Below are 71,397 nucleotides of genomic sequence, written 5' to 3'. Positions count from 1 at the left end.
TGATTTCTTACCAGTGCGTCCTTCAATCATGCCTCAAGTGGTGCTTATCTCTCTACCTCTTCAAGATTCATTTCTAGGAGAATAAGTGCTACGCTAAATCCGTTGCTTGTCATCAATTAAACTTGATGAAGGATAAGCATAACATAATTCTTATTCCTGTTTCATAGAGATTTCAATTCTTCTTCCGGAGTGGCTCATGATATCAATTCTTTTCTCAAGTGTTCTTATCCTTTCTTTTCCGGAGTTTCAAGTTCTTTTAAGTATCTCTTTGTGAGGCTTCATCTAAATTTTGGCAAGGTCATAATCTTAGTGTTTTCTACCTTCATATCGTTGCATCATTCATTTGTATACGGAGGTCTTCATGGTGGTTCATCAAGGTTTCAATCCATTCTCAAGTGTTCTTCAAGATTCTTATTGGAGAACCTCAAGTTTTCTTATCTTGCATTTCCAAGTGCATTTGTTCTTCCTTTATCCTTTGAAGTGGTATTATAGCATCCTTGTTAGTGTAGGAGCCTCGAAGAGTTTTCCTTTCAAGAATGAGATAATTAAATCCACCAATTCTTGATCATGACATATTTCAACCCATGATTTCTTCATTGAGCTATCTTGCTTTGGATTTCACCTAAAGCTTTTCCTGTGGATTATGCTATCATGGTGCTTGTCATTAATCCTAGTTCTCAATGTATCCTCTTGCTGTAAGAAGTTTTGATATCTTTGCTTTCAACTATCCTTGTTTCTTTTAGTGGTTGGTTGTCACCTCATATTTGTTGAGATGATTTTCATAAGCCCACTACTATCTTGTTTTTCGTTGTTGTTTTTTCCAACTACTACATCAATTCTCTGTCCCGAGGCTCTTCAATTATACTGTGATAGTAGTTATCATTCTTTTCTCCATCCTATTCTTCCGTATGAGCTAGTTCCTATTCTGTTGTTCCGGAGGCATGGTGATGTTGCTCTTTTGGGTCTATCATCTTGTCCTGTCAAGATTATGGTCTTCCCTTGTTCTATTTAGTTGTTTGTTATGTATATTGTCTAATTCTTCCTTCTTATCAAATTTTTTGTCCCATTTTCCTACCGAAGTGCTGCCAAAATTTTCCGTGAATTCTTGCTTGTTTCTCATATCATTCCTCATCTCTTTGCAACCTTCAAGGATCGTTGGTTTCACTCGTTTGTCAAAGAAGCAATCAAGTTTATACCTCGTGTTTTTTTTTCTCATCCTCTCCCCCTTTCATTCTTGGATCTCGGGGCGAGATCCTCTTGTAGTGTAGGAGAGTTGTGACAGCCCGAGACCGACGTTCCAGAAGATTCCCCTTCTATTCCGTTTTCGACGTGTGCTTATTTTTATTTGTCGCATCATCATTGCATCATGCGCATCATCTGCATAGCATCGGCACCCCGTTGCCGCCAGTTTTCAAAACTTGCATCCGTTGTTAGTTGCCGGTTCTCGTCGTTGTCCGTTCTGAGCCCGACCACACACGCACGTGCCCGCGGCATCGTCTAAATCTTGTTTTCAAAAGTGTGTTTAAAACTTTCTCTCATTGGGTTGGAACTTGGCGTGCGGTCGTAATTAGTTGTAGCTAGGACGCCTGTCAAGTTTCGTCGGAATCGGAGTCTGTCTGGTACCCGAACGATCGACCGTAGCGGCACCGTATTCGGTCTATCATCGGACGTTTTCCGGTATTTTAAATCTCGTTGCCGGGCTGCCCGTTTTCCCTCTCATCTCCGCCTAGCACCTTTGCACAGTGCACCGACCCTACACGCAACCTAGTCCGAAAACCTCCCGGGACCCGAACCGGAAGGTCGTGACCGTTGGATCTGGATCAACCCCCTTTTACCGCAAATCGTCATCGATTTGTCCACCGGACTCCCTACCCTGCCTATTTCCACGAAGGAACCCGACATGGTTGCGGCATCATGTGGAACGAGCAGCTCCACCGCATGCATTCGCGAGCAGCTCAACTGGTCCAGGCCATCTCTCTTTCTTCCCTCGCTAATCTCATCCCTTCCCCTTCTTTTCTCTGCAGAGAAGCTCCCAGGGATGCCCGATCCATGGAGGTGAGCCGCCGAGAAGATTGTCATTGCGCCTCGAGATCACTGGGAATGGACGGATCCGGGCAGCCCCGCCCCAGATCCGGCGTCCCCGCCTCCGGATCGCCCGCCGGACGTGCTGCCGAAGCCGTTGACGCGCAGCAACCTCCATGGCCGGACGCACCTCTTTCTCAGGTTCAGATTCAGTCATAGCTTTTTCAATCCCGTTCAAACATGCGGTTGTGTCGGTTCATTAGGCGACATCCATCGCTTTTAGCACGAGCACACAACCAGCCGAGTTGGCTAGCACAACCGGACTTGTTGCTAGAGGTTGTCGGTTCAAGTCCCCACGGAAGCACCATTTTTCAGTCATTTTATTCCATCACGAGAGGATCCCCTATTGTGTCATAAACATGTAGTAGGCAAGATGGTCAATCCATAATTCTAGCAACCAAGAGGTCCTTGGTTCGAATCCTAGACAAGCCACACATCCAAGCACATGGGCCGAAAGCTTCCGCTCGCTGCAGCCTTTTGCATAGATTCGGCCCAGTAGTGGTTTATTTAGCACGTGCAATTTTTCTTTAATTTCAGAAAAATGCTTTGTTTTTCAAACGCTCGTAGTTTCTTAAAACCGTGCACCGGATCGGAGTGATCTAAATATGTAACTTGGCTAGAATTTTGCGTAGAGTAATATTTTCCAACTCTCATGCATAATTAGAATTGTTTAGTGTGATGTTTGCATCGGTTTGCGTGTCGACGTGTTGAAACGGTTTAGATCGTAACTATTTGTCCGTAGCTCCGTTGGAGATGTGCCATATATGTAAATGGTGCAGAACGACAAGTAGAATCACGTGAACCACTTTTTTTTCCGTTTAACAAACCTAAAATGTGATTAGGAAAATTCTGGACAGAATTAAGATTTAACATGTGGGGTCATTTCAGAGATGCTATATGTCGTTTCTGGTCTCATTTAAAATGCCTAACTAGATAGATTAATTGTGCTTCACCCTCGTGCCATGTTAACGACATTTAATATAGCCGTGTACCTGAACGGGAGTGAACTAAATAATTCAACGTGGAGTTTCGTCGATATGCAACTCGTTGCATATTGAGCTTCACTTAATGTGTAGTGTTTTATTGTTATGATTGCCATGTCATCCCTTGCGTGTTGAACTGTTCATGCATCATAGTAGGTTGTGCATCATGTTGTGCATCGTGTGGTGAATATCTGTATTGATGCTTGTTACCGGTTTCCCCCGTCTCGATAGAGCTCCACAAGCGTGTCGGATGTGAGGACCCGTTCGACTACGTCGGTTCGTCTGCTTCACGGAGCCATTCTTCTTCCAAGCGGGATCTGAGGCAAGATGACCATTTACCCAGATACCATTACTATCATTGCCATGCTAGTTTATCGCTTCTATCGATTATGTCTTGTTGCCTACCACATGTTAAATATCAGCCTCTCAACAATGCCATGATTACCCTCAAGTTGTCCGACCTAGCAAACCACTGATTGACTATGTTACTGCTTGCTTAACCATGTTGTTAGCGTTGCTAGTTGCAGATGCAGTTGCTTCCATGTGATAACATGGGTCCCTTGTCATATCACCAAATTTAATGCTATTTAATTTAATGCACCTATATACTTGGTAAAAGGTGGAAGGTTCGACCTTTCTAGCCTGGTGTTTTGTTCCACCTTTGCCCCCTTAGCTTCGGCTACCGGTGTTATGTTCCATAATTGAGCGCTCGTAACACGATCGGGATTGTTATGGGGATCCCCTTGATAATTCGTTTTAGATTAAAGCTGGTCCGGCAAGGCCCAACATTGGTACTACATTTGCCCAACATAATAACTTTTTTAATACTGAAAGCATAGGGCGTCATGAACCCGATGAGTAATTTCACATAATACAAGGAGGGCCAGTGCTGATGGTGCTGGTCCAAAACAGAGCACTGTGCGGGGCCACCGCGAGGAAACTCGAGGTTTGGCACTCGTACGCGTAGCTTATCCGTCGTGTCCTGAGAACGAGATACGCGGCTCCTATCGGGATCGTCGACACGCGAGGCGGCCTTGTTGGATTAGTTTTACCTTTGACAAGATATCTTGTGCATCGGGATTCCGGTGATGCTTTGGGTAATCTCAGAGTTGAGGTTTTCCACTAGGGAATCCGATGAGATCGCGAGCTCGTGATTGAGGATTTCTATGCGGCTTGTGGTAATTTGTGATGGACTAGTTGGAGCACCCCTGCAGGGTTAAATCTTTCGGAAAGCCGTGCCCGCGGTTATGTGGCAACGTGGAAACTTTGTTTAACACTGGTTCTAGATAACTTAAACTTAACTTAATTAAAATATGCCAACCGTGCGCGTAACCGTGACTGTCTCTTTCGTGAGTTCCTTCTCCGATCGAGGACACGGTGGGGTTATGTCTGACGTAGGTAGGTGTTCAAGATCATTCATGTGATCATCAGTAGTTCACGTCCGTTATGCGAAGATCATCCCCCTCTTATTTCTGGTACTCGTAAGTTTAGCCACCAAATATATGCTTAGCCGCTGCTGCAACCTCACCACTTAACCTCATCTCACCCATTAAGCTTTGCTAGTCTTGATACCTTTGGAAATGAGATTGCTGAGTCCCCTGTGGCTCACAGATTACTACAACACCAGTTGCAGGTACATGTAAAAGTTACTTGACGCGAGCGCGTTGATTGTTCATTTGGAGTTGCTTCTTCTTCTTCTTCTTCATCGGTCTAGGATGGGTTCCAGGCCGGCAGCCTGGGATAGCAAGGATGGACGTTGTTCTTCTTTTCTCATTTGTTTTCGTCCGTAGTCGGACCCTGCTCTTACTCTTGATGATTATGTAATGTACTGATGTGACTCTGATTTAGCTTGTGGCGAGTGTAAGCCAATTCTATATATATATATCTCTTATTTTCAGTGCATGTACTTGTAACGATATCCATTCTTGCGACACGACGAGATGCGCTTCTATCCCTGACAAGGCCTTCGTGCCAAATTGAGGATAGGGTCGCATCTTGGGCATGACAGAAGAGGTGAGCAGGCGAAGCTGCTGGCGAGCGGCACGAGGACCGCAGGAGCTCGGGGGAGCCTGGGAGCTCGGCTAGGGTTAGCTGCGGGCCCCGATGGGCTTCGGTGGGCCTGACCCGGGCTCGGGCGGGCCCAGCGGCTGGAGGTGGGAGACAGGGGAGAGAGAGTGGGGGAATTAGGGTTTGGTGCGGATTTCGAGGCAGGGGAGAGGGGTTGTCTAAATAATGGCATGGGGCCTATTTATAGACAAACGGGGGGCTAGGTTACCCGAAATCGCGTTCCGGATCCAACCGCGGGGTACGGGTACGTGGCCGTGTAGAGGGGATATCCGAAGACGAGAGGGAGAATGGGCGACGCGACAACGATTTTTAAAACACCGACAGACGTCCGACGGTAGACCGAATACGGTGCCGCTACCGTCGACCATTCGGGTACCACACGAACTCCTATCGCGACGAAATTCGACAGGCGGCCTAGCTATAACTAATCACGACCGCGTGCCAAGTTTCACCTCGATCATAGAAAGTTTTACACACACTTTTAAAACAGGGTTTCGACGGTGCCGCGGGCGCGTGCGTGTGCGGTCAGGCTCGGAACGAACAACGACGATAACCGGCAACTAACAACGGATGCAACTTTTGAAAACTGGCGGCAACGGAGATGCCGATGTAATGCAGATGATGCGCATGATGCGATGATGATGCGACAAAATAAAATAGACACACGACGAAAACGGAAATGAAAGGGAATCTTCTGGAACGTCGGCATCGGGCTGTCACAATATGCATATGAATGAAAGGAATGAGATACATAGGATATTCCTTGTTCAACAACCTACATGTAGACATTTTAGGGGATCCTCCTCCATCTAAGGGAGATCCTGTATTTGAGCTTAAGACCGCACACCAACTTTCGACCCATTCAGTGAAAGTTTTATACACAATTTTAAAAACAATAATTTAACGATACCACGGGTGAGTGCGTGTGTGGTTGGTCCCGAAATGGTCAATGACAAGAACGGAGAGAACCGACAACTAATAACGGATGCAAGTTTCAAAAAATGACAACAACGGAGTGCCGATGCAATGCGGATGATGCGCATGATGCGAAACACGAAATAAAAGGGAATCTTCTGGAGCGTCGGTTCCGGGCTGTTACAGATCTGGACGGATGCGGAGTTCCTCATGTCGGAGGGCCTTCACATGGAGGAGATGATAATGAAGAAGGCGGCCATTGTCGTTGCTCCCGGTGATAGCGATGAGGTGGCGATGGCGACGTTCGTGCGGGAGCATCCGGAGTATGTTCGTGTCGAGCAGGAGTACTTCTGGAAGCGTGGCATCGAGCAGCAGCAGAAGGAGGGGCACCATGCCGACACCTCGAAGGTGATCCCTATCGAGCCTGTCTCGTCGGACTGGGTGACTTGGAGGAGAAGGACAAGGGGTGCGACGACTCCATCAAGGATGGGTTCTGTGAGCAGTTCAAGAGCTCCGACGAAGAGTAGTTTCGTCTTTGAGTAGTAGTCATTTGAACTAGTAGTCATCGTTAGAGTAGTAGTTTGATGGATGTAATAGTTTGAACTACAAGTAGTCGTCCAAATTAGAATTATGCTTAATTATGTTTTAACTATAACTATGTTTTGCTATGTTTGAAATGAAGTAGCAGTTGAACTTGCTATGTTTGAAATGAAGTAGTATTTGAAGTTTATAATTTTAGACTTGACTACGTAGCGGTGCCGCATACCAGTCTTGCTGTGCAGCGGCTACTAATCACTTTGATAGCGTGTCTCGCTACAAGCTCACGGAGCAAAAAAAAGTTACATGCAGTTGCAGACTACCGGTGGAGAGGTGTTCCAAAAAGCCATCAGACTTACATTAAGCTAGTGTCCCTATGTTGCATCCATGAATGTTGCATGCAAATGTCAAATACCACTGCCACTACAGGAATCACCTTCTTTGCTGTCTGCCATCACAGACGGCAAAGACAGTATCCCTGACGGCAAAGACAATACCACAGACGGCAAAGATTGTCACGGCCGGCAAATTTTCTGCGTCAGCCTACGACGGCATAGGACCTTCTTTGCCGTCTGCCCCCCCCAAAGCGGACGGCAAAGTTCTTTGCTGTCAGCTTTCATTAGGAGCAGTCGGCAAAGCTTTCGAGACGGCAGCCGACAGGCGTTGCCTCCGTTAGGGGTTAATGGAGCCTTTGCCGTCTGCCTGCCCGTCAATATTTGCCGTCTGCCGGGTCCTCCCCCCCTCTCTCCACTCTTTGCCGTCTGCCTCCTCCTCTGTGCCCTCTTCTTTGCCGTCTGCACCCCAGGAAGCGGACGGCAAAGAGACTATATGGCCAGCTGCTACTGCCCAGGTTGCACAGCTGGGCGCCACATGGTGCCTTTGCCGTCGGCTGGCTGACGGCAAAGGCCTTTGTCATCAGCTGGCAGACGGCAAAGAGCCTATATTGTCACATTTTTATTTATTTTTTCTATTTCACAACACATATACATATAATTCATAGCACATATATCATAAATAGATCACAACACATATATGATATACATATAAAGCTCATCAATGCCATTTGTTCATCAACGTACATCCCATATGTCAAAAGAACCAACACATACAAAGTTTCATCCATATATACATACATATAGTTGCACATATATTGTTCATCAACACATACAAAGAACCAACACATTGTTCATGAACTCAAATAAAAACGGAAACTAAAGCACTCCAACGCCAGCTTCCATGCATGTAGTACATCCAATCTGCAAAATGGGAATAAGAAAGTCAGAAGAAGAAGAAGAACAACATATATATTACAAATAAGCTAAATTGAAGAAGAAAGAGAAGAAGCAAGAAGAGAACAAGGAGAAGAAAAACAAGAAGGAGGAGGAGGAGGAGGGGAAGGGGAAGGAGAAGGAGAAGGAGGAGGAGAAGAAGAAAAAAGAAGAGAAGAATAAGGAGAAGAAGGAGGAGAAGAAGGAGGAGAAGAAGGAGAGAAGAAGAAGGATGAGAAGGAGGGCTCCTTCTCCTTCTTCTTCTCCTCCTTCTCCTTCTTCTTCTCTTCTTCTCCTCCTCCTCCTCCTTCTTCTTCTCATTCTCCTTCTCTTCTTCTTCTTCTTCTTCCTTCTCCTTCTTTTTGAGCTAAATATTCCAATTATGTCATTTTAGAGGAAAACAAGCTAAGTATATAATATTCATGAGCTAACCAAGGTTCTTGTGCCATTTTGAGCTTATTATGGTATTTTGGAGCTAAATGGGCTAATTATGTCATTGTTGGGTTAATTAAAGCAAGGATAATATGAAAGCGGAGAAGAAAGAGGAGGAGAAGAAGAAGAAATCAAGAAGAAGGAGGAGGAGGAGGAGAAGGATAGAAGGTCCTTGGCCTTCTCCTCCTCCTCCTCCTTCTCCTTCTTCTCTTCTTCTTCTTCTTCTTCTTCTTTCTTTTAATTTTGCCTATTTCTTCTCCTCTTCTCCTCTTGTTGGAGCTAAATTACCTAATTATGTCTTTTTTGAGCTAAATGGGCTAATTATCCCATTTTAGAGGAAAACAAGCTAAGTATATAATATTCATGAGCTAACCAAGGTTCTTATGCCATTTTGAGCTTATTATGGTATTTTGGAGCTAAATGGACTAATTATGTCATTGTTGGGGAAATTAAAGCAATTGCAAGGATAATATGAAAGAGGAGAAGAAAGAGGAGGAGGAGGAGAAGAATAAGAACTCAAGGAGGAGGAGGAGGAGAAGGACTAGAAGGTCCTTGGCCTTCTCCTCCTCCTCCTCCTCCTCCTCCTCCTCCTCCTTCTCCTTCTTCTCTTCTTCTTCTTCTCTTCTTCTTCTTCTTCTATCTTTTCATTTTGCCTATTTCTTCTCCTCTTCTCCTCTTGTTGAAGCTAAATTATCTAATTATGTCTTCTTCGAGCTAAATGTTCCAATTATGTCATTTTAGAGGAAAACAAGCTAAGTATATAATATTAATGAGCTAACCAAGGTTCTTGTGCCATTTTGAGCTTATTATGGTATTTTGGAGCTAAATGGGCTAATTATGTCATTGTTGGGTTAATTAAAGCAAGGATAATATGAAAGAGGAGAAGAAAGAGGAGGAGGAGGAGAAGAAGAAGAAATCAAGAAGAAGGAGGAGGAGGAGGAGAAGGCCAAGGACCTTCTGGCCTTCTCCTCCTCCTCCTCCTCCTCCTTCTTCTTCTTCTTCTTCTTTCTTTTCATTTTTCCTATTTCTTCTCCTATTGTTGGAGCTAAATTACCTAATTTCATATTGGGCCACCAGAATCTTTGCCGGATGTCTTGGTACATCTTGGTACTACCCGGGTGAATAGACAATGGTGTGTCATGAGCTTCTTCCATCACCTTCCCAGTCATCCTGAGATTTTCCTTCTTATTTGGGACGAATAGGCGACCCTTGAAATACAAGGCGCCACCTTCATCAACGGTGAAAAAGGAGGGTTTACCCTTTGCAATATAGCTCTTAATCCTGTCGACATCATCGTCAAAGTTCTGTATATTCTTTATGGAGCTCACAAGATCTGGTTCAACCACTAGGTTACTGAGGGAACCCTGATTAACAACACGAAGGTTCATCTTTTGATACTCTTCAGGAGGCGGCACAAGGTAACCCTGAGGAATAATGTGGAGGTTCAGCTTACGGAATTCCTCTTGCAGACGATCGTGAACCTGATGAACCTGGAGGTGGTTGCAGTATGACTTGCGACTTAAGGCATCAGCCATTACATTAGCCTTGCCAGGGGTATATGATATACTACAGTCAAAATCTGCTATACGCTCCATCCATCTTTGTTGACGCAGGTTCAGCTCCGGTTGAGTGAACAAGTACTTCAAACTTTGATGGTCGGTGTAGATTTCACAGCGATTACCGACAAGGTATTGTCGCCATTCCTTCAATGCGTGAATGACTGCGGCAAGCTCGAGATCATGAACTGGGTAGTTCTCTTCATGAGCACGCAGTTGACGTGAAGCATAAGCGATCACCTTGCGATCCTGCATTAGGACACAACCTATTCCTTGACGAGAAGCATCACAGTATATGACGAAATCCCTTTTCGTATCTGGAGGAGCAAGTACTGGAGCGGACGTCAGTTTGTCCTTGAGCGCCTGGAAACTTTCCTGACATTTATCAGTCCATTCATACTTAACACCTTTGTGAAGCAGGTTGGTTAAGGGCTTCGCAATCTTGGAGAAGTTCTCGACGAATCGACGGCAATAGCTGGCGAGTCCGAGAAAACTTCTGACTTGCTTGACATTCTTCGGGGGAGTCCAGTCAAGAATAGCTTGAATTCGTTCGGGGTTGACCGCAATACCATCCTTGGAAATCACATGACCAAGGTAAGTCACTTCGTCTAGCCAGAACTCACATTTGGAATACTTCGCATAGAGTTTATGCTCCCGAAGCTTATCCAGTACAAGACGAAGATGTTCAGCATGCTCTTCTTTGTTCTTTGAAAACACCAGAATATCATCCAGATATACCACGACAAATTTGTCGAGGTAGTCCATGAATATATAATTCATCAATCGAGAGAAAGTTGCCGGTGCATTGGTTAAGCCGAAGGACATGACGGTGTACTCGTAAGACCCATATCGAGTAACAAAGGCGGTCTTTGGAATATCCTCCTTGCGAACACGAATCTGGTGGTATCCCAATCTCAGGTCGAGCTTAGAGAAAACGGTGGAACCAGCAAGTTGATCATACAAATCATTTATCCGCGGGAGAGGATATTTGTTCTGAATAGTGGCCTGGTTGATAGGACGATAGTCTTGAACCAATCGATTTGTCCCATCCTTCTTCTTAACAAAGAGAGAAGGTGCTCCCCAAGCAGAGGAACTCGGACGGATGAAACCCAGACGGAGCGAGTTGTCAATTTCTTGCTTAAGTTCAAGGAGTTCATGTGGTGGCATTTTATAAGGACGCTTGGCAATAGGAGTGGTACCGGGTACCAAGTCAATGACAAACTCGACAGCTCGAGCAGGGGGAATCCCCGGAAGTTCTTCTGGGAAGACATCTTGGAACTCTCGGACCACTGGAATGTTTTCAATCCCTTCAAGAGGCGACGCATTTAATGCATTCAAAGCATACAGCCGTGCCTCAGCATTACGGACGAGATGCGCATGGTAGCTTACTAGTTCATCTGAAGGGTGTAGGAGGTGGACGGTCTTGGTGGCACAAACGATCGATGCCGTATGAGCTTTCAACCAGTCCATCCCCAATATGAGATCAATGTTGGATGACTTTAGTAGGATGGGGTTGGCAAGGAATTCTAATCCTTCAATTTCAACTGGAACATGGGGGCAAACCACAGAGGTTCGACATTCGCCCCCAGGGGTGTTTACCACTATCGGGAGGTTCATCTCTTCGCTCCTAATGTCATGCATGTATGCAAAATTTTCCGACATAAAGGAATGCGATGCTCCTGTATCAAACAATACAGAAGCAGGTACTGAGTTAACGAGAAGTGTACCCATCACGGTAGCAGGCTGGTCTTGAGCTTGACCCATATCAATGTTGTTGGCCTGACCACGAACATAAGCAGGCTTAGTGTTGAAGTTGCGGTTCTGGTTGTTGCCACGGCCAGTTGCGGGAAGTGCCAGCTGATTCTGATTCTGCCTGCAGTCTCTAGCACGGTGACCTGGACGGCCACACTTGAAGCACAGCCCGTCCTCAGGACGGGAAGGAGGAACTCGAGGCGGTGGAGCTGGGAGCCTCGGCTGCCTAGGCGGTGGAGGAGGCAGGCGAGGTGCAGCATAGGACGGCCTCGGAGTAGGAGCAGGTGCATGGTACATGTTGTTGGGAATCCAGATCTTCCGCTTCTGTGCAGATGAGCCCGAAGATGAGCCCATGTCACGGTTGCGCTTGCTGCTATCTTTGTATTCCTGCAGACCAGTCTCAACCTGAATAGCCTTGTTCACGAGGGTGGCGAAATCAGCATAGTCCTGAACGAGGAGTGTCAGCTTGATATCAGGGTGGAGGCCTTCACGGAACTTCTCCTGCCTGCGTGCATCAGTCGCAATGTCTTCTTCAGCATAGCGAGATAATTCCAGAAATTCCCGCTGATAAGCATCCACAGTCTTGTTGCCCTGGACTAAGTTGCGGAACTCACGCTTCTTCCGGTCCATGATTCCCTGGGGAATGTATCGAGCACGGAAAGCAGCCTTGAACTCTGCCCAAGTGATGATAGTTCCATCGGGCTGAGAGCGCCTGTGGCTGTCCCACCATTGAGCAGCGGGACCCTTCAGAAAGTAGGCGGCAAAGTTGACATAGCTCGCGAGGGGCACATTGGCAGACTCTAGCTCATAGGAAATGTCACGGAGCCAGTCATCAGCATCAAGAGGCTGAGTTGAGCTGCGGTAGATCGCAGGGTTGAGACGGCAGAAGTCTTGCAGTGTCACGCCTTGTGGTTGGTTCATGTTCGGCCTTTGGAACTGATCCATGAGCCCTTGCATAAACTGGCGGTTCAGCTCAAACTGTTGGATCATCCCCGCCATATACTCAGGAGGCGGGGGTGGTGCATCGTTGGCACGGCCACGCGGGCGGCCAGCTGGTCTAACCATCCTGTTAAATATTTAGCAGGGGTAGTTTAGCTTAAAGTAATCGAAAGGCATCGCACGCATTCATGAAGTAATCAAGCATAATGAAAGGGAAATGCGATAGATACTCCATAGTAGTTGAGTTCGACATACAGACCCATACATAAGTTCGATTACAGACTAACGATTAAAAACTCGAAATTTGGCGATAGCCCGGACGCATTTGACAATACCCTGGACTCACTAGGCGGCGCGCAGGCACGCGGTGGAAGAGTACCACAACGAGATGTAGCGATAAGGCTACATCAACGTCGGAGAGGACGAACGAATCCTGGTAGCTGGCGGTGATAGAAGGTAGGGACAGGACCCTGTGTCCCGTTGTGACTCTGGTGACGGTACCGCATCCAGTCGAGGAGCTGAGGTCCAAGTGCAGGGGTTCTACCCCCAACATCTGTCCACTCGAGAGCTGATGGTAGTTCTGTCCTGCTCGGCTCGCGGATGCGCAAAGGGGGAACCCTCGGACAGTGTGATGGCTGCAGCTCTGTTAATGCGTCGTAAAGACGAGTGCGCGTAGCATACAGCTCCACAGTCAGAGCTCGGAAAGCACGATCCATTGCCTCAGTGTACTGCACCAGAATCCGCGCGTCGTAGCGACGCGTCACGTAGGGGGCGCAGACAACGACGTAGGAACGGTCGTTGCGCTCCCGAACGTCAGAAGCGTAGGCAGTGAGATCAGACCCAGTCTCATCCCCAGCAGGAGCATGCGGGATGTATCTGAAAGGGCTCTCCTCCAGGTGAGGGTACGCTCCACGGAGTCGGGTGATGGCGATGTAGGCCGCATCGTGGACGGCCATCTCGACCGACACTCCAATACCACAGAACACGTGGCGCTCGAGGGTCTCGCCGCCCCTCTGGTCGAAGATGCGAACCTCAGCCTGGTACTGGTACTGGTTGTACTCGCGGAAATCCTCGAACACGGTGTACTCGGGGTACCAGCGATATCCCAGCCTGGTCAGGAGGTCGACCAAAATGGCCGGGAACCCAGTCGTCTCGGTGGCCTGTGTCAGGCGCACGTGCTGTCTTGCGGGACGCATCTGAAAATAAGATTGACGGATGTCAATGACAGTGTGTGTAATACATATTCAGGAGAAAAAGAGTAGATAGTCCAGCTCTCCGGATTGATGTGATTCGAGAACCTAATGTTAGAGTTAGTAAAATCTTTGACCCGAAAGAGAAGAGAAAGTAGAGCCCAGAGTATAGAAAAGGAGTAAAAGATACTAATACCACCCAATTGAGATGTGGGCCCGTAAGCCACAACATCAGTGTTAGTAAGTTTTTCAAACACTAGACTCAACTTCGGCCAAGGAGTTGGAAAGGGGGCTACCTACAGGCAGTTGGCTCTGATACCAACTTGTGACGCCCTCGGCTTAATCGTACGCTAACCATACACGCAAAAGCGTACGATCAAACCCAAGGACTCACGGGAAGATATCACAACACAACTCTAGACACAAATAAAATAACATCAGCTTCATATTACAAGCCAGGGGCCTCGAGGGCTAGAATACGAAAGCTCGATAAGCACACGAGTCAGCGGAAGCAACAAATATCTGAGTACAGACATAAAACATGGGGTGCCTTAGAGAAGGCTAGCACAAAAGATACAACGATCGAACGAGGCGAGGCCTCCTGCCTGGGAACCTCCTAACTACTCCTGATCATCAGCGGCCTCCACGTAGTAGTAGGCACCGTCGGGGTAGCAGTCGTCGGTGGCGGGGACCTCCATCTCCTGGGCTTCATCATCTGATCGCAGCAAACGGATCAAGGGAACAAGGGGGGAGCAAAGCAGCGGTGAGTACTCATCCAAAGTACTCGCAAGTCTTACATCAGCACTAGTCTAATTATGCATCAGTATCAAAGAAGGGGGGTTATATGTGGACTGACTGCAGCAATGCGAGAATAGAGAGAGAAGGCCTAGTCCTATCGAAGACTAGCATCTTCAGGGTCTTGCAGCAATAGACGAGAGTAGAACAGGGGGGGTAACACATTAATAGTCATATTGTTGCAGCAATATTAAAGTGAGGTCACGCCTGAAGATCCTCCCTCGACTCCCTGCGAGGGAGCAATCCCGAGGCAAACTAATTCCAGTTAAGTAACAATTGTAGTTGTATAAGATCGGGGCACAACTCCAAGTCGTCCTGTAACCGTGGACACGGCTATCCGAATAGTTAATTTTCATCCCTGCAGGGGTGCACCACATGTCCCGTCACGCTCGATAACACTCTGGCCGGACATACTTTTCTGGGTCCTGCCCGGCCTCGGAATATCGACACGTCGCAGCCCCACCTAAGACTAAACAGAGAGGCCAGCCCGCCGGTCTAAATCCTAAGCACAAAGGGTTCATGGGCCCAGTTCCCCTTCACGCTCCTGCACGTGGCGTGGGCGGCCGACGTCAGTCCTAGCATCCCTTAATCACAAGCGCGATGCATCTCGGGACCACTCGGGCGCGCGCCGCTACACTGCTGGCATCTGAAAAGCTTCGGCTGATACCGCGACGTCGAGTACCCATAATTCTTCCCGCGTAGCCGGTTAGTGCGAAAAGGTCTCCGACCAACCCAGATCAAATACCCAAATCCATTAGCATTTTAATTAGGCCAACAACACAGTCTCGCGGGAATCCACCCGTCTTACAACTAATCACCGAAGATCCCAGTAACATGGTCGAGTAACTGTGTGGTCGTAACATCGGGGGGGATCCGAGGTATCACCCTCGTTGGATCCCGAACGATGTACCCGTCAAGGTGGGCTTAGAGGAATCACCCTCGGGGGTCCCACACTCGCGGGGTTGCGCGACAGAGGCGTCATCGGGAATGGTGAAAGAGGAATCACCCTCGATAACCGCGACCGACTAGCTATACTACAGAGATCTCATCAGGAGTACTTAGCGAGGTGTCACCCTCGGTACCCGATAGTACCTCTGTAGCGTCGTACAACGAAGGGGGGTGAACGTGTTGTGTCGGGTCTGGCTCGTCGATCAGAGATCGAGATTTGAAAACAAGCGGGGCAACTGATCTACAGGGTCAGAGGGGATGACTGCTCCACCTATACTAAGCATATTAAAGGTACAGGACTGAAAGTAGCAGTTCATCAAAAACAGGCTATGCATCAGATATAGGAGCTAACTACAACAGTAGCAAAATACTAATGCAAGCAGTAGGAAGAAAGACATAGGCGATGTAGGAATGATCAAGAGGGGGTTTGCTTGCCTTGCTGCTCTGCGGCAAAAGACTGATCGGCAGGGTCGTAGATGTACCCGGCAGCAGCGTCAGTCTCGGGGTCTACCGGTAAGAAGAGGGGGAAGAAACAATAAATAATAGCACCGATGCAACACAAAGCATGACATGGAAATATGTAGGCTAGGCATGAGCTAACGCAGGAACATCCGTCATAGACGGGTCGGAAGAATATCTGACGATATTTTCCGGGTCTCGGGCTACTACCGGTTACACTGGAAACGATGGAAAAGTTCCATGTTTGCTATGCTAGGGACGCGTGACAGACGAACGGGCCGTGTATCCGGGTTCGTCTCGCTTTGCTGATCAACTTTCATGTTGAAATTATTTCGATCTGACTTACGGATTATTTAATATTAATTTTCAAAGGTTTATTAATTATTTAGGAATTAAAAACAGATTTAAATGATTTAATAAAATCCTATTATGACATCATCGCGATGTCATGCTGACATCACATTTGACTGGTCAACTGACCAGCGGGTCCCGAACGTCATAGGCACAAGTTTTATTTAAGATTAAATATTTATTAATCAGATTAATTCAACGAGGGACCCACGTGTCATACTCTAATTATGTTAATTAATTATTTTAACTAATATATCTATTTATTTATTTATTTTAAGAAAACATTATTTTTAATTATCGCGCGGGGCCTCCCTGTCATTGACAGCGGTGCATTGGCCCCACCGGTAAGTGGCTTAAGGTTATTTTCTCATTTATTTTTATTAGATACCTAACCGTTCAAATACCGTATTCCTCTAAATACCCAAATACACAAATACATACATCACATCTCATACATACATACATACATACATACGCATCTAATACACCATTTATTCTTTTTCATTTATCTTTTTCTCAACACTCATCTCTCTCTCTCTCTCTGTTAACAGAGACAGAGAACAAATTTCTCTAACACCACCTAGAAGAACACAAACTTCGAATCCTTCTACCGGAGTCCACCGTCGACGGATCGAGGCCCCGTTTGCCGGAACGGAACCGTGACGTCGAGGGGAACGTCAAGGTGGGAGGAGCCCGAGGAGGGGCTCACCGACGGTGATGTGACGGCCCGGTGAAGCCGGAGTTCGCACGAAGTGACGGTGGAGACGATGACGGTGAGGTTCCGGTGGTGATGTGCCGGCGAGGAGGAGCCGGTGTGGAGGCCCCGGTGAGGAGAGGCCCCCGGAGGTGGAGCCGCCGACGGGGAGGGGCTCGGTCGGCGGGGCTCCCGGGGTCGGCCGACGGGATGGGGAGGGCCCCGGCCGCCGGACCTGGAGGGGGGGGGGGCGAGGTGGCCGGCGTGGTGGAGGGGGGCCGCCGGGTTGGGTGGCCCGGTGGAGGAGGTGGCCGCCGGGGGGGGGCGACGGGGGAGCTCGCCGCGGAGAGAGGGGAGGAGCCGCCGGGGGGTGAGGGGGATGAGGGGGCGGCCGTGGGGAGAGGAGGCCGCCGGGGGAGGGGGCTGCCGGCGGGGGGGGAAGGGCGGCCGCCGGTTGGGGAGGGAGAGGGGCGAGGTGGAGAGGAGGGGGGCGATGGGATCTCGGGGGTGGGGGGCCGAGAGAGAGGGAGTGGAGGGAGTTACGGGATGGGAGGAGGGAGTGTCGGTGGGTGGAGGTGGGGCCCCACCACGAGGGTGGGGTGGCTGGCGGCGGCGTACAGGGGGGGGGGAGTTGGCGTGGGGGAGGGTGGCGCCAGGAGGGCGCTAGGGTTTGGGGGTGGGGCGCGGGAGGTGGCCGGCTGGGCCCTTTTTGGCCCAGCTGGGCCGGCTGGGGGGGGGCTTTCTCCTTTTTTTTTTTTGATTTGTTTTTATTTTGCTTTACCTTTTCCCTTTTCTTTTTATTATTTCTTTCTTTCAGTTTTCTTTCTTTCTTTTATCATTACTATTTCTTCAATACTTTCCTCTTATATGTATATCCTTTTAATACTTGTAATGAACCGATAAGGTGCTTCCCATTGCTTTCAAATCATCGATCCGGACAGACGCGAATCCACGCGGGTCTGAGATGGGAATTCGATGACGTGGCATCATTAGCGGTGATCACTGTAGCTTAATTACAATTACTACTGTAGCAAAAGTCGAGGATGTCACAATTCTCCCCTACTAACAAGAATTCTCGTCCCGAGAATTAAGAGGTAGAGGGAAAGAGCCCGGGGTATTCATCACGAAGATGATCCTCGCGTTCCCAAGTGGCTTCATCTTCAGTGTGATTTGACCACTGCACCTTAAGGAACTTGGTGACCTTGCGACGAGTCTTACGTTCAGCTTGGTCGAGAATGCGGACCGGATGCTCTTTATAAGAGAGGTCTTGTTGTAGCTCTAGCATATCGTGATCCACTGCTCGAATAGGATCCTTGAAGCAGCGACGGAGTTGAGAAACATGGAAGACATCGTGAACCTGAGAAAGGTTCGCCGGTAGTTCCAATTGATAAGCCACTCTTCCACGCCTTTCGAGAACAGTGAAAGGACCAATATAACGAGGAGCTAACTTGCCCTTGATTCCGAAACGGTGTGCACCTCTCATTGGTGTGACACGAAGATAAGCCTTTTCGCCAGGTTGATAGACCATATCTTGATGATGACGGTCATACTGACTCTTCTGACGAGACTGAGCAGCCTTCAGATTCTCATGAATAATGCGGACTTGATCTTCGGCATGTTGAATAATATCCGGACCGAAGAGTGATCTTTCCCCAGTTTCTGACCAATTCAGAGGAGTCCGACACCTTCGCCCATACAATACTTCGAAAGGGGCCATCTTCAGGCTAGCTTGATAGCTATTGTTGTAAGAGAACTCGGCATACGGGAGAGATTCCTCCCATTTCTTACCGAAAGAAATGACACAAGCTCGAAGCATGTCCTCAAGAATTTGGTTGACTCGTTCAACTTGTCCCTGGGATTGAGGATGAAATGCAGTGCTGAAGGACAGATGAGTCCCCATAGCCTTCTGAAAACTTTCCCAGAATTTTGAAGTAAACAAGCTGCCACGGTCCGAACTGATCACCAACGGAATACCGTGAAGTGAAACAACTCTTGACATATAAAGATCTGCCAGTTGACTAGCATTAATCGTCTCTTTGACGGCCAGGAAATGTGCAACTTTGGACAGTCGATCAATGACGACAAGAATAGCATCATTACCTTTCTGAGATCTGGGAAAACCAGTGACAAAGTCCATTTCAACGTGATCCCATTTCCACTCGGGAATAGAGATAGGTTGCAGAGTCCCAGCAGGCTTTTGGTGTTCTGCTTTGATACGCCGGCATATATCACATTCTGCCACATAGCGTGCAATGTCTTGTTTCATATTGGGCCACCAGAATCTTTGCCGGATGTCTTGGTACATCTTGGTACTACCCGGGTGAATAGACAATGGTGTGTCATGAGCTTCTTCCATCACCTTCCCAGTCATCCTGAGATTTTCCTTCTTATTTGGGACGAATAGGCGACCCTTGAAATACAAGGCGCCACCTTCATCAACGGTGAAAAAGGAGGGTTTACCCTTTGCAATATAGCTCTTAATCCTGTCGACATCATCGTCAAAGTTCTGTATATTCTTTATGGAGCTCACAAGATCTGGTTCAACCACTAGGTTACTGAGGGAACCCTGATTAACAACACGAAGGTTCATCTTTTGATACTCTTCAGGAGGCGGCACAAGGTAACCCTGAGGAATAATGTGGAGGTTCAGCTTACGGAATTCCTCTTGCAGACGATCGTGAACCTGATGAACCTGGAGGTGGTTGCAGTATGACTTGCGACTTAAGGCATCAGCCATTACATTAGCCTTGCCAGGGGTATATGATATACTACAGTCAAAATCTGCTATACGCTCCATCCATCTTTGTTGACGCAGGTTCAGCTCCGGTTGAGTGAACAAGTACTTCAAACTTTGATGGTCGGTGTAGATTTCACAGCGATTACCGACAAGGTATTGTCGCCATTCCTTCAATGCGTGAATGACTGCGGCAAGCTCGAGATCATGAACTGGGTAGTTCTCTTCATGAGCACGCAGTTGACGTGAAGCATAAGCGATCACCTTGCGATCCTGCATTAGGACACAACCTATTCCTTGACGAGAAGCATCACAGTATATGACGAAATCCCTTTTCGTATCTGGAGGAGCAAGTACTGGAGCGGACGTCAGTTTGTCCTTGAGCGCCTGGAAACTTTCCTGACATTTATCAGTCCATTCATACTTAACACCTTTGTGAAGCAGGTTGGTTAAGGGCTTCGCAATCTTGGAGAAGTTCTCGACGAATCGACGGCAATAGCTGGCGAGTCCGAGAAAACTTCTGACTTGCTTGACATTCTTCGGGGGAGTCCAGTCAAGAATAGCTTGAATTCGTTCGGGGTTGACCGCAATACCATCCTTGGAAATCACATGACCAAGGTAAGTCACTTCGTCTAGCCAGAACTCACATTTGGAATACTTCGCATAGAGTTTATGCTCCCGAAGCTTATCCAGTACAAGACGAAGATGTTCAGCATGCTCTTCTTTGTTCTTTGAAAACACCAGAATATCATCCAGATATACCACGACAAATTTGTCGAGGTAGTCCATGAATATATAATTCATCAATCGAGAGAAAGTTGCCGGTGCATTGGTTAAGCCGAAGGACATGACGGTGTACTCGTAAGACCCATATCGAGTAACAAAGGCGGTCTTTGGAATATCCTCCTTGCGAACACGAATCTGGTGGTATCCCAATCTCAGGTCGAGCTTAGAGAAAACGGTGGAACCAGCAAGTTGATCATACAAATCATTTATCCGCGGGAGAGGATATTTGTTCTGAATAGTGGCCTGGTTGATAGGACGATAGTCTTGAACCAATCGATTTGTCCCATCCTTCTTCTTAACAAAGAGAGAAGGTGCTCCCCAAGCAGAGGAACTCGGACGGATGAAACCCAGACGGAGCGAGTTGTCAATTTCTTGCTTAAGTTCAAGGAGTTCATGTGGTGGCATTTTATAAGGACGCTTGGCAATAGGAGTGGTACCGGGTACCAAGTCAATGACAAACTCGACAGCTCGAGCAGGGGGAATCCCCGGAAGTTCTTCTGGGAAGACATCTTGGAACTCTCGGACCACTGGAATGTTTTCAATCCCTTCAAGAGGCGACGCATTTAATGCATTCAAAGCATACAGCCGTGCCTCAGCATTACGGACGAGATGCGCATGGTAGCTTACTAGTTCATCTGAAGGGTGTAGGAGGTGGACGGTCTTGGTGGCACAAACGATCGATGCCGTATGAGCTTTCAACCAGTCCATCCCCAATATGAGATCAATGTTGGATGACTTTAGTAGGATGGGGTTGGCAAGGAATTCTAATCCTTCAATTTCAACTGGAACATGGGGGCAAACCACAGAGGTTCGACATTCGCCCCCAGGGGTGTTTACCACTATCGGGAGGTTCATCTCTTCGCTCCTAATGTCATGCATGTATGCAAAATTTTCCGACATAAAGGAATGCGATGCTCCTGTATCAAACAATACAGAAGCAGGTACTGAGTTAACGAGAAGTGTACCCATCACGGTAGCAGGCTGGTCTTGAGCTTGACCCATATCAATGTTGTTGGCCTGACCACGAACATAAGCAGGCTTAGTGTTGAAGTTGCGGTTCTGGTTGTTGCCACGGCCAGTTGCGGGAAGTGCCAGCTGATTCTGATTCTGCCTGCAGTCTCTAGCACGGTGACCTGGACGGCCACACTTGAAGCACAGCCCGTCCTCAGGACGGGAAGGAGGAACTCGAGGCGGTGGAGCTGGGAGCCTCGGCTGCCTAGGCGGTGGAGGAGGCAGGCGAGGTGCAGCATAGGACGGCCTCGGAGTAGGAGCAGGTGCATGGTACATGTTGTTGGGAATCCAGATCTTCCGCTTCTGTGCAGATGAGCCCGAAGATGAGCCCATGTCACGGTTGCGCTTGCTGCTATCTTTGTATTCCTGCAGACCAGTCTCAACCTGAATAGCCTTGTTCACGAGGGTGGCGAAATCAGCATAGTCCTGAACGAGGAGTGTCAGCTTGATATCAGGGTGGAGGCCTTCACGGAACTTCTCCTGCCTGCGTGCATCAGTCGCAATGTCTTCTTCAGCATAGCGAGATAATTCCAGAAATTCCCGCTGATAAGCATCCACAGTCTTGTTGCCCTGGACTAAGTTGCGGAACTCACGCTTCTTCCGGTCCATGATTCCCTGGGGAATGTATCGAGCACGGAAAGCAGCCTTGAACTCTGCCCAAGTGATGATAGTTCCATCGGGCTGAGAGCGCCTGTGGCTGTCCCACCATTGAGCAGCGGGACCCTTCAGAAAGTAGGCGGCAAAGTTGACATAGCTCGCGAGGGGCACATTGGCAGACTCTAGCTCATAGGAAATGTCACGGAGCCAGTCATCAGCATCAAGAGGCTGAGTTGAGCTGCGGTAGATCGCAGGGTTGAGACGGCAGAAGTCTTGCAGTGTCACGCCTTGTGGTTGGTTCATGTTCGGCCTTTGGAACTGATCCATGAGCCCTTGCATAAACTGGCGGTTCAGCTCAAACTGTTGGATCATCCCCGCCATATACTCAGGAGGCGGGGGTGGTGCATCGTTGGCACGGCCACGCGGGCGGCCAGCTGGTCTAACCATCCTGTTAAATATTTAGCAGGGGTAGTTTAGCTTAAAGTAATCGAAAGGCATCGCACGCATTCATGAAGTAATCAAGCATAATGAAAGGGAAATGCGATAGATACTCCATAGTAGTTGAGTTCGACATACAGACCCATACATAAGTTCGATTACAGACTAACGATTAAAAACTCGAAATTTGGCGATAGCCCGGACGCATTTGACAATACCCTGGACTCACTAGGCGGCGCGCAGGCACGCGGTGGAAGAGTACCACAACGAGATGTAGCGATAAGGCTACATCAACGTCGGAGAGGACGAACGAATCCTGGTAGCTGGCGGTGATAGAAGGTAGGGACAGGACCCTGTGTCCCGTTGTGACTCTGGTGACGGTACCGCATCCAGTCGAGGAGCTGAGGTCCAAGTGCAGGGGTTCTACCCCCAACATCTGTCCACTCGAGAGCTGATGGTAGTTCTGTCCTGCTCGGCTCGCGGATGCGCAAAGGGGGAACCCTCGGACAGTGTGATGGCTGCAGCTCTGTTAATGCGTCGTAAAGACGAGTGCGCGTAGCATACAGCTCCACAGTCAGAGCTCGGAAAGCACGATCCATTGCCTCAGTGTACTGCACCAGAATCCGCGCGTCGTAGCGACGCGTCACGTAGGGGGCGCAGACAACGACGTAGGAACGGTCGTTGCGCTCCCGAACGTCAGAAGCGTAGGCAGTGAGATCAGACCCAGTCTCATCCCCAGCAGGAGCATGCGGGATGTATCTGAAAGGGCTCTCCTCCAGGTGAGGGTACGCTCCACGGAGTCGGGTGATGGCGATGTAGGCCGCATCGTGGACGGCCATCTCGACCGACACTCCAATACCACAGAACACGTGGCGCTCGAGGGTCTCGCCGCCCCTCTGGTCGAAGATGCGAACCTCAGCCTGGTACTGGTACTGGTTGTACTCGCGGAAATCCTCGAACACGGTGTACTCGGGGTACCAGCGATATCCCAGCCTGGTCAGGAGGTCGACCAAAATGGCCGGGAACCCAGTCGTCTCGGTGGCCTGTGTCAGGCGCACGTGCTGTCTTGCGGGACGCATCTGAAAATAAGATTGACGGATGTCAATGACAGTGTGTGTAATACATATTCAGGAGAAAAAGAGTAGATAGTCCAGCTCTCCGGATTGATGTGATTCGAGAACCTAATGTTAGAGTTAGTAAAATCTTTGACCCGAAAGAGAAGAGAAAGTAGAGCCCAGAGTATAGAAAAGGAGTAAAAGATACTAATACCACCCAATTGAGATGTGGGCCCGTAAGCCACAACATCAGTGTTAGTAAGTTTTTCAAACACTAGACTCAACTTCGGCCAAGGAGTTGGAAAGGGGGCTACCTACAGGCAGTTGGCTCTGATACCAACTTGTGACGCCCTCGGCTTAATCGTACGCTAACCATACACGCAAAAGCGTACGATCAAACCCAAGGACTCACGGGAAGATATCACAACACAACTCTAGACACAAATAAAATAACATCAGCTTCATATTACAAGCCAGGGGCCTCGAGGGCTAGAATACGAAAGCTCGATAAGCACACGAGTCAGCGGAAGCAACAAATATCTGAGTACAGACATAAAACATGGGGTGCCTTAGAGAAGGCTAGCACAAAAGATACAACGATCGAACGAGGCGAGGCCTCCTGCCTGGGAACCTCCTAACTACTCCTGATCATCAGCGGCCTCCACGTAGTAGTAGGCACCGTCGGGGTAGCAGTCGTCGGTGGCGGGGACCTCCATCTCCTGGGCTTCATCATCTGATCGCAGCAAACGGATCAAGGGAACAAGGGGGGAGCAAAGCAGCGGTGAGTACTCATCCAAAGTACTCGCAAGTCTTACATCAGCACTAGTCTAATTATGCATCAGTATCAAAGAAGGGGGGTTATATGTGGACTGACTGCAGCAATGCGAGAATAGAGAGAGAAGGCCTAGTCCTATCGAAGACTAGCATCTTCAGGGTCTTGCAGCAATAGACGAGAGTAGAACAGGGGGGGTAACACATTAATAGTCATATTGTTGCAGCAATATTAAAGTGAGGTCACGCCTGAAGATCCTCCCTCGACTCCCTGCGAGGGAGCAATCCCGAGGCAAACTAATTCCAGTTAAGTAACAATTGTAGTTGTATAAGATCGGGGCACAACTCCAAGTCGTCCTGTAACCGTGGACACGGCTATCCGAATAGTTAATTTTCATCCCTGCAGGGGTGCACCACATGTCCCGTCACGCTCGATAACACTCTGGCCGGACATACTTTTCTGGGTCCTGCCCGGCCTCGGAATATCGACACGTCGCAGCCCCACCTAAGACTAAACAGAGAGGCCAGCCCGCCGGTCTAAATCCTAAGCACAAAGGGTTCATGGGCCCAGTTCCCCTTCACGCTCCTGCACGTGGCGTGGGCGGCCGACGTCAGTCCTAGCATCCCTTAATCACAAGCGCGATGCATCTCGGGACCACTCGGGCGCGCGCCGCTACACTGCTGGCATCTGAAAAGCTTCGGCTGATACCGCGACGTCGAGTACTCATAATTCTTCCCGCGTAGCCGGTTAGTGCGAAAAGGTCTCCGACCAACCCAGATCAAATACCCAAATCCATTAGCATTTTAATTAGGCCAACAACACAGTCTCGCGGGAATCCACCCGTCTTACAACTAATCACCGAAGATCCCAGTAACATGGTCGAGTAACTGTGTGGTCGTAACATCGGGGGGGATCCGAGGTATCACCCTCGTTGGATCCCGAACGATGTACCCGTCAAGGTGGGCTTAGAGGAATCACCCTCGGGGGTCCCACACTCGCGGGGTTGCGCGACAGAGGCGTCATCGGGAATGGTGAAAGAGGAATCACCCTCGATAACCGCGACCGACTAGCTATACTACAGAGATCTCATCAGGAGTACTTAGCGAGGTGTCACCCTCGGTACCCGATAGTACCTCTGTAGCGTCGTACAACGAAGGGGGGTGAACGTGCTGTGTCGGGTCTGGCTCGTCGATCAGAGATCGAGATTTGAAAACAAGCGGGGCAACTGATCTACAGGGTCAGAGGGGATGACTGCTCCACCTATACTAAGCATATTAAAGGTACAGGACTGAAAGTAGCAGTTCATCAAAAACAGGCTATGCATCAGATATAGGAGCTAACTACAACAGTAGCAAAATACTAATGCAAGCAGTAGGAAGAAAGACATAGGCGATATAGGAATGATCAAGAGGGGGTTTGCTTGCCTTGCTGCTCTGCGGCAAAAGACTGATCGGCAGGGTCGTAGATGTACCCGGCAGCAGCGTCAGTCTCGGGGTCTACCGGTAAGAAGAGGGGGAAGAAACAATAAATAATAGCACCGATGCAACACAAAGCATGACATGGAAATATGTAGGCTAGGCATGAGCTAACGCAGGAACATCCGTCATAGACGGGTCGAAAGAATATCTGACGATATTTTCCGGGTCTCGGGCTACTACCGGTTACACTGGAAACGATGGAAAAGTTCCATGTTTGCCATGCTAGGGACGCGTGACAGACGAACGGGCCGTGTATCCGGGTTCGTCTCGCTTTGCTGATCAACTTTCATGTTGAAATTATTTCGATCTGACTTACGGATTATTTAATATTAATTTTCAAAGGTTTATTAATTATTTAGGAATTAAAAACAGATTTAAATGATTTAATAAAATCCTATTATGACATCATCGCGATGTCATGCTGACATCACATTTGACTGGTCAACTGACCAGCGGGTCCCGAACGTCATAGGCACAAGTTTTATTTAAGATTAAATATTTATTAATCAGATTAATTCAACGAGGGACCCACGTGTCATACTCTAATTATGTTAATTAATTATTTTAACTAATATATCTATTTATTTATTTATTTTAAGAAAACATTATTTTTAATTATCGCGCGGGGCCTCCCTGTCATTGACAGCGGTGCATTGGCCCCACCGGTAAGTGGCTTAAGGTTATTTTCTCATTTATTTTTATTAGATACCTAACCGTTCAAATACCGTATTCCTCTAAATACCCAAATACACAAATACATACATCACATCTCATACATACATACATACATACATACGCATCTAATACACCATTTATTCTTTTTCATTTATCTTTTTCTCAACACTCATCTCTCTCTCTCTCTGTTAACAGAGACAGAGAACAAATTTCTCTAACACCACCTAGAAGAACACAAACTTCGAATCCTTCTACCGGAGTCCACCGTCGACGGATCGAGGCCCCGTTTGCCGGAACGGAACCGTGACGTCGAGGGGAACGTCAAGGTGGGAGGAGCCCGAGGAGGGGCTCACCGACGGTGATGTGACGGCCCGGTGAAGCCGGAGTTCGCACGAAGTGACGGTGGAGACGATGACGGTGAGGTTCCGGTGGTGATGTGCCGGCGAGGAGGAGCCGGTGTGGAGGCCCCGGTGAGGAGAGGCCCCCGGAGGTGGAGCCGCCGACGGGGAGGGGCTCGGCCGGCGGGGCTCCCGGGGTCGGCCGACGGGATGGGGAGGGCCCCGGCCGCCGGACCTGGAGGGGGGGGGCGAGGTGGCCGGCGTGGTGGAGGGGGGCCGCCGGGTTGGGTGGCCCGGTGGAGGAGGTGGCCGCCGGGGGGGGCGACGGGGGAGCTCGCCGCGGAGAGAGGGGAGGAGCCGCCGGGGGGTGAGGGGGATGAGGGGGCGGCCGTGGGGAGAGGAGGCCGCCGGGGGAGGGGGCTGCCGGCGGGGGGGGAAGGGCGGCCGCCGGTTGGGGAGGGAGAGGGGCGAGGTGGAGAGGAGGGGGGCGATGGGATCTCGGGGGTGGGGGGCCGAGAGAGAGGGAGTGGAGGGAGTTACGGGATGGGAGGAGGGAGTGTCGGTGGGTGGAGGTGGGGCCCCACCACGAGGGTGGGGTGGCTGGCGGCGGCGTACAGGGGGGGGAGTTGGCGTGGGGGAGGGTGGCGCCAGGAGGGCGCTAGGGTTTGGGGGTGGGGCGCGGGAGGTGGCCGGCTGGGCCCTTTTTGGCCCAGCTGGGCCGACTGGGGGGGGGGCTTTCTCCTTTTTTTTTTTTTTGATTTGTTTTTATTTTGCTTTACCTTTTCCCTTTTCTTTTTATTATTTCTTTCTTTCAGTTTTCTTTCTTTCTTTTATCATTACTATTTCTTCAATACTTTCCTCTTATATGTATATCCTTTTAATACTTGTAATGAACCGATAAGGTGCTTCCCATTGCTTTCAAATCATCGATCCGGACAGACGCGAATCCACGCGGGTCTGAGATGGGAATTCGATGACGTGGCATCATTAGCGGTGATCACTGTAGCTTAATTACAATTACTACTGTAGCAAAAGTCGAGGATGTCACACTGGTCCCTCTCATCAAAAGCAGCCTGAAGAGCAGCCTGGCTTGCCAATCTCTCTTTCTCAAGAGCAGCCTGGTTTGCCGCTCTCTCTTTCTGAAGAGCAGCCTGAAAAACCATTCCTCGTTACCACAGTAATGATCTATGGTGACACACATAATGAAATGGATGAAAGTGTTCTTAGTCCGTACAACTAACCTCGATGGCAAGTTCGACTGGCCGTGGACGAGGCGTTATCTCAGGACATCTGCTCGACTGGCGCGCCTTGATCTCCGGAAGAGTGAGTGGACAACGTATTATCCCATCTCCAATGGCTATCGAGCCATGGGGCCTCCCGCCACCAGATATCATCACCAGCTCTGGATCCAAAGGTTCCTGGCTAGGGTTAAAGTCATCCCCTTTCGTAGCCTTCCCCGTGTCCCTGTATGCCACGAGCTTCTGGTGGGATGATATGTTGGTGAAGTTACTGGGATCATCCAGGTCAGACTCAGAGAATGCCTTCGCCTTCTTGTACGAGGCAGTATGGGCCATGCCATAAAGGTCGTACAAGTGTGGCATCTCAGTCTTATTGTGATGCGCCTAAAAGAGAGGAACAAAATATTAGCATCAAGAATGAATTGCATGAATCATGAAGCAAATCACATACCCAGTTTCGTCCAAACTGAAGTAAGTTGGCGCTGCCTTGATGGTGTGGCACACCAACCATTTGGCTACGCCGATCCTTCACATTCTCGTGGACGGCTCGCCAGCTGCCTGTGCACCACTCATCAACCAACGCCTCCCAACAATCCATCTTATCCGCACACCATCTCGGGGGCACCTGTAAGTTATTAGAAAGAATTTTCAGCGCTACGCCTATGAATGAAATCAAGAAAACTACGTAGAAGGACTTAAGAATAGGTAATTACCTTCATGTATCGCTCCTTCTTCAGAAACTTTCCGCGGCAATCCTTCTTCTCCTTCTTAATACCACGCGTGGCGTAGTAATCTCGAATAGCCTGCGGCCTAGCCTCGTGGCGCAAGTTCTGTAGTAACCGCCTACACTCGACCTCGAGAACCCTGGCCGCCTCCTCCTCATATCCATCCTCACACCTATAGAAGGTCTGCAATCAAACGTGAAAACACCGATTAGTACAATAATTAGGTATATTGTTAATTTTAGATTCTGTAAAAGGATAATTTACCCAAAAGCTCCTCATCACCATCTCGTCCCTCGTGTGGCAGAAGACACCATCTATAATCTCCTCCGGCGGGGCCTGTGCAGCCTGGTAGTGCTCCCAGGTAAATCCTAGTGTAGGAACCTGACCCTCACCAGGCAACGTGACAAACCCCGGGAAATTTGTCCGGCAAAGCACACCAAGGACGGAGTTTGGCCTGCGGACTCCAAGAGGGTGTACCCATCCCCTACAGTATGATAAGGTCAGCGCATTAGATATTTGAACAAACTTGAAGGCAAAAGCTAAAAAAAGGGTAAATGTACTTACCTATCTCCTTCAGGTTTAATCACCGTCCTCTGCTCGCGGGTAGCCGGGGCGACCGGGAGACGTGTACTACCACGCTTGTACACGATGGCCCCGTCCACCCGCACATCGCCCTCACTATCCGTAAGCTCATCCCCGCCATCCCCGCCCCCTGAGCCACCCGGACCCTCGGTCCAATCCGGCAACTCGGTACGATCCGGCCAAGGCTCCCATCCGGCCCTCTCCACGTCGGGTGAAGCCTCCGGAACCGTAGTCTCCTCCGGCTGCTCCTGGGCCAAATGCACCTCGACCCGAGGCTGCTCCTGGACCGGAGTCTCATGGGACGAATGCCCGTGAACACCAGGCTCCTGGACCGGAGTCCCCGTAGCCTCCTCAGCAAACGGGTCGACCATACTAGTCCTATGCTCGGGTGAATGAGCTGGTGGTGGTGGCGAGGACGGCTCAACAGTCCTTCTGGATCTTCCGCGGCCACCACCTCTCCCTGTACCCTTCCCCTTCCTCCCTACCCGACCAGCACCTCTCCCAGTGGGCAATGCTGCCGACGAAGAAGAACCCCCGGCTGGTGTCGAAAGACTGTCTACCAAGGCTCTACGGAGAGATAGGGGTGGAAGGGAAGTACCACCCCTCGTGCGGGGCGCCTGGGAAGAACCCGTCGAGCGCTTGTGCCATTTTGAGCTTATTATGGTATTTTGGAGCTAAATGGACTAATTAATTCCAAAAAACTAAATACCAAACATGTGATCTTCTTTTTGTCTTCTCCTCCTCCTATTCTTCTTCTTCTTCTTCTTCTTCTTCTTCTCCTACTCCTCCTCCTCTTCTCCTCTTCTCCTCCTCCTCCTCTTCTTCTTCTTCCTATTCTTCTTCTCCTCTTCTCCTCCTCCTCCTCCTATTCTTCTCCTCCTCCTATTCTTCTTCTTCTTCTTCTCCTCTTCTCCTCCTCATCCTCTTCTTCTTCTTCCTATTTTTTCTAGTAAGCTAACTAACTAACTAACCTAACTAACCAAGCTAACTAAACCTATCGCTAAACCTAGATAGCACTAAACAGCAAAAAATAATAATAACAGAATCTACCACTAAGTAACTAAAAAATAATCTAGCTACCACTAAATAACAAAACAAAATCTACCACTAAACTACCAACTAAATCTACTAATTAACTAACTAAATCTACCAACTAACTAAACTACCACTAAAACTACTAATTAACTAACTTACCAACTAAACTATATATGCCACAACAACTACAATAACAACAACAACTACAATAACAAGAACAACTACTACAACAACAATAAAAAATCATGCCGGTAGTTATAATCTAATTCCAAAGAACTAAATACCAAAAAATAAAAAATCAAGGGGGCGGGGGTGGATGGGCTTACCGGCAGTGGGGCTGCGGGGGCGGCGCCGAGGCCTGCGGGGCAGTGGCTGGGCCGGCGACGCCGGCGGTGGGGCTGCGGCGACGGCAGCAGGGGCGCCGGGGGTGGGGCAGCGGGGGCGCACCAGGGGCACCACGGGGCGCCGACGGTGGGGCTTGAGGGGCGGCACCAGGGGGCGCCGGGGGGGTTGTGGGGCTTCGGGGCGGCACCAGGGGCACCGGGGCGGCGCCAGGGGTGGCCGGGCAACAGTGCTGGCGGCGTTGGGCGTCGGGGGAGGAGAGAGAGAGGGAGGGGCCGTTTGAGAGAGAGAGAGAGGGCCGCGGTGGGGGCGGGACAACCGTTACTAGATTCAAGATCTTTGCCGTCTGCTGGCACACGGCAAAGGGGTCTATACTCTTTGCCGTCTGCTGGCAGACGGCTAAGAAGGCGCCAGCAGACGGCAAAGAAGGGAGTAGGTTGACCTAAGGTTCCCCCGGCCAGATGAGCTTCTTTGCCGTCTGCTGGCGCCTTCTTTGCCGTCTGCCGCGGACGGCAAAGAGCTAACTGCTGGCAAAGACCTTCTTTGCCATCAGCTAGTTCTTTGCCGTTAGTTTTGCTGAAGCTGATGGCAAAGAGTGTCTTTGCCGTCCGCTAGGTGACGGCAAAGAATAGGCAGACGGCAAAATCTCTGATTCCAGTAGTGTGCCTTTTCTCTTTGACCCTAAACCTGTAAGTTATTCTTGGTTGCCAAGTTTAAAAATCCTTAGTTACTTCATTAGAAGTAGTCAAGTTTAAAGTGCTAGTTGCCAAAATTACAAACTACTTAGTTGCCAAATTTGAACATCTTAGTTGCCAAAATTTGAAATACACTTAAGTGTCAGATTATGTGTACTTGGTTGCATGTTTTCAAACCTAGATGTCAAAAAAGTACCACTCAGCTGATAAGTTTTGGCAAATTACAAATACCTAGTTGCAGGTTTAAACATGTCTACATTTACATTGTTGCGAGAATAAAACATGCTTAGTTGTCATATACTAGTAGGTAACTAATCACTAATGAAACCTGGTAACTAAACTTTACTCATTTCATGTTTGAGAGAAAGAGAAAGACATGCTAGTTGAAAAAAAAACACCATGACAAATAATGCATGTGCCTTATAACATTATGTCACTGTAACGTACAACAACAACAGTGTAGCAGGTCTGGTCCCTAATGTAGCGTAATTTTGTGCCTTGTAACATCATTTCACTGTAGCGTACATCAACAATGCCAATATAGCAGGTCTGCTCCCTAGTGTAATTTTCCGACATATGCATACGTAACACCATGGATCAAACGGTCCTCAGGGTTCCGCGTGCGAATGATAATCCGCCGCACCGGAGCGCGATTATACGCACGCTACAATATATATTTTCCCTTTAATTCTTACATCGCCATTTGACATCACGTACTAAAGTTGTATTTTTACATCTCTATTTTGCATTATTTGTAAAAAATGTAAAAAAACACTGTTAAAGATGTAAATTTTATATTTCTTGCTTTTGCATCTCCAAATTACATTTTCTATTGGGGATGCTCTAACGTGTAAAGATAAAGTACTCATATTGTAGGCAGTAGAAAACACACGAGTAATTTACTAAGAACAATAATATCATATAAATACCAAAAATAAATGTATTAATAATACATTTAGTGCAAAATATATTTACATTTATCTTTATTATTAGGTGGATGATAATAAATGCAACTTTTTGAGAAATATTAAGGACTTCCAAAAAATGTACTCCATTTCTTTCCACGGTGTTTTTATTTATTAGGAATAATAATACTATACAAATATTAACAAAAAATGTATTAATAATATATTTATTGCAAATATCATTGTATTTATTTATATTATTAGCTGGATGTTAATAAATGTATTTACTTATAAGGACTTCCAAAAATGTTTTTTTTCTTTCCACGGCGTTTTTATCGTGGTTTCCACCAAATACTCTATCGTCGGCTCGTCGCCCCCGCGCTCCACTCGACACACTCCGAACCGGACAGCCGCCGCTACTGCTAGCGCTCGAACGGATCCACCCGGCCGGCCGGCGGAGGCAAAGCGGCGACCATGGAGGAGGACCTGCACACGCTGCTCCGCGACCTCGACGCGCTCAAGCAGCTCCCCGACCCGGCCTCCATCGACCGGGTAACCCGCCGTCCGCTCCCTCCCTCCCTCCCTAGATCTCGATCCCTTCATCTGGTCGCTGCCCAACATCTTCGTTCTCCCCTGTCGCCAGATGCGAGATCGCGTGGTGAAGATGATGGGCCCGTCCGGCGCCGCAGCCGCCGCCACCCGGTCGAAGATCAAGGTACGTGCGACCCCATGGCGCTTCCCGGGCTTCTTCCTCTAGGTGTCGAGTTGGATTTGTGTATTTGTGGAATTGACCGTGGCTTGCGGATTTGGGGTTGCGTGGCGCAGGACATGAGCGCGGAGGTGGTCGACAGCAACCCCTACAGCAGGCTCATGGCGCTGCAGCGGATGGGGATCGTCGACAACTACGAGCGCATCCGCGACTACTCTGTCGCCATTGTGGTAGGCATCTTTTGCTCTCATCTGGCTTTGAGGCGTTCTAAAGCAATTGGAGTTGGCAATTGGCATGGACTGGACCTGTGATTTTTTTCCTCTCTAATAAGTAGAGGATGTTAGTCGGTATACTATGAAGCTATCAGATGGAAATCATGGATGAAGAAAATATGTAGTGGGCTAGCGTAGTGAGTAGATGAGTACTCTTCACTTGTTTCTTTGCATACTAGGCTTTCCTTGATGAAATATTATGGTTAAAGAACATGTACTCCCTCCGTTCCTAAATATAAGTCTTTAAAGAGGTTTCATTAGTGGACTACATACGGATGTATATAGTCATACTTTAGAATGTAGATTCACTCATTTTGCTTCGTATGTAGACTTATAGTGAAATATCTTAAAAGACTTATATTTAGGAACGGAGGGAGTACTCAACCCCACGGGAGTTTGATGTCAATGCAGTAATAGCCACATTAAATCTCTCAGATTGTTCTAGAAAATTTATCTTATGCAAGGTTCAAGGCCTTCTTGGGTGAAGTTCGGTTATGATCTTGGGTGAAAATTTATCAACATGTACTCAATACTTGTTTGGTGAAGATCTTGGGTGAAGTTCAGTTATGATGAAATCACCAATTTGTAAGATCAACCTGTAGTCACGGAGCTAAATATGATTATTATAGATATACAATATGCAACTTAGCTTTTTGTCCACCAAACATGACCGTGGTTGGTTGTCTGCCCCTGTCTATCAGAAAAGAAAGTGATAGTATACGGGTATGTTTTTTAGGGTGATAGTATATGGGCATTGGTGTTCCTAGCAAGGAAAATGTAGCACAAATGTATGTTTTGAATAGCTGCCGTTTTTCATCCAAGGCTAACTTCTAGTAATTCAATTGAATTTCATGACCCACAATCGTTTACCAGATCATCTTCACCACGCGATCTCGCATCTGGTAACGGGGGGAGAAGAACAGTTCTTGGCTGAAGATCAAACATTTCTTAGTTTACCAGATCAAATTTTGAACTTTTTAATGTTCTTGATACATTAGCACATGCTCCACAGGGTGTAGGTGGCGTTGGTAGTGTCGCTGCTGAGATGCTCACTAGATGTGGAATTGGACGCCTCTTGTTATATGACTATGATACAGTTGAGTTGGCTAACATGAATAGGCTGTTCTTCCGCCCGGACCAGGTAAGCTTACAGGGAGATGTTTATCTGCTCTCTCCTTTCTTAATATACATAGTGCAAGTTTATTTTCTGAAACACTATTTACATTATTTTAGTGAATTGATTATACCTACTAATCTCCAAGAGCATAATGTTGGCCAGACTAATAACAGTATCCTTATGCTGTTAGGTTGGAATGACCAAGACTGATGCTGCTGTGCAAACACTTAGCGAAATAAATCCCGATGTTGTATTGGAGGTGAGAACTGTGCCCATTGGTGACAGTCATTTATGTGCCTGCCCTTTCCTTCTTAAATTGACCGTTTCATCAGATTCATGACACTACAAGTTTTCGTTGAAGGGCGAAAATGTAGGTCTTACGTTTTTTTAGGATAAACACTTTTCTTTACCCAACGCTGCTCACTTGCTGTGCTTATCAGTATCCATATCCATAGAATTTGTTTGACCCAAGAGAATTTGCCGTTGATATGGTGGATCACATCTTCTAATTCACTATGCTCCTTAATTTTAGAGCCCTCCCATTGAATCGAGGTGCTCAATTTTGAATTTGTTTCACAATTTTGACTGGGTCAATGATTTTTCTCAAGGAGATCTCCTATTCAATTGATATATGCTCCCTAATTTTGGAGGCCTCTCATTCAGTTGAGGTGTTCAGTTTTGGATTTGTTTCATGATTTCGACCGGGTCAACGATTTCTCAAGGAGCACTCTCATTTAATTGAGGCGTTAAATTTTAGAAATGATTCACGATTTTGACCGGGTCAATGTTTTCTCAAATTAATCGGCATCAACCAGCCTATACAAACACATCAGTCCCGTGCACCCTCTCACCACCCAGAAAAGAAGCGACAACGTGTGACATTGTAGCACCCCTATAGTAAGTGCAGCCACCAGTGCAAGAAACCTCCCCACACAATCGCACCACCAAGAATGCCCACAAAAACACCATATTATAAAAAAAAGAAAACACACTCCCATCATCTTCCCCACGTGCCAAATCAAATAACAAATTTTTTATATGAAATCCCAACAACAGCAACGGCGCTGTGAAGTGTGCCCAACCCTTCTAGTGTTACACTATTCCTGCTTTGTTGTGCAAACTGACAGCATTTGTTTTCTGTCCACAGAGCTATTCGTTGAATATCACTACAGTGAAAGGATTTGAAACATTTTTGGGAAGTCTCGAAGCCAGGAGCTCTAATGGGCGCAGCACTGGAGTTGATCTTGTTTTGAGCTGTGTTGATAACTATGAAGCTCGTATGGTTGTCAATCAGGTGAAAACTAGTGAACATCATACTTTCATGATTTTGTGTAGCACTTCATCAATCCTCTCAACATTCTCATTCCCTATGACTTGTTAACTTTGCATGTGTAGCTCTGCATTTCTGTGATTCAGTGGTGCATTATTTGTTTTTATACTTGCTTTTCAGGCTTGCAATGAGCTTCGCCAAACATGGATGGAATCTGGTAAGCCCAAAACTTGCATTTAATTATTGTTGTGCCGTATTGAGAATGTATTTACTGTTTTTTGGATACTGCTCATATTATCAGCACTTTTATCTTCATGCCATTTGTTCTGTCTTGTTGTATCCTGACGTACATAGAAATTTTATCGTCGACCTTGCCCTTAAAAGTTGCTCTACCCTTATGCCTGTATATGCATTGGATAAATTCATCTGCAATATGTTATTACTGTAATTCCTGGTTATAAATTGATCCATAGGTGTTTGTTCAAGAGTTTAATGGAATACACATCTTTTTGCGAGAACATGGTGGCCTCTATGGCACCCAAGAATTTGGCAGGAAGTCTAATCAAAACAGTTCAATTTGTACATGAATAGGGGAAAGAATCTTGTGTTCTTGTGACTTTATTCTTTTACAGTTCTACTGTAGTGTTTGCTAGATTTATTATGAAGCTGCTCAAGCTAGATGCAAATATAGTAGCATTTGATTGGTTCGTAAAATAGTGCAGAGCATGCTACTGAATTAGGCGAGGTTATGTTTCACAAATGTGTACCCTAGGTTCCACACTTGCATTTCATGGAAATACACTACATTCTTAAATCATATTGTAGCACCCAGAATTGATGCTTAGTTGTTACCTATGCGACTAGCCCTCGGTGAGAAACATACAATTAAATTGTGACATAGTTTTGCCTTCATTTCATGCTAATTCTCTTCATTTATCATAATCTCATCAGTGTGAAATGCACTTGACATGAAAACTTATGCATCAGGTGTGTCTGAAGACGCTGTTTCTGGTCATATACAGCTATTGGTTCCTGGTGAAACTGCATGCTTTGCATGTGCTCCTCCATTGGTACTTTCTATGTATCTCAGATTTTGTCCTTTTCACGGATTTTAGTTTCTGCCTTTTTTTAATTCTTCACAGTTGATCTTATTAGTTGAGGACTTGAGATGTCCCTTTGCATTTCCTGTATTTATATTTAATCTGTTTATCTTTTGGTAACCTGTTTGTGGTACTTCTGTGTAAAGGTTGTAGCATCAGGAGTGGACGAGCGTACACTTAAGCGAGATGGTGTTTGTGCTGCCTCTTTGCCAACTACAATGGTGAGTCCTTTACTTCATTCACTTTTGTTTTTTTGCTTTGTTCTTTTCTCACCCGACAACAATTTGCTCAAAGCTATCGAAGCTTGGTCCTGATTAGTACCTGTTTAGCAGCTATAAGTGGGACACTGGGAGGGTTACTAATTTGGTTATGGACTTGTTTAAATATGCTTATTTACTGTACTGTGGACTCTCAGCTTATGTTAGTTGACTTTTGTTTCAATTGGATCTATGCATTGCTGGACATAACTGCAATGCAGTGCACCATGCATTTAACGACTTTGCATTACCACCCCAAAGTGACAATGCATTCTAGTCACTCTTAGTCACAAGATTCCTGTCTCAAAGTTAACCAAAACAATTCTGAACATTTCCCATGTCCCATTTGTTTTCACTGATGAGCATGTTCTTTGCAGGGTGTTGTTGCTGGACTGCTGGTCCAGAATTCTCTGAAGTATCTGTTGAAGTTTGGACAAGTTTCCCCTTACTTGGTAATTGCTTCAATCTAGCTGTTCTGATGCTACGAACGCTGTTGGCATGTTTTAAATGACATAGTTGGGCTCTCTATTTTTGGAAGAAAATGGTTGCAAAGCAGTAGTTTCTTCGTATCATTTCGTTCCTGTAGGTTGAAAGGTTTCCCCATTCTGGCACATGTTTATCCAACATATTCATCTCAAAATTCTGAACATTTTCTAATAATCTTATTTTTGCGACGTCCACCTATTTTTGCAGGGATATAATTCACTTAAGGATTTTTTCCCCACAATGGAAATGAGACCAAATCCACAATGTTCAAACCCAGCATGTCTTGAGAGACAGGTGTTTATTTCCACCCTTGCTTCCTTTTGGTACTCTTTGCTAGTTACAATTCTGACTGTTTCCTAATGGCATCCTGGTCTTCATCATTTTGTAGAAAGAATATATGCAATCAAAACCTGCTAGAGATGCAGCGGCAAAGGCTAAGATGGAAGCTGAAGCATCCGCAGCAATTGAATACCCGGTTCACATGGATAACGAGTGGAACATTAGGTACATCACTCCACATGACTATTATGCTTTGTTACATTAAACTTTGTTTTGCCCCTATTCTTATTGAATTCCTTCACAGATATAAACACATATCAGATTTTGTTCTAGATGTGTGGTTACTACCAACCGGTATGTTAGAGCATCTCCAACAGCATACCTATCCCTAAAAACTGCCACAATGACCTAAAAACAGCTCCAGCAGATTACCTATCCCTAAAACTGGCAAGAAAAAACCTTGCATTGACTAATTGAATGTCGTCATTTCCTCTGAATTTCAGATCCTTACCCAAGTTAGATTAGAAACTTAGATATTAAATTTCTCGGTGTAAATTAGGTGTGCTATCTCCTGCCAACGCTACAGATCTACAGGTCTGTGGTAATGATTTTCAGCAGCTTTTCCACAGCAGACAGCTGACAGCTGCTTATTTGAAAGCCACAATCCAACCAAACACCCCCTAACCTAATTGTTCTGTTCAGTGTTGTTATCCATAGTTCTATACCAAATGGAGCTAACAAGATTGGATGTGTTTTAAAATGTTCTCAATCCTACATCGAACTACTATGTTTGTTCATGTAGATCTTCAGCACTACCCAGCCACTATTTGCAGTTTGTTGCTTGCTGTATTTTCATGATTTTGCTTTTCTATATACATAATACAAGGACTCCCTTTTATACTTCCAGAGTATGTACTCCCACATTCAGTATACCTCTTAAATGAATCCTTTATACTCTTTATCATTGTCGATATACCCTACTAAGATAGCTCAATACAAGTATTATGAAAAAACATCACCGGGGCCTCTAGTTTTTGCAATATACCATTTTTATGTACAAATAAGCAATATACGCAAACTATGCAAAATGTATCGAGTCGGAAGGAATTTTTCATAGAACTCACTTTGGGGTACCTAGTAATTGCTAATGAAGTGTATTAAAATGGTAAAGAGGTATAGTCGATTCATCTAAATGGTATATGAGGAATGGGAGTACATACTCCCCAGAAGTACAGAATTATTTTCCTGGTGAACTAAATATCCATCACAGAAGTTGCGCGGAGTTTCTTACTTGCAGTGTTTCCCCCTTCTGCAGTGTTCTTGACGATAGTGACACAGCAACATCAAGCGTTCAAAGGGCCTCAGCAGGTAAAACCAAATTCCAAGTGCGAAATTTTTCCTTATTCACCACTCCTGATGTGTTTTTTTTATCTCGTTTGAAAATCCGTACAGACATCCTTCCAGAAGGCCTTGTCCGTGAACTTCCAGATGAAGATTCCTTCATAGAGCCACCCGCACCAGCTAGCTCTGGTGCCATCGACGATGATCTCGAGGATCTCCAGCGGCAGCTCGACGCCCTAAACTCATCTTGACCTCGTGCGGATCCGGCTCAAATGGTGTGTTGGAAACCCAAACCAGATACCATTGTTTGCGTCCCTTCCGACAGAGTTAGCGATTTCAGTCGATGTAGCATCTGCTTGTTCTAACCGAACGGAGAAATGTTAGCTGTGTTTTCCAGTCATGCAATTTTGGATCGGGCGATTCAGATTTTAAGAGGCGGGTGTTGATGAGAGTTCCGCTATAGTCAGAGGTTGAATAGAACTTGTGAACCGTGACAGCATACTGTAAAATCTGCACTGAACTTTCCTGTAAGATGTGTGTCTACAGGCAAAATCAAAGATGCCGTATTTTTACCAAGAACGTACATCGCCCCATCGCCTGCCGATTTGGGCGACGGTGCTAGGGGATGCTCCAGACGCGGGCTCCTCCTGGCGTCGATCTGCACCATGGTGGCGATCTCCACAGCAAAGAGCTGCTGAACTGGGCCATGACAGTCACCTACATCCACCCTGTCCTGCACTTGTTTCTAGATTTGGTGGCCCTTGTGGTCACCCCCAACCCCGCCGCGACGAAGGTCGTCCTGCCGGACACCCTCCATTTTCGCACATTTGATGCGCCCTCGGCTGCCCCCATGCTTGATCTCTGTCTACCCTCCGGCACGGCCTCTCCCTCCACCAATGCGAGCACCCCTCTTCCGTGGCGACGTATTTTTTTCATTCTCATTTTCAATCTTTTTGTGTTGTAAATTTGATATGATTTTATGATGAATTATGTGAAGTTCATATATGTCAATTGAGGATCTAAAGTTTAGCCTCTCACGATCCTTCAAATTAAGTGTCTCCAGGTTGAGCCTCTCATGATGCTTCAAAAGCTCTCTACAATCAATGATGCGAGTTTGATGTTTTAAAAGCGTCTCTAGAGACCCCTTAAAACGCGAAGCTGAAAACACGGTTTCCAGTTCGCGGAAAACACGTTTCAAGGTTGGTTTGAGCTGCGGCCGATCAGACCCTTTAAACTTAAACTGTAAAATTAAATATTCGCTTATTTTTTCCTCACATCTTCTTCTTCTTCTTGCCCGTGTCCATGATCGATTAAATTCGTTCCTATAAGATCGATGGAGAGAAGACGGAGCGGCCAAATATGGAACTGTCGGCGTCCAGAACAGCTCGTATGAAGCATTCGTCGCGAAATCCATCCAGGAGCTAGCTAGCTCCCATCACGAAATTGTCACGGGTCGGGACGGGCGAGACAGGCGAGCGGCGGTCAGGACAGACGGGTGGCTGTCAGGGACGGCCAAGACATGTTACTATATTGTTCATTATTGTGGTCATGTACCAAGTTACTCACTTGCTGATTATTATGGTCATGTACATGTTATTTACTTGCTAACACATTGATGGTACTAACAATTATAAGTTAAGCTACTTACAATTGTTTGTAAACATTGTGTATGCTTAATATGTATATGTTACATTCCCACTTAATAATGTGTATCATATTCATAAGGTTTTATTTTTTCTTTTTCTTTTTATATAACTAACGAGCTAAATGAGCTAGCTCGCGAGCTACACGAGTCGAGCCAATCTTGGATTTGAGCTCGTTACAGTAACGAGTCGAGTCAAGCTAGCTCGTTAATCAAACTAGCTCTAACGAGTCGAGCCGAGCTGGCTTGACTCGGCTCGAATTCCAGCACTAGGGGTAACTTAGCTAATATCATGCATTTAGGACTAGCAAACACGCTGATATGGTAGACAATTAAAGAAGAGAGAAAGGGTTAGAGTAAAAAATAGATAGATATCGTATCATGTTAAATGCTATGCTATTATGTGTTATACACGTCAACAAATAATATCACCTATGAATCTATAATACTAATTTATAATACTATGTATTATGAAGATAGTATCATATGCATGATACTACTGCATATTACTTTCCACTATGAATAGCCTCAAGATAAACACAAGCTAAGGCAAAAGCACTTTGGTTTGAACTTTATGATAAGATCCTTAACCAAGGTTTCCAAAAGAATCCACTTTAGTTTTTCCAATCCTATATTTTTCCTAAGCCCCAATACCGCCGTGTTTTCTTACTAATTCATAGTAAAAAATATATAAGAACGTTTAGATCACTAGAGCTAACCCTTCCCAACCCAGTTCTCCCAATGCTGGAATTGTCGCTCATTTTTGTTTTTCTTTGAAACAAAGACAAAAGCGTTGCCTCATCTCGTTAATAAAGGAGAAAAGAATTGCCCGGTTGATTAACGGAAAACCGAACGAAAACCGAACGAAAACCGTTATAACATGTCCACAGAAGACACACAGGGCGACCTGGCAATCCGCATAGGAACACACACATGTCACTGAGGAGAGAATACCGTTGAGGCTGTAACCCGGTGTCATCGCCATCACACACACACTCATTTTTGTTTTGGCACAACCGAGCCATGTTTCCTATTGAAACCTTCACCGCTAGCTCCGACACAGCACGTCCCAACATAAGAGTATCTCCAACAGCGGCGTTAAAAAATGCACGCGCAGGGTAAACTGAACTTTTAGCGCGCGCGTAACGAAATCACGCGCTTCAGCGGACGCAGGAAAATATCGCGTGCGGTAAACTATTGGGCGCACGGGAGAAAGCGGGCGGCTGTGCGCTAGATTTGACGCACTGCTTTCAGCGTGCTTATAAAATGCGGCGCTCGCTACGCGGCTGCCCATAGCCGCGCGTCCTCCGCCGCTTCCTCGCCGCTGTCTCTGCCGCTTCCGATCCGCTCCCTCGCCGTTCCCTCTGCCGCTCCCTCTGCCATCATGCCGCCACGCCGCCGTGGATCCTCGGGCTACCGCGGCATCCGCGAGCGCCCCTCCGGCGTCTACTACGCCGAGATCAGGTCCTGCGACGTCCGTCTCGGCCTCGTCACCTTCGAAACCTCGCACGAGGCCGCGCGCGCGTACGACGCGGTGGCGTGGCGCCTAGGGAGGCCTCGTGCGCAGATGAACTTTCAGGATGTCTACACGCGCGAGCAGGCGCAGAACCTCGTCCCTCCGCCTCGTGTGATAACAGACCAGGACCGTGAGGAGCACCGTCGGCGACAGCACCGACTCCTTGTCGCCGAGGAGGACGAGTGAGCCATGACGGAGTGGCGCCGGCGTCACCCAGAGGACGTCGCCGCCGAGAACGCCTTCTGGACGGAGAGGACGGCAAGGCGTCGCGAGGAGCGGGACGACAGGCGTCGGCGCAAGACACTCGCTATATCGCAGTGCGAGGTCGTCAACAACAGTGGGACGTCCATCTTCACTTCTGATGATGAACGTTGGGAGGACGCATGGTTATCTACCTCGGACAACAGCGTCAATGACGACTCGGAGTAGTTTTATCTATATATGCTAGTTTTATTATTGTGTTGGACTAGTTTTATTATTTATATTATCGTGTTGGACTAGTTTATTATCTATATGATGAACTATGTATTAAATCTATGCATATATTTTTAACGTGTTAGACTAGTTTATTATCTATATGATGAACTATGTATCAAATCTATGCATATATTTTTAACGTATTAGACTAATTTTATGTTTTGATTTGCAGCGTCTGCTGGAGCGCCGCGCGCGCTAAAATATGTTGCGGCTTCTGAAGCCGACGCTCGTCGGCGTGCTAAAAAAAGATAGCAACGCGCTGCAAGTTCGTTTTTAGGCGCCGGTTAAAACGCGTCTCTTGGAGATGCTCTAACTGTTGAGTCCTTTGGGTTTGCTTCTTTTATCGAGTCGCTGGTCGATTCTCACTTAACCATGAACTTCAACTCGTTCTTCAAACAACCACATACTGCATAACCATGAACCGACCAATGCATCGACATGTCCCTTGTCCCCTCGCACAGTCCCACACGTTTCTCATCCATCCTTTACCTCCTCCCCAAAACTCTGCCACATTTCGAAGCCTCCCGGACCAAACACTCATCCTAGCTAGCTACGGTAGCTGAACAAACGGGGCGCTACTACAGTCGCCGAGCTCGCCGCGCGCGAAAGCCTACCCACTCGGAACAAACTCCACACCCACCTCACGCATCAGCATCATCATCATCAGCAGCATATATAAATGCCTCTCCGAAGCTCGGGGTCGTGTGAAGAGCGCGCGCACGCACGCACGCACGCACAGGGTGATAGCTAGCCACGCCGCGGAAATGGGAAGGCCGGACCACGACGGGGCTGCGTCGCCGTTCGGGGTCGGCACGTCTCCGCCTCTCTCCGCCGCGTCCTCTCCTTGGCCGCTGCTGCCGGCACCCAACCACGGCAAGACGAGGTCTGCAGGAAGGAGGAGGCACGCCGTCGTCAGGCTCATCTGCTCGCCCTTCGTCGCCGTCTTCGGGGCCGCGTGCTCCGCCGGTGCAGCTGCACACGACGTCGACCAGGCAACGAGAAGGCCGAGCCTCGAGGAGCTTCTCAGGATGGAAGCGTCGTCGTCGGATCTCGTTGACCTCGAGCGGCCCAAGGAGCCCGCTGAGATGGTCGACGCGTACGACGACGACGACGACGACGACTCCTGGAAGGAGAGCGCCATCGTGGTGTTCGATCTAAGCGAAGGCGGCGACAAGAGCCGCCGCGACAAGGACGAGGCGCCATTGGCCGTCTCAGAAGATCAGCACGGCGCCATTAACGTGAAGGAGCCCGCGCAGGAGCTCGACGCCGGCGGTGGCGGCGGCGCCATGCTGTCCCCGAAGGCGCTGGTGAACGTGGAGAAGCTCGTGGTCGTCCTCGCGTCGCTGGGGGCGCGCTCCAGGGCACTGAAGGGCTCGTACGGCAGGCTGGCAGCTGGTCGCCGCGTCGGCGGTGCCGATGATGGCAAGGCGGAGCTGTTCTACGACCGGCCGATCCCGCTGGGGCGGAGGTGCCGGGTGCAGCACCTGCACGAGTCCCCTTATCTGTGAACGTGACTGCTTCGTTGAGGGTGGCAGTGCTTGTGCTTTCGCTGTCGAGTTGTATCGTATGTCTGTGGAATTGTGGATGACCTACTTAAACAAACTTGGGTTGGAAAGGGTAAAGAAGCTGTTCACTATCAGGTACGATGAGGCCCGTCTTGGTCGGCAGTTTTAGCCCCCGTTACCGGCGTAAAAAGTGGCCTCTAATATTTGAAAGGGTGTGGCTTGAGCTTAATCGACTGAGATTTAACCAAGTCGTTGTTTTATAATATCAATCTTGATGGGATCCGGGTTTGACATGTGGTGGATGGAGAGGGGATCGGCGTTGATTTTTCTTTCTTTTTCTTTTTATTTTCTTGTCTTTATATGCTCCATCTTAAGAAGCATAGGGTCGTGGGCAATGCAAAATGCTTAGCGAGGTGTTTAGAAAAATAAATTAGTTTTTCTGAAGCATCGATATTTATTTGTGGAGGATAGACACTTAAGGTCATTTCTAAATGTTCCCCTATCGGGCCGTAATGGATGATAAATTCGGTTACCCCCTTATGGTGCACCTAACCGAACCCAATACCGTATAGTGGAGTAAAAATTATACTTCACCTCCCAATATCCCTCCAATGTCCTTAAATATGCTCACTCCTGTTGAGGCCGAGTAAAACCGCCGCCTCTCTTCCTTCCACCCCCGTGTCGCACTGTCTCCCGCCGCCGCAGACAACATGCCCCGCCGCCGCCACCGTCTATCCTTCCCCCGGCCCAAATGGATAGCCCAGTCCCTTCTAACACCCCGTCGTCTTGTCGCCACTTGAAACCATCCACACGCCGCCACCCGCGCTGAAGAAAACTTTAGGCATGGAAAAAACCCACCGTATCCAGGCTCCTCCCCCAACCGCGGCAATGGCCTCCGGGGTGGCGACCACATCTTCGGGCACTACTCGCTGCCGTCCCGCCACTGCCCCCACAGTCAAAAAAACTCGAAAGTCGATGACGACGGCGACGACCCTCGTCGAGGTGGATGCAAAGAAGAAGAAGGCCACAACAGCGCCTCATCCAAGGATGGCTCTTTGTGCGACCACTCCGACACCCCCTACAACCACTTCTTCGGCGCGGGCACGGCTGCAGTGGGCAACAAGAACTGCGCCCGCTAAGTGCTTGATGACATGCTAACAAGGTAAAACAGATGCCAACATTTCGGTCGATCGGTGATTATTTGTAGCTGAGGTATTGTAGCTTCTTTGTTTCGTTGTTGTAGAGTGGAAATAAACACATTCAAGTTCTTAGCGTCCTTGGAGCCCGCGGCCACGTTGGGACTTGATGAGCTCAACTATGAAAACATTTGGCCGCAAGCCCTTCATGTTGCATCATTGCTACAAAGAGCTATGCAAGAACGAGAAGTGGATCCAAAGGATAGCGGAGACCACTCCAAAGAAATCAAGGTTGAGCATATTCGTTGAGGAGGACAACGAGGTTGCCGAAGATTCCAACAATAGACCGAAAGGTAACAAGAAGAAAGAAGAGAAATGTGTTCCGTGGCACTTACAAAGAAGAACTTGTGGCCATGATTGAGACGAAGAAGGTGTTGGCGGTTGAACGCAAAGAAGAGAAGATGACTTGGTGGAATGATCTGAAGATGTTGGAGGATGAGAAGTGGAAGGCCAAGTTGGCGGTCGAAGAATAGAAGGTGAAGGCGGAAGAGCATAGGCTTGCACTTGAGGAGGACATGATTTGTGATGCCAAGAAGGCGAAAGAATGTGCTATCATGTCCGTGAATTCAAACACAATGGATGAAACCGCAAGAAAGTACTAGGACCTTACTCGTGGAGAGACCTTGGAAGCTTCTCTTTGTAATGTTGGTGGTGTACGAGGGGTGGTGGTGGTGATGGTTGTGGCTAAGGGGATGGTGGTTGTGATGGTGATGACGGCGGTGGCCGAGAGAGTGATGGTGATGGGTGTAGATGGTTGTGGTATGGATGATGGGCATGGTGATGGTGATTTCTTCTCAGAGCACCCCATTTGAGTGATGGTGGATGAGGGGGTGGTGGTTCATGCCATTGGTTCGCTCGATCCACAACATATACATGTTATGCTTGTGGTCATTTTGGATCAAACATTATGTTTGAAATGGTGTCTTTTGGGTGAACTTTGCATGTGTTTTCTTTGAAATTCGTGATGATGAAACTATATGTTATGATGGTTATATTATGCATGTTTTACTTTGAATGTTTTCAAAATATATAGTGTGTAGTGTTTGATTTGATGCAGCTAGAACACAAAATTTATAAAATTTTGTTTTTACTCCACCGACTATGGGAGATTGATTGGCTAGGCGCGATCATCGTCAGTGAAGTAAATTTTCACTCCACTAACTTTACTACGCCGGATCCTCCCTTGACTTTTAAGGGATCGGTTAGAAACGGCCTAATTAGGCACCCTTCCTATGTAGATAAGACATGGTGTTTGAAAAAAACTCATTTTATTTCACCAAACACCTTACATTGTACAAGGCCTAAGCGTGCTCTGCTAGAGAACGAGTGTGATATGCTTCAGAGTGAAACATGTATGTGCTATGTAATAAAGTATATCGTGGTACACATTAGTGGCTGAGCTATAAAAAAATGTTGGACGGGCTGGATATACAAACACTGCTATCAAATTAAAAATTAATACATTATTATGAGATGAACTTCCTGTATTGCTTCAGTCCTCGACGGGCCATGGCCCTTTGAGCCTTGCAATAGCTCCGCTGGTGGTGCACATATGTGCTTCGTTATTCCACTTCCAAGGGAACACCCGTGCTTCACACATGGAGCAAACATACACTTCACGATGGAGCGCACTTGTGTTTCACCTTCCGAAGCACATTTTCAAACACACTTGTGTTCTATACATTGTAGCACATCTTCATGTTGCGGCTGAGCACATTTTTGTCCTTTTCAATTGCACATGCTGCAAAAGCACACACCCACACTTCATGAAAATCGCACTTGTGCTTTACTCGTGTGTCTACGCTTTGCAGGGAGCGCCCCTGTGCAGCCGTGCTGCGTCGACACCTCACACACTCTCATGTGCGCCGCGGTCCACTAAAGTGACCTATGCAGGATGGTCCCAAGGGATACCTCTAAGAGCATTTACAACAGATGATGTAAACATCGATGCCCTAAAGTGGTTTTATAGTAGGAGAGAGAAGATTTTGGGCAATAGAAGAATGTATGTTGTAATCGACCCTCTAAAACAGGTGCCTGAAAAATGCAGCTTCTCATAAGGATCAAATGGTGGGAGTCTAGGAGGCGGACTGAGAGGCGAATCTGACGGTTGTTGGGGCATCGAGCTCAATTCCGGTTGGCGTAGCTCGTCGGGGCGCCTAGGAATGTTGTCAGGAGGGACAATGGGCCTGAGTGGAACCTGGAGTGTGGCCAACTTCGAAGGTGCTGCACAATCCGAGCGTTAAATGGAGCCACTGCTCGGCCGTGTACATGTTGATCGATTGTCGTCCTCGTCTTCTAATCGACCTCATCGACCGATATCGGTGCGTCAACCTTTTCGACCGACGAATGAATGGAGGAACGACGGGAATCGATGGCGGCATTTTGAGCTTCGACGTCGGCAAAGGGGGTCGCCGTGGACGTTTTGTTCGAGGGGGTTACAGCGGACCTTTTGTCCGAGGGGTTCATGGTGGACGTTTCATCCGACGGGGTGCCCGCGAGGCTTGGGACGTTCGTACGTGTACCATTTTATTCTTGATTGAAGATGCCGTCGGTTCTTCGTATGGGAAAGAAAAGAAGAAGAAGAAGAAAAAGATGATTGTCGGTCTACGTGCATCGGCAGGGTGCAGACGATGATTGTCGGTCTACGTGCGCCGTACGAATCCCGGCTGGAACCTATCCGGCCGGGCCCACCCGCAGCCTGGCCCATACCAACAAGTGTCGCTCCATTCCCCAATGCTTTGCCCTGTGCCGTACTCTTCGGCCGTTTCCCAATCTCTCTACGGAAACGGAACCAGTCTCGCCTCCCCGTCCCACCCCCCCTCCCGTCGCCGTCAACCCTCCGCCGTCCGTCGCCACGCGCCACCGTCGCCGTCGCCACAAAACAGACCCAATCCGAACACAATGGGGTCCTCCCCCGCGGCCGCTCTCCCGCATGGCGTCGGCGTCGTCGCCGCTGACCGACGCCGCCGCTGCTGATCCCGACCCTCCCACCCTCGCCAGGCCCTCCCCATCCTGCACCACCTGCTCGACCGCCGCGACACACCGCGGGGGAGGAGCCGCAGAGGGCGACGCCCGCGATGGACGGGGCTCCGCCGCCCAAGCCCGAGGCCAAGCTGGCTGCCGGCGAGGCCGGGTACGTCCTCGACGACGTGCCGCACGTCTCCGACTACCTCCCCGATCTCCCGGTGAGTTGCCCGCCCCCGGCCCTACCGTCCCGGCGAGGAGCGTGCTCCTGCGTGCTGCGCGGATCGATCCGGGGGGTCGGACCGGTCGCCGCCGCGCTAGATCGCTGGCGCATGGAGCAGTTGGGGCATAGCAGTTGACCTGCCGTGGGATCACGCGGCAATGACGGAGAACGTGGAATCCGATCAAGATCCCGCGCGATCCAAAGCTGTTGCTGTCTTTTGTCATTTAATACTATGGTACCTTTTGTTGGTTACTAGTCTAGTAGTTCTATTTGCGTCATGGCGTGGGCGCTTTTGGGGATTGGAACAGTGCTTGATGGCCATTGAAAGTGGTCACCCAACTTATTAACCTTTTCATCTTCGGTTTGTTTTCGGGGAGTAATCTAATTCTGCGATGAACTTTCAGTTATTATGTGATAAATTACAAGTGCTAAGGCAGGGGAAAATGTTGAATCCACAGCTCTGACTTTGAGCTGAATAGTAATAAACTTTTACCTTGTGATCGTGGTGACCATTTTGCTGTTTGATTTGACAGACCTACCCAAATCCGCTGCAAGATAACACGGCCTACTCTGTTGTCAAGTAAGACTGAACTTGCTCCTGGCTGGTCTTCCTCTGTATGCTGTTGCTGACTGCAAAACCAAATATTCTGTTTTGCAGGCAATACTTCGTTAATCCGGATGACACTGTCTGTCAGAAGGTGAATTCTTGAGAAATTTGCCGTGAACTCGTGCTTCCTTTCTGTCAACAAAATGACAAGTACTTTGGTTTAGTCAGTCTTCATTTTGATTCGAAGTCTTGCACGGCTCAATGCAGATTGTTGTCCACAAGGATGGCCCAAGAGGAAACCACTTCCGCCGTGCTGGACCTCGCCAAAGGGTATATCACGCCGTTTTTATGCAGACATAGTGACGACAAAGAGAAGGGTTGTTCTCTAACCTTGTTTTTGTTTCCATCAGGTCTATTTTGAACCTGACGAGGTCCATGCATGCATCGTCACCTGTGGAGGACTCTGCCCTGGGCTTAATACTGTAATTAGGGAAATCGTATGCGGCTTATCTGACATGTACGGTGTCACCAAGATACTTGGGATTCAGGTAAGTCGCTCCACTCGCTTCTCATTACATTGCATCACAAAGTCCAGTACCAAGAAGCTATTTCCCCCCTGGATTCTATTGCTATCCGTATCCTGGAATAAATGGTATATGCTTTCATTATTTCTGGTACAACTGTCCAATCATATCAACCTAATATCCAGGAAGATGCATCATGCAAAAGACAAGTATGAATAATGGATATCTATTCCAGTTTGAGGATTCAATGTTTTGACCTAGTGCCGGAAAAAAATATACCAAATTTGGGCTACAGCAAGTTTTTGATGTGTGGGATTAGGAATAATAGGGGAAAAAATAACAATGGCCTCACAAGAAACTGAGATATCGATATTACATTGGTTCTCTATCTTCTAATATTATGATTATTTTTGTGTAGGGTGGGTATAGAGGTTTCTATGCTCGCAACACCATCGACTTGACTCCAAAGAGTGTAAATGACATTCACAAAAGGGGTGGAACTATTCTTGGCTCATCACGAGGAGGCCATGACACCATGAAGATTGTTGATAGCATTCAGTACCGTGGTATAAATCAGGTGAAGTAAAGAAAAATCACCATTTATACTATTTTTCCTTCTTTGTCTTTTAGGATCACTTTGTTCTTCCCTTGCATTATACAAGTTATTTCAAACCTAAACACTGTAAACTTGTGCGTTGGTTTCACTCTCTCGTTTCTTCTCCAGGTGTATGTTATTGGTGGTGATGGTAGTCAAAGGGGCGCAGGAGTGATTTTTGAAGTAAGCTCAACTATAAACCAGAAGAAAACTCTCTTTAAGCTGATTGAATTAGAGCTCTTATTCCCAACATTTGTCGGTTATAATATCCTTTATAGCTATATCCTTTATAGCTAGCTTATAATGTTAATCAAATGACATATCACATTAAAATCAACTGTATATTCTTACCTTTTTTTGCTGATATTAAATCAACCGTATATTTTTTTAAACAAGTTTGTAAGTGTACTATTTACATTAATCTTAATGCAGGAGGTTAGAAAGCGTGGTCTCAAAGTTGCTGTTGCTGGCATTCCTAAGACCATTGATAATGACATCCCGGTAATACTCTGCTCCATGCTATAATGATATTACAGTGATAATACATTCTTCCCTTTGTATCCCTGAATGGATTGCTACCCTTGTTACAGGTAATTGATAAGTCATTTGGTTTCGACAGTGCAGTTGAGGAAGCTCAACGTGCCATAAATGCCGCTCATGTAGAAGCTGGAAGTGCTGAGAATGGAATAGGACTTGTAAAGCTAATGGGTCGATACAGTGGTAAGTTTATAGTAGGCAACTGTATACTTGGACACAATATCATATCTATTAGCCAATTGTCTCCTTTGACACATTTAGCTGAAAAAGTTGCCTTGTTAATATATTTTCTGAAATAAGCATCTTTAAACAAACTAGATGATGCCCTGCGCGTTGCTGCGAGAAATGTGAGGACATTTTTTGCAAGGAAAAGAAAACTAATTATACTATATAAATGTGGTAACAAATATAAACGTACCAAAGCAGAAGCACCATGTATGAATTATTAGTGCATCTGACGGTGTTTCGAACATTGTGAATAATTTCCAAGTCATCAGAACTATGGCTAATATCGTTGAACCTTTCATGTCCATACTTCAAGTTAGGCTGAAAGGTTTAAATTTATAACATCAACTCGAAAATTTGAATGTATGGAAAAGTATGTACAATCTAGAACACGCTTACATAGAAGATATTTACACATTTCTTGCATCACATAATAATAAGATTAGTGTGTTTGTTGATAAACATGCATCAGTAGATTTTGCCGACAAGAAATGTTCTTCCTGAAGTACTGTCGGTAGCTTGCAAAGTGGAATGGCAGACCTGAAGCACTCAAATGGCAAAAACTAATTGGTATATGACGTATATTCTCACTCCAGTTCAACGATGTATGAATATTATTATTATTTATCATATCACACTAAAAAAATAAAATGCTATCACTAAGTGTTTGGAGAAAAGCGGATCAACACTTAAAACCAAAGATCCTTTCCTACAACGTGCTTGTGCTTTTATTGTTTGGACTGTCTACGGTTGCTGTGATCTTTTCTTTATAAGAAACACTCACAGAAAAAAAAACTGAAGAACAAAGCACATGACCCGCTTGTTATTGTAGTCTGAAGTTGGACATCTTGTCTGACCAACAGGAAGGAGCACCGAACGACCATGCATAATGGCCTCCTCCCCAGACGCAGAACGTTAGCTTGCCAAAAAAGACTATGATTGTTGCAGAATGTTGCCGCAAGAGCTGGATCAAGCACTTCTCTGAGCAGTGGTTGAGGCCCTCTCAGTGGAGTCGCCACGCTCAGGTCGTTCGTTCCAGACAAAGAAAAAAGCTAGCCTCCCCAGCGGCAAGACAGCTAGCTTCTTCGCATAGAAACGGAGACGGCATCAATATGGACCGGATGTTGCGCTGGAGTCGGCGAGGCATCGGTGGCGAGGAGGCCAGCAATCGTGCTGGAGAAGCCCACCTGCATGCAGATTGCAACCGGTGAGAATTTGTGGAGGAGTCGAAGAGCCGTCACAGCCTGGCGTCCGGAAAGTTGGCGACAGCGAGCGGCCAGCCGGCAGAGCCGTAGGAGCGTCATCACGTGGAGTTCGCCGTCCAGCCGCCGTACCCTAAAATGGGAAGAAGATAGGTCTTTGTTATGAGAGGGAAGAGGACTCTGTTGTTGGTCAGTGTTCAGTGTCCACGACTGGAACCCTTCCGGTGCCATCGCCGGTTATATGCTGCAGTTAGGAGGAAGATGGGTGGCATGAGGGAGTTGAAGGGAAATGGTGTAATGTCGTCGTTACTTTCAGTTTCGTCTCCCCGTAGATGGCATGAGGGAGTTGCCAGTGGCACCTTAATAGAGGAGATGAAGGATTGGGATGAGAAAGCGTAATCTGTGCCTTGATTAAGAAAATAACTAATGACATGGGAGCATGCACATGCAGTGGGCCAAGTAGTTTACCGCTAATCTGAGATGGGGCTAGATTCAGTCGGTCCGTTGACATCCCACGTCTGCATGTTTACCGCTGTTGTCTTGCTGATTTGGCAAGTGAGGTGGATAGCTTGCATGTCAAAAGAATTAAGGTAGTGGGGGACTCCTATTTAGATATAGTATATTCCAGTGCTTCTTTTGGAACTCTTAGATATTTTGTTAATATCAACTGTTTCCTGTGAAGTTTTACTATTACTTATTGCTGTTAACAACCTAAGTGTTATCTACTGCTCTAAGGAAATCTAAACCAAACTTGTTCACTTTTGTTGTTAATTTATTTGTGAATTGAAAATTTAGATGCATGTCTTGTGCTGCTACAGCTAATTGTTGCATGTAACTTTCCATGCTGTTGCAAGTAAAACACATCGCAGTAGCTGACATATGTAACTTTATCGGGTTTATGGGTGTTCTGCATTCTTTTGGGTAGCATTTGGCTTGTTCCCCTTGTTTGTGAATGCAACACTTCAACTTTTAAAACCGAACATATCTATGTGACGTAGCAACTTTTGAGAGTAATAATGTATGTTTGCCCATTTACTCATTCTTCTATACCATAATTTTGATCCAGCACTATTTTAATTGATGCAGGTTTCATCGCACATTATGCCACCCTAGCAAGCAGAGATGTGGTATGTTAACTTCTCCAGCAAGTGGGAACTTTTTAATCGTACCTTTACGCTGGCTTCATTCATGTCAACTTAACTAACTAACACATTTTTTTTTTCATTTTCTGTGTATCAGGATTGTTGCTTGATTCCAGAGTCACCTTTCTATCTGGATGGTGAAGGTGGACTCTTCAAATATATAGAAAAGCGGCTGAAGGAGAATGGCCATATGGTCATTGTCGTTGCGGAGGGTGCAGGGCAGAAACTTATTGTCGAAAACATGAAGGAAATGGGGCAAGATGCTTCTGGCAACGCACTGCTTCTTGATGTTGGTCTTTGGTTGTCGCAGAAGATAAATGTGAGACTCTTGGAAATTCCCTTTGCATCGTCGATATGTCTACTTTGTGTGGTTTGACATTTCACTTTTTTAGCTCCTTTCTGCGCTAGCTGACACCGTTTTGTTCCTTTTTTTTATGTTGCAAATTCAGGAGCATTTCAAGAAAAACAAGACAACCATAAATCTGAAGTACATAGGTCAGTGGTCAGTTGTTTCTCTAACTTTCTCGGTCTGACAGCAAGTCGGTGCTTAATTTCAGACAACCATGCCTTTTGCAGATCCTACATACATGATACGCGCCATTCCTAGCAATGCATCTGATAATGTGTATTGCACATTGCTGGCTCACAGCGTGGTCCATGGAGCCATGGCTGGATACACTGGTTTTACCGTTGGCCAAGTAAATGGCCGGCATTGCTATATTCCCTTCTACGTAAGCACTGCATTCAGAACCACAATGTTTGATTTATATACTGTTCCAGTGCCCTCCATAACCGGTTCTTTGCTCCGCTCACCAACTCCAGAGGATCACAGAGAAGCAGAACAAGGTCTCGATAACGGACAGGATGTGGGCAAGGCTTCTCTCCTCCACCAACCAGCCGAGCTTCCTCAGCAAGCAAGACGTCGACGATGCCAAGGTCGAGGACGAGAGGACGGCCAAGCTCTTGGACGGCTCGCCTTCCAACCCCAAGGTCGAAGATAAAGTTGCGACTTCCAACTCCAACGGTGCGAAGTGAGGCTGGTGCGCACCGATCAGTACCCGCCAGCTGTATTTGTTGGTTGTTCCAATTGCCAAGTCACGCTTTAGTTAGTTCATCTTCCAGTCGAGATTCCAGTGTGGTAAATAAATATGCACAGTTGGCTGGTTTGTTTGTGTCGCACATGGTTCAGTTTCTCTATTTCGACCTGTTACTGTTACTGGTAGGGCCTGGTTGATCTTTTCACAGGTTGAAATTTCCACCAGGCAAATTTTATGTTAACTTCAGATTTCTTTGTGGTATGGGTGGCGTTTCTTGTCCATGCATGCCAATAGACAGTGCTCCCTTTTGTTGCCGTTTAATAAGTAAAGCACGAGTAACAATTCCCCTGCAGAAAATAACAATAACAATTAGAGTCACTATTTATAAATACGGCGGAATAAATGCGCTTGACCCGCAAAAAAGAAAAGAATAAATGCACTTGGACATGCGATGAACAGATGAAAAATGTAAAGATAGAGTTGTATAGGAGTATATGATTTCGTTTTTCTTTTGTGTGTGTAAAACGAAGCGGAAAGCAAACTGTTGGCAAGGACCCTACTCGTATGCAGGCGTTTTTTTTTTTTTTTTTTTGAGCGATACGATTCCTTTCGTAGAATATCTTGTAATCGGACCATCATCATCATGGGCCGAAGCTCCCTTGACGTGCAGCAGAGCAAAGAAAGAGGCTCGAGCAGAGAAGCAGCCGAGATGAGGATGCATGTCCCGTCCGTGAGGTACGTACGTCGGTTGTTTTGCTGGTAATCTGATTATTAGTCCCACCTCGCTGAGGGAGTGTGGTGGCAAGGGCTGGAGGTGTGTATAAGAATGGGTGGTGGGCGTACGGTATAAAGTCATCTTTGCGCTTGGGGCAATGACGCAGCTAGTGAGGTAATACCGAGGCGCGTCAATTGCTGGTTGAAAACTATTTCCAAACCCCCTCTTTGGCCCTCATGGGCCACTGAGAATTTCTGAAAGGGCTCCCTCTCCTCTTTGGAGAGGGCAAGGCCCTACAAACTCAATATTTCAATTTTAAATTTTGCACTGAAAAACAGTATTTTTGCTAGTTGCCATGGTGGACCTGCCTTTCCATGGCCCTCAAATATGGCGTTTTGCATGAACGAGGCTCGGCTGTCTACGTTGGTGGCGGCATTACCTGTGTGATGTTGAGGTCGATGCCCATGGCCGTGTGGTGGCGGAGCAGAGCACGAACTCAGGGAACGGTGCTGCGGCACACAATGGGCCGAGGAGCTGGTGCTGGCGGCAGTGGGAGAGATTGGTCGGCATGAGGCGGCTCATACTCAACATGAAGAGTGTGTGCGCCTTGCAGACGACAGACTCCTTGTGGTCGAGGGCGGCCTGGTGCTGTAACGCACATCGTTGTGTAAATTCATGAAATACCCTCCTTGAGCAAAATAAGCAAGCAAAGGAAGCTACTTCATGCTATAAAGAAATCAGCGGGCCAAAATTCAGCAGTTAGCCGCATAATTCTTCTCTGGATGCAACCATAGTAGAGCATGCGAAAAAAAGCAGCGTAAACCGATACTGAAAAACGTAGTGCATGCAATAGATTTTTTTTTTGATTCTTGATAACAGAGCGCTCATAGCAAATTCTTCGAACTACACTAACCCGCAATCTTGGGCCACAACTACTTTTTCACCGGCACCACCGGACGAGACAGAAAGGCACATGACATACATTTCGACCATACTGATTGTACCAAATACTTCTGACATACTAGCGCACACTCTTATGCAGGTTTCCGTATGGCTGGACTATTTGCAAACAGAAAGGATGGATCTGAAGCATTTCTCTTATAAAAGACACTGGGTTCGTAGGCAGTACGAAGGCCTCCACGTCGCCCTATAACGCTATGAATAGTTCTGTGCCACCGCCTGTAAATTCGGTGCCCCGCCGGGGGCATTTTTGCCATTTCATGCGTAGACGTATAACAGCCAGCCGCTCCTGTGGAGGAAACCTGGCCGCCACTCTCCTCTTCCTGCCGCCTCGGCTCTCTCCTCCCTCAAAAGCATAGGCCCGCTGCCTACCTCCTCCTCTCTCGATCCCCAATCCAACCCAGCCGCCGCCAACCTCCCACTAGTGGGGACAAGGCCTATAGCCCCGGCCCGTAAGGGGCTTTAGGCCTAACCTTTAGTCCCGGCCCTGTTCCAAGCCGGGACCAAAGGTGCTCCACGTGGGCGCCTCGGAGCGTCCTCAGGGGCAGGCCCTTTAGTCCCGGGTCTTAACACGGACCGGGACTAAAGAGTTTCTGCAGATTTTGTTTATTTTAGGGTTTTAGGGTTTTAGGGTTTAGGTGTTCGGGAGATTAACGTGATGCCTCGTTTGGTGTTCGGGAATTAGTTTTCATATAATTCTAAATATACATGTTTATGCATATATATATAAGATCGAGACCTGAATGTTTGGAATATCGACAAATACTTAGCCATGGACAGGGGTGCGTGGAAGTTAGCTATCCACGTTCCAGAGCCATGACTTGGTTTCGAGATCTTATGGGTTTCAACTCTAGCCTACCCCAACTTGTTTGGGACTGAAAGGCTTGGTTGTTGTTGTTTTATGCATATATATATATATAAGATTAACTTATCTTACAAGCGAGCATATATATACAACTATATGGAGATCTGAATTACCGGGACTAGAGCCCGTCTATTCGATTACATGGACCAACATCAGTAATGGCCCCTAGCTACACTAAATCGTCCTTTGTCATCTATAGCTTCCGTCCTCAGAAAGGTCGCAATCTCCTCTGCAACAGCAATCGCGCGTTGCTCTGGTAGGGACTTCTCCCTCATGGCCGTGTACTATATAATAAGAGGAGATGAATATGAATATCAATCATGATAACAAAGAATGACGGGTAAAAATAGAGGTGTGAATGTTCATTGCTTACGTCGTATCTGTGATCCTTGTGCTCAGAGGTAAACGTGTGAATGGTCTCGCAAACATAGTATCCGCATAGATGCGTCCCCCGTGGCTGCTGGTCGCACTTTACGAGAATAGAATATATATAATCAAAATAATAATCTAGCATCATAAATGTATTGAAAATAGAAGTATATCATACTACTACTTACCTGAGCCGCTCTAAAGATCAGCTTCTCAGGCTCGATACCGGGAGTCACGCACTTGAACCGCTTCCAAACCCTGCCGACAAGGAAAATGATTTGCTAAGTTTTTCATTAATTGATATATCAGAAAATCATCGAAAGAGACCGATAGAGCGCAAGAATGATTAAATTACCCTTGGAGCATGTCCTGCAGGCTTTGGAACTGTTCCAAGGTTCTCGATAATGGGTCGAAGGCATCAACTCTTCCCTTATCAATTTGAATGTCCAACAGAATCCAATGGAAGCTGCACATGTATATATATATATATGTGTGTGTGTGTGTGTGTGTGTGTGTGTGTGTGTGTCAGTAACTTATCAATTACACTTATAAGTGAATGGACACAACAGAGTAAAGACCCTCACCTAAAGTTGTATGGAAACAGTATGTGGTCACAGAAGTTTTGATCTGTTAGAAACCTTAGAAGGTTTTCCTCCGTCTACTTGGGTTTATCAGTTAGCGTCGCTATATGTATTTTATCTGGGTCAATAAACCCAATATTTAGGATGTTCCTACTTTTACATTCCAGAATCTTCATTCTGCATAATAGAGTACAAGTTATATGTACACAATGAATTGAAATAACTAAACAAGTTATATGTAGACAACGAATTGAAAAACTTACAGACAATAGCAACTCATAAGCGATTTGTCGAGGGCGTCGGCATTGTACATCTGGAAGAGTTCAACAAAGTCGATATGGATTTCTTCGGGGCGGCCGTAGTACTCCCGTGGGACACTCACCACGATCATCGTTCTCTCATTCTTTGATTCACTTAAGTACCATGTATGCAAGTAACACATATTTGTTGGGAGATCATCTTTGCTGACCAAAGGCGCTCCCATGACAAACTGTGGCTTAGGGGCTACCACAGCCTTGGGTAACCTGTCGTCTTGGGAAGCCAGAACGTCTTCAACCGGGATACCCCATTCATCCGCCCACTTCTTTGATAATTCCAAATCTTGCCCCTGCACCAGAGGGGGGGCATTCTCGGGTAACACCCTGAGGGGTGGGATCGATTGTTTGGCCTGTTGTCCAAGCTGAGGAACGTCTGATCTTTTTTTGCTTGTAGTTGAACTTGATTTGCTCCCACTTGCACTTGCACGTGATCTGCTCTTTTTCCCTTCCTTCTGCAATGTGCGTGTATAGTCATCAGGCTTATGGTGTAAGTCATACTGTGATGGAAGGTTCGTGAAGTATTTTGCAAATGCTATTTGCTTCTCGGTGTATTCCGGGCGGGGCTCGGGTTCCTTCTTTTTCATCTGCGCATATGATGTTCCTTTGCTATCCTGGCGTTTTCCTCGACGGTACGATCATAAGGTCTGATAGGAAGATTAGCATGAGGTACCTTTGGGAGGGGTGACAGTTTGCGCTTTGGGGAGCTCCGTCGCTTAGAAATCATCGACGGAGCGTTCTTGCTGGCACGCTTCCGCTTAGTATCCGGAGCGGGCGGCGGCGGAGACGGACGACCCAAGTCCGACCGTGGTGATCGAGATGGACTCGTGTTGTGCTGGCCGTCGTCATGTGGAGGGCTTGGAGGTGATGGAGGTGTAGGTGACCTGCGACGACTTAGAGGCGGTGTTGTCCTTGGGGCCGAGCCTGGAAGCTTGATGTAGTTCTTGTCCCATAGGATGACTGCACCCAGTACTTCTCCGAGTGTCCTCTCATCTTCGGGTCCAGCTATGTCGAGCTCCATATCATGAAACCCCGCCATGATTTCATCCACCCCGACTTTAGCAAAGCCAGTTGGAATCTCACGGCCATGCCAGCGTGCATCAGGGCCAGAAGGTAAAGCTTGTCCGACGGCCACCTTCATGGATATGTTCTTGAATTTCTGATGGAGTTCACATGATGTTGACTCCTTGATTCCATCCACGGGGTAGCCGGGACCGCCCTCTATCATTCTTCGTGCATCGTCGGGCGGGGCCTCAGATTCAGCCACGCTGCTTTTCCGCTTAGATGGGGCGCCGGTAATATCGAGTGCAGGATCTTCCTGGCGCGCTACTCCTCTAAGCTCATCAATCTGCTTCTGTTGCTCGTTAATCCTGGCAAGCAACTGGTTGAACTTGTCATTCTCCTCATCCTGCTGTCGCTTCTTTGCTCTCGCTCGGCTTCTGTAAGTGTCTTGGTCTCTGGCAAACCCAAGCCACCACGGGTAAGAAGGACCGAAGCCTCGCGTTCGTCCTCCATGTTCGTCATTGCCGAGGACCAGTGTGAGCAAATCTTTCTCTCTATCTGCAGTGAACTGTCTTTTTCCCTCCTTAATTTCTTTCACTATCTTTTTCCAATTCTCCCTGGGTATCCTAAGACCGTCACTACAGATGAGGTCCCCTGTTTCTTCGTCGTACGAACCACCATGCGCAAGGAACCAATTTCTTGCTCTCAATTCCCACTCATCACGGAGTGGTTCAGGTATGATGCCTTTAGCTAGCAGATCTTGCTCTTTCTTATCCCACTTTGGGATGGCAGTCTCATAGCCCCCTGGCCCCAGCGTGTGGTGATATTTCTTCTTGTCGGCATTTTTCTTGTTCTTTTCTGATAATGCCTTGGCATCTTCTGACTCCTTGTACTCTTGAAATGCCTTCCAGTGATTCGCCTGCTTGGCTAGATACCCCTCGAATACTGGCACTTTCTTTGTCTTCAGATAGTTTTTCCATAGCTTCTTCTTCCAGCTACGGAACAGTTCGGCCATCTTCTTTAGAGTCCACTGCTTGACTTTGGCCCTCAGTTTGTCTGCGGCGTCTTCATTCTCACATTCTGGCAGGTTAAAATGTGACATGAGATCATTCCAAAGATTATCTTTGTACCTTTCGGCGACATAGTCACTATCGGCTGCCCCTTTGCGCTTGTTCCACTCCCGAACGCTGATCGGGACGTGATCCCTAACGAGAACTCCGCATTGCTTCTTGAATGTGTCAGCAGCATTCTTAGGAGGCTCGATGTGGAGGCCTAAGAGGGAGAAACATTCATCAAATGAATGTATATGTATACAATATAGAGCTATCTCCAATATTTTTCACATATTACAAGTGATTGTCGAACTTCATATGTATACCTCGCCGGACTTTATTATTTCTCCACCGGCTTCTCCACCGACTTCTCCATCAGTGGAGCTATCACCTTCTCCGTCATTGGACCTATCTCCTGCCCCATCGACTTCATCTTCGTGTCGGTCGACCTCCATTCCATATCCGGAGGGGTTTAGATATGACGACGGAGATTCAGCTGGTTCAATGTCGGGGCCGTCTTTGATTATATCTTCGAGAAGTTCTTCCTCTTCGAGGTTCCTGATATGTGGATCCATAGTTCTGCAAAAAACGGACATTTGATTAACTAATAAACTAACAAACTATATAAGAGGGGTTGGAAACTTCGAAGTGTAGTTTTATATAGGAGGACCTTTAGTCCCGGGTCTTGGCTAGAACCTAAACTCTAAAATATGTCTAACGGATTCTCTTAACCTTTAAGGATTTAACAAAATGGCGACATTCTAGATGTGTAGAAAATGATCCTATTTTTCCTGATCTCATCTACCCTTCTATACGTCACATTGTCTAGTGTCAAAGGACTTTGTTGAACTTTGTACCAAAAAAGAATTATTCTATCAGGAACTCCGTTCCAAAACAACTTTAGTCCCGGGTCATGGCTCCACCCGGGACTCCTAGATTTCTGCATAGTATTCAAGGTAGGAGTACTTTTCCAATTTGAGCATTCAATAAGCAAAACCAAATCGTAAAATAAAGTAGTATTCAAATTAGCATGCATTCAATTATAAGCAAAACTACATCATCTCTTGTGTTCGTACATCGTCAAATATTATCACTAATACTCCTCGAATACTATCATACATATAGCATCACTGATACAGCTAGAACCGTAGCTCCCGACGGGTATCGTCGCGGGTGGTGGACACCTAAAGAGAAGGAACCATCACAGGATCATAGCTCCAGTGACATCCCTGAAGAACCTGCCAGGTATGCTCGAACCTGCCCTCCAACGCAACCATGTAGAGACGGACATGCTCATCCTCCTCGCTGACACGGTGACGTACCACCTCCGCGGTGTCCGGAAGCCTCGGCACCGTCACTGGCCCACACGACCGCCACCAAACAAGGATCGGATCAACAACGGGCTGGCTCCTCACCAACCTACGCCCCCCGAAAGGTAGCACCTCCTAATACGAGCCGGGCGGAGCCCAGTCCCGGACATGACCCCTCTGATCAAGCAGGTGTCCTCCGCCGAGTCGACGACGAGGATGCGGGATAGGCATCATAAAATGAACTAAAAAAATAAACTAGTTCTATTAATTTTCTAAAAAAATGAACCAAATATTCTACAAATAACACTTAAGCATATACAATAGCAAAATTAAGCAATAATCTAAAAAACACTAATTAAGCATCTATATACGTAGAAATGTCTTCTTCTTCTTCTTCTTCTTCTTCTTCTTCTTCTTTCTTATTTTCTTCTCTGCTTCTTCTTCTCCTATTTTTCTTCAACTTCTCTTCTTCTACTTCTCCTCTTCTTCTATTTTTCCTCTTCTTATTCTCCATTTTCTTCTTTTCTTCTCCTCCTCTTCTTATTTTCCTTTTTTCTAATCTTATTTTCTTATTTTTTTCATCTTTCTTCTTCTTGTAACCCTAACCTAATTCTAAATATTACTAACCCTAATAATCTAGCACAAACCTAATAACAATAGGAATTAAATGACAAAAAAATCTTTTCTTCTTTGCTTCTCCTTTTTCTTCTTTTCCTATCCTTTTTCTTCTTTTCTTCTCCTTTTTCTTCTTTTCTTCTCCTTTTTCTTCTTTTCTTCTCCTCCTCACCGGCCGGCACGACGGCGGCGGTGGCGTCCCCACCGGCGGCTCGTCCTTCGTACGTGTTGGGGAGGAGGAGGGGGCGGGGGGCTTACCGGAGTGGGCAGGGCGCCGGCGCCGGCGAGGAGGACGGCGAGGAGGACGGCAGGGCGACGAGGAGGCCGGTGAGGAGGACGGCGAGGAGGACGGCAGGGCGACGGCGACGGCGGGCAGCCTGACGGCGTCGAGGATCCGTTGCCGCGCCGGGCAGGAGAGGCGAGCGAGAGGAAGAAGAGAACAAAATGGATTTTCGTCCGCGCCGTATATATAGTAGGATCTTTAGTCCCGGTTCGGGGCTCGAACCGGGACTAAAGACACCCTTTAGTCCCGGGTGGAGCCACGACCCGGGGCTAAAGACCCCTTTTCGGCAGGCGAGGAGGCGGGAAACGAGGGGCTTTAGTCCCGGGATCGGGGCTCGAGCCGGGACTAAAGACACCCTTTAGTCCCGGGTCTAGCCACGACCCGGGGCTAAAGACCCCTTTTCGGCAGGCGGCAGGCGAGGGGCTTTAGTCCTGGGTCGTGGTTCCACCCGGGACTAAAGCCCCTCCGTTGCTGCACGATAAGTTTAGTCCCACCTCGCCCAGCGAGGGGCACTCACACTAGTTTATAAGCCCCGTCGCAGCATCTCCATCGAGCTCCTCTCTAAAGCAGGCTTACGGGCCTAAACAGACTGTAAATTTAAAAATTGAAACTATATTTGAAATTATGGAGAAAATTCAACTTGAAATCAAAGTGAGGTCACTTTGAATTTAGCTTTAATTTTCTCTATAAATTCTCATATAGTTTCAATTTTTTATCTATTTTCAAAAGTAATTATTTTGACTATCCAAACAATTAACTATTTTGTTATTTTCAATTAAAAACTATGTTTATTAAAATTCTTTTTGTATATTTGAGAATTTGACAAAACTATGAAAATGAAAAGTGTTTGAAATTGAATAAATAATTCAAAACTACTTTCTATTTTCAAAATTAATTATTTTGACTATCCAAACTATTAACTATTTTTGTTATTTTCAATTAAAAACTATGTTTATTAAAATTCTTTTTGCATATTTGAGAATTTGACAAAACTATGAAAATGAAAAGTGTTTGAAATTGAATAAATAATTCAAAACTATTTTCTATTTTCAAAATTAGTTATTTTGACTATCCAAACTATTAACTATTTTTTTATTTTCAATTAAAAACTATGTTTATTAAAATTCTTTTTGCATATTTGAGAATTTGACAAAACTATGAAAATGAAAAGTGTTTGAAATTGAATAAATAATTCAAAACTATTTTCTATTTTCAAAATTAATTATTTTGACTATTCAAACTATTAACTATTTTGTTATTTTCAATTAAAAACTATGTTTATTAAAATTCTTTTTTGCATATTTGAGAATTTGACAAAACTATGATAGTGAAAAGTGTTTGAAATTGAATAAATAATTCAAAACTATTTTCTATTTTCAAAATTAATTATTTTGACTATCCAAACTATTAACTATTTTGTTATTTTCAATTAAAAACTATGTTTATTAAAATTATTTTTGCATATTTGAGAATTTGACAAAACTATGATAATGAAAAGTGTTTGAAATTGAATAAATAATTCAAAACTATTTTCTATTTTCAAAATTAATTATTTTGACTATCCAAACTATTATTTGGTATTTTTCGTGCATTTACTTTTTTTTTGAGCTAGTTGACCCTAAAATTGAAAAGCACTACAAATGAACTCTGAAAATGTTGAAAGTTGGCATGCTATCATCATTTCACCCACATAGCATGTGTTAAAAAGTTGAGAGGGCTACGACAAAAACTGGATGCACTTCATGTACAAAACGGACAATCTCTCTCGAAGTATCAAGGTTTCGAACGAGAACTCATCTCTTACAAAGGGATTTCATTTTTTTGAACTTATTTGAACTCCATACTTTTTGTGTGTTCAAAATGCACCATTCAAAGGCACATCACAAAATTTCAACAATTTCTGACTTCATTTGGTATTTTTCGTGCATTTACTTATTTTTTTTGAGCTAGTTGACCCTAAAATTGAAAAGCACTACAAATGAACTCTGAAAATGTTGAAAGTTGGCATGCTATCATCATTTCACCCACATAGCATGTGTTAAAAAGTTGAGAGGGCTACGACAAAAACTGGATGCACTTCGTGTACAAAACGGACAATCTCTCTCGAAGTATCAGAGTTTCGAACGAGAACTCATCTCTTACAAAGGGATTTCATTTTTTTGAACTTATTTGAACTCCATACTTTTTGTGTGTTCAAAATGCACCATTCAAAGGCACATCACAAAATTTCAACAATTTCTGACTTCATTTGGTATTCTTCGTGCATTTACTTATTTTTTTGAGCTAGTTGACCCTGAAATTGAAAAGCACTACAAATGAACTCTGAAAATGTTGAAAGTTGGCATGCTATCATGATTTCACCCACATAGCATGTGTTAAAAAGTTGAGAGGGCTATGACAAAAACTGGATGCACTTCGTGTACAAAACGGACAATCTCTCTCGAAGTATCAGGGTTTCGAACGAGAACTCCTCTCTTACAAAGGGATTTCATTTTTTTGAACTTATTTGAACTCCATACTTTTTGTGTGTTCAAAATGCACCATTCAAAGGCACATCACAAAATTTCAACAAATTCTCACTTCATTTGGTATTCTTCGTGCATTTACTTATTTTTTTTGAGCTAGTTGACCCTGAAATTGAAAAGCACTACAAATGAACTCTGAAAATGTTGAAAGTTGGCATGCTATCATGATTTCACCCACATAGCATGTGTTAAAAAGTTGAGAGGGCTATGACAAAAACTGGATGCACTTCGTGTACAAAACGGACAATCTCTCTCGAAGTATCAGCGTTTCGAACGAGAACTCATCTCTTACAAAGGTTTATTAAAATTCTTTTTGCATATGTGAGAATTTGACAAAACTATGAAAATGAAAAGTGTTTGAAATTTAGTACATTCCATACATGCATTACATAAAAGGTTTAATACATTATTACATTATTGCACCAATATTCCTATCTATTATATCTGTTTTCTTCTGGGTCGTAGCCATGGAGAATCTTCATCATTCAGTAGGATGCTTGGGTCAGTTTTCAAACACTATTATAATCTACTGACATGAATTTCATGAAACTTATTATAATCTACTGACATGTATGTCTTGTCATCTACTCCCACGATGTTTCTTTTCCGTGAAAGAACTATGTGGCGTTTTGGCTCATCGGACGATATCTTCTTTTGCTGATTTCTTTTTCTCGTTTTTGTAGACATGTACTTCACATAGAAAACCTGAGAGACATCATTGGCTAGGACAAATGGTTCGTCCATGTACGCAAGATTGTTGAGATCCACTGTTGTCATGCCGTACTTTTGGTCTACAACTACCCCGCCTCCTGTCCGCTTCACCCATTTGCACCGAAACAAAGGGATCTTAAAAGTAGGTCAATAGTCAAGTTCTCATATCTCCTCTATGTACCCGTAATATGTTTCCAAACAGTGCCCATTCTCGTCTGTTGCATCAAAGCGGACACCACTATTTTGGTTGGTGCTCTTTTTATCTTGGGCAACCGAGTAAAATGTATTCCCATTTATCTCATACCCTTGGAAAGTACATATAGTCGAAGATGGTGGCCTGGCCAAACAGTACAGCTGATCTCCAACGGTGTCGTCATTCATGAGATGTGTCTGCAACCAACTGCCAAAAGTCTTCTCGTGTTCCCTTTAATCCAAGAGTCAGCCTTCCCCGGGTTTTCGGAGCGTAGAATATTCTTCTGTCTCACGATATACGGAGCCACCACGGTGGAATTGTGTAGAACTGTGTAGTGTGCTTGAGAGAAAGAATGCCCGTCCATACATACTTCTGCTTTCCTTCCTAGTGTGCCTTTTCCTATCAGCCTACCCTCATACCGAGATTCAGGAACACCAATCGGCTTAAGGTCAGGAAGAAAGTCCACACAAAACTCAATGACCTCCTCTGTTCCATAGCCCTTGGAGATGCTTCCTTCTGGCCTAGCACGGTTACGAACATATTTCTTTAAGACTCCCATGAACCTCTCGAAGGGGAACATATTGTGTAGAAACACAGGACCGAGAATTCTAATCTCTTAGACTAGGTGAACTAGGAGGTGTGTCATTATATTGAAGAAGGATGGCGGGAACAACAACTCAAAGCTGACCAGACATTGGACCACATCAATCTGTAACCCTGACAGACTTTCTCGATCGATTACCTTCTGAGAAATTGCATTGAGGAATGCACATACCTTCACAATTTCCAGGCGAACATTTTCCGGTAGAATTCCCCTCAATGCAACCGGAAGCAATTGCGTCATAAGCACGTGGCAGTCATGAGACTTTAGGTTTTGGAATTTTTTGTCTTTCATATTTACGATTCCTTTATATTCGACGAGAAGCCAGTCGGGACCTTGATACTGAAAAGGACTTCAAAGAAGATTTCCTTCTCTTCCTTAGTAAGAGCGTAGCTGGCACGCCCTTGAAACTGCCCTGGATGCATGCCATATCTTCCTTTATGACGTTCCTGGTCCTCCCGTGCTTCCGGTGTATCTTTTGACTTCCCATACAAGCCCAGGAAGCCTAGAATATTCACGCAGAGATTCTTCATCAGGTGCATCACGTCGATTGCCGAGCGGACCTCATGGACTTCCCAGTAGGGTAGCTCCCAAAATATAGATTTCTTCTTCCACATGGGTACGCTCTTATCAGGGCCGTTAGGAACAGGTTGGCTGCCAGGACCCTTTCCAAAGATTACTTTTAAATCTTTGACCATATCGAATACTTCAGCACCAGTACGGATGACAGGCTTCCCCCGGGGTTCTGGCTTGCCATTGAAATGCTTGCCTTTTTTCTTTAAGGGATGCTTGGGCGGAAGAAAACGACGATTGTACGGGTACACATTCTTCCTACATTTGTCCAGATATATACTTTCTGTCTGATCCAAACAGTGCGTGCATGCATTGTATCCCTTGTTTGACTGTCTTGAAATGTTACTAAGAGAAGGCCAATAATTGATGGTTACGAAAAGCAATGCTCGAAGGTCAAATTCCTCTTGTTTGTGCTCGTCCCACACACGTACACCTGGTTCGGCCCACAGCTGTAAAAGTTCATCAACTAATGGCCTTAGGTACACATCAATATCGTCGCCGGGTTGCTTTGGACCTTGGATAAGCACTGGCATCATAATGAACTTCCGCTTCATGCACAACCAAGGAGGAAGGTTGTAGATACATAGAGTAACGGGCCAGGTGCTGTGACTGCAACTCTGCTCCCCAAAAGGATTCATGCCATCTGTACTCAGACCAAACCATAAGTTCCTTGCGTTAGCTGCAAATCTCGGGAACTCTCTCTCGATTTTTCTCCACTGCCGACCATCAGCGGTGTGCCTCAACTTATCGTCTTTCATACGATCTTCCATGTGCCATCGCAACAACTTCGCATGATCTTTATTTCTGAACAGACGTTTCAACCGTGGTATTATAGGAGCATACCACATCACCTTGGCAGGAACCCTCTTCCTGGGTGGCTCGCCCTCAATATCACCAGGGTCATCTTTTCTGATCTTATACCGTAATGCAGTGCGTACCGGGCATTTATCCATATTCTCGTACTTCTCACCGCGGTAGAGGATGCAGTCATTAGGGCATGCATGTATCTTCTGCATGTTCCAGAAGCCAGAGGGCAAACAAGCTTCTTTGCTTCGTACGTGCTGGCGGGCAATTCGTTCTTTCTTGGAAGCATCTTCTTCATCAGTACCAGCAACTTTTCGAATGACGAGTCAGTCACACCGGTCTCTGCCTTCCACTTCAGCAATTCCAGTGTGCTACCCAGCTTCTTCTGGCCATCTTCACAAGTTGGGTACAACAATTTGTTGTGGTCCTGTAACATCTGCTCGAACTGCAACCTCTCCTTTTCTGTGTTGCAACCTCGCCGTGCATCAGAAATGACCCGGCCAAGATCATCAGCGGGCTCATCTGGTTCCCGTTCTTCATCCTGATCTTCTTCTTCATTGTCTTCCATTGCGGTATGAGCATACTCAGGGAACATAGATCGGTAGTTGTCATCATCGTTCTCTTCTTCTTCATCGTCGTCTTCCATCATAACCCCTCTTTCTCCGTGCTTGGTCCAAACATTATAGCCCGACATAAAACCGGACCGAAGCAGGTGGCTCTGAATGACTCTTGAGGAAGTGTAATCCTTCTCATTCCGACATTCAACACATGGACAAAACATATAGCCACCACCATGCTTGTTCGCATCGGCTGCATCTCGAAAAGAATGCACGCCTTCTCTGTAAGCGGCTGTGTGTCGATCATCGTACATCCATGGATGGCTCATCTGCGTTATACGACAGTATATCAAATACAATCACGATCCTAAAAATTAGTACCGCACGGTCTAAACGAGGAAATATAGTTGCTAACCTTTTAGAATAAGTAGAAATAAAGAGGAAGAGGTTTAAGCGTGGCTCGGGCATCTCATATCGTAGTTGTGTTCGGTGAACTGAAGCGGCATCGCTCTAACACACATTTCAACAAACATCTCTAGTGCATCCAAGAAAAATGGAGAGCTAGCACACACCCACACTCTTCCATCCAAGAAAAATGCAAGGAAGAGGGGAGAGGGGGGCTGTGGCCAATATATATAGGCAGATAACTTTAGTCCCGGTTTGAGACACAAACCGGGACTAAAGGTGGCGCACATGCGGGCTGCACACCGCGTAGCCCTTTAGTCCCGGTTTGAGACACAAACCGGGACTAAAGGCTCCTTACGGGCCGAGACCAAAGCCTCATGGGCGGCATTGCGATTTGGGGCGACGTGGTCGGGCCTTTAGTCCCGGCCCAGAGGGAGGCCGGGACTAAAGGGTCTAGGCCAAAGGCCCGTTTTCCACTAGTGTCCGTCGTCTCCCCCAACCCCAGCCACCGCTCATCTCCCCTTCCGCTCGGCCGTCTCGTCTCCTCTGTTGTTGCGTCGCCTCTCCCTCTCCCTTCGTGCTCAATAGGAGGAGCCGGGGTCGCAGCTGCACCGCATGACGATGGGCGAGGGCGAGCTCCAGCGCGAGCGCGTGGACCCATCTCCCGCACCGACGGGGTCCCTGGCCTCGAGCTGCGCCTCTGCACTGTTCTCACACGCGGCCGTCCTCGCCATTCTACCGATGCAGAGCTCCTCCATGACGGCATCCTCCTCGCCATTCTGCCGGTGCAGAGCCTCCTCCATGATAGCATCCACCGGATCCGGCCGGCCCAGATCCACACACCTCCTCCTTCCTTGGCAGCTCATGGAGTCCCCCTCATGCGTCAACAACGTGCGACTGCACTCGGTCTTGCTTCCCGCCGTCCCGCCGTCCCGCCGACGAGGCCCACCGCATGCCACCACCAACGTCATCTTCGTGGCGGTAGAGGCGCAGCTCGGGCCCGGGGACCCTGCCACGTGTGGGCGCGCCGGTGCCGGCGTCGTCTCCATGGTATTTTCTTCTCCAACCTAACCTTTCTGTGTGCCAATATATATGAGATGCATAAATCCCGACTTTAAATCAGAATCAGGTAGCCAAAATCGGCAGCTACAACATCCCCAGCCTATCTGTGACCATGAAATCAGAGGTATTGGGTCAAGAGTTACTCATTACTGTGGTAGGTTTGTACTAACAATGCTGTTTTTTGACGAATGTCTGGAGTAGTTGGAAGCAAGTGTATCCATTTGATACGTACTTGAACCATCATAGAATTATTTATCCCATTTTTCAGTGAATATCTTTTTTCGAATAGAGGAGCATGGCTCTCTATTTTCATTCATCCTAAAAACTAATAATTTGCAGGGTTTTTAATGGTAATAAGATTGACACTTTTGATTTTGGTGTGATACTACTGGAGGTTGTCTCTGGCAGGCCCATCAGCCCGAGGTAGAGATAATGAAAGAATGAATATGCTTCCTTTCCTTGTTAACCCTGTACACTTGACAATGCCTCATTTCTATATAAAGTCACCCAACTTTTTCCTATTTATTGCATGCCAATTGCAATCGGCGCCAACAGCAGAATGACTGAGCAAGAGGAGGAACTTCGTCGACCAAGCCGTGAGTGTGACAGCCCGATGCCGGCGTTTCAGAAGATTCCCCCCTTCTTTCTGTTCTCGTCGTGTGTCTATTTTCTTTTGTCGCATCATCATCGCATCATGCGCATCATCAGCATTGCATCGGCATCTCCGTTGCCGCCAGTTTTCAAAACTTGCATCCGTTGTTAGTTGCCGGTTCACGTCGTTGTCCGTTCTGAGCCCGACCGCACACGCACGCGCCCGCGGCATCGCCGAAACCCTGTTTTAAAAAGTGTGCGTAAAACTTTCTCTGATCGGGGTGAAACTTGACATGCGGTCGTGATTAGTTATAGCTAGGCCGCCTATCGAATTTCGTCGCGATCGGAGTCCGTCTGGTACCCGAACGGTCAACCGTAGCGGCACCGTATTCGGTCTACCGTCGGACGTGTTTCGGTGTTTTAAATCTTGTTGCCGCACCGCGCTATTTCCCTCTCACCCCTACATAGCCCATCTACACAGGTCAGTAGTGCCACCTAGCCACTTCCTCCGTTCGTGGTCATTGGATCGTGATCGGACGGACGAGGTCCACCCCACCTTAGACCAACCCTATATAAACTCCACCCCCTAGAGAGACCTCTCTCACTTCACTAGGGTTCCCCCCTAGTCGTTTTTGCAGCCAACCCCCTAGAAATCCCCACCTGCTAGCCCACACCCTTCAAATCCCGCAGCCCAAGCTCCATAGCCTTTCTCAGCCTTCGGATCCGAGATATGGGGCTCAGATTCGCCCAAATCCCCACCTACCGGACATGT

At 46.8% G+C, this 71,397-nt stretch overlaps 3 protein-coding genes, 1 non-coding gene and 1 pseudogene across 4 annotated transcripts; all 5 read left to right on the top strand.

The window, feature by feature from the left end:
• Window positions 1–32,736: 32,736 nt before the first annotated feature.
• Window positions 32,737–39,784, top strand: LOC123407784 (ubiquitin-like modifier-activating enzyme 5). Its single transcript, XM_045101001.1, has 14 exons — window positions 32,737–32,926; window positions 33,018–33,089; window positions 33,200–33,313; window positions 34,368–34,496; window positions 34,663–34,731; window positions 35,620–35,766; window positions 35,923–35,959; window positions 36,730–36,812; window positions 36,989–37,063; window positions 37,477–37,551; window positions 37,793–37,879; window positions 37,974–38,089; window positions 39,180–39,232; window positions 39,317–39,784. Exons 1-14 carry the CDS (start codon window positions 32,849–32,851, stop codon window positions 39,454–39,456), a joined length of 1,275 nt encoding a protein of 424 aa, XP_044956936.1. The 5' UTR covers window positions 32,737–32,848; the 3' UTR covers window positions 39,457–39,784.
• Window positions 39,785–42,231: 2,447 nt separating this feature from the next.
• On the top strand, window positions 42,232–42,792 carry LOC123408140 (annotated as a pseudogene).
• Window positions 42,793–43,548: 756 nt separating this feature from the next.
• On the top strand, window positions 43,549–44,455 carry LOC123407277. The gene has a single exon (XM_045100379.1). The coding sequence runs from the start codon at window positions 43,605–43,607 to the stop codon at window positions 44,346–44,348; it is 744 nt and encodes a 247-aa protein (XP_044956314.1). The 5' UTR covers window positions 43,549–43,604; the 3' UTR covers window positions 44,349–44,455.
• Window positions 44,456–48,415: 3,960 nt separating this feature from the next.
• On the top strand, window positions 48,416–54,798 carry LOC123407276 (ATP-dependent 6-phosphofructokinase 6-like). Its single transcript, XM_045100378.1, has 14 exons — window positions 48,416–48,726; window positions 49,262–49,308; window positions 49,387–49,426; window positions 49,543–49,605; window positions 49,686–49,823; window positions 50,218–50,376; window positions 50,524–50,577; window positions 50,827–50,895; window positions 50,985–51,114; window positions 53,445–53,485; window positions 53,598–53,819; window positions 53,950–53,995; window positions 54,077–54,231; window positions 54,323–54,798. The coding sequence occupies exons 1-14, from the start codon at window positions 48,619–48,621 to the stop codon at window positions 54,533–54,535; spliced, it is 1,485 nt and encodes a 494-aa protein (XP_044956313.1). The 5' UTR covers window positions 48,416–48,618; the 3' UTR covers window positions 54,536–54,798.
• A 593-nt stretch (window positions 54,799–55,391) lies between these two features.
• LOC123414342 lies at window positions 55,392–55,545 on the top strand. The gene has a single exon (XR_006614335.1). It is a non-coding gene; the product is annotated as a U4 spliceosomal RNA (small nuclear RNA).
• The last annotated feature ends 15,852 nt before the right edge of the window (window positions 55,546–71,397 follow it).

This window comes from Hordeum vulgare, chromosome 7H, assembly GCF_904849725.1.
Source record: "Hordeum vulgare subsp. vulgare chromosome 7H, MorexV3_pseudomolecules_assembly, whole genome shotgun sequence".
Lineage (NCBI taxonomy): Eukaryota > Viridiplantae > Streptophyta > Magnoliopsida > Poales > Poaceae > Hordeum > Hordeum vulgare.
The sequence above is the reverse complement of the archived record's forward strand: the minus strand, read 5'-3'. Positions and strand labels throughout refer to the sequence as shown.

Excerpts from the sequence above, each read along its gene's own strand:
- LOC123407277 (XM_045100379.1), top strand. The coding sequence starts at position 43,605 with ATGGGAAGGCCGGACCACGACGGGGCTGCGTCGCCGTTCGGGGTCGGC.
- LOC123407784 (XM_045101001.1), top strand. The coding sequence starts at position 32,849 with ATGGAGGAGGACCTGCACACGCTGCTCCGCGACCTCGACGCGCTCAAG. Across the intron at positions 35,960-36,729 it reads CCAAACATGGATGGAATCTG|GTGTGTCTGAAGACGCTGTT; the intron begins GTAAGCCCAAAA and ends CTTATGCATCAG. Across the intron at positions 37,880-37,973 it reads CAGCATGTCTTGAGAGACAG|AAAGAATATATGCAATCAAA; the intron begins GTGTTTATTTCC and ends ATCATTTTGTAG.
- LOC123407276 (XM_045100378.1), top strand. The coding sequence starts at position 48,619 with ATGGACGGGGCTCCGCCGCCCAAGCCCGAGGCCAAGCTGGCTGCCGGC. Across the intron at positions 48,727-49,261 it reads ACTACCTCCCCGATCTCCCG|ACCTACCCAAATCCGCTGCA; the intron begins GTGAGTTGCCCG and ends TTGATTTGACAG. Across the intron at positions 53,996-54,076 it reads CATAAATCTGAAGTACATAG|ATCCTACATACATGATACGC; the intron begins GTCAGTGGTCAG and ends TGCCTTTTGCAG.